Raw genomic sequence first — 72,089 nt, 5'->3', positions numbered from 1 at the left:
AGCGCTACTGCTAAAACTAGCTATCTCCCACCCCCCCATGCTCTCCTCTATCCGATCCACACTAACACTCACTCATCCTCAACCCCCCCCCCCCCGTTCGCCGTCGCCCCCGCTAGCTGCCGTCGCCTACCCCTCTTCCCTCTGTGTCGCCGTCAACTCCTCCTCCTCACTGGACTCGGTACCTCCCTCCTCCTCCCTCCTCCCTCGACTCGCCGCCAGCCAGCCCCTCCTCGCTCAGCCTTCCTCCTCCGTCCTACTCTCTTCTCCCTCCTCGAGTCACCCCTCCTTCTCCCTCTTCCCTGCTACATTTTGATTTAGTAGGCCAGTTCATATGCAACATTTTGATTTAGTAGGCTAGTTGATTTAGTTGATTTAGTAGGCTGGTTGATTTAGTTGATTTAGAACATTTTGATTTAGTTGATTTAGTAGGCTAGATGATTTAGTTGATTTAGAACATTTTGATTTAGTTGATTTAGAACATTTTGATTTAGAGTATTTCGTATGCTAGGGGATTTAGTAGGCTAGTTGATTTAGTATGCACCATTTTGTTGTTATTTTTTCTGTACATGGATAGGTAGATGCTTTTGTTTTTTTGTAATAAGTTATTTTTTGGCAAAATGTACGTGCCAATTTAGTTAAATTTGCCACTTGTTCTTTTAATCAATTATCTTAGGTAATAGGGGCCAAATTAGATGAAATGTCTTGGTAGGTGGTACCCTTATTTGGTAGATATTTGTGAAAAGTTTTTTCGGCAATAGGTGCCACCGAAATGCTTTATTAGGTGGTACCTTGTCATCTAATATGTTACTAGATCTTAGGATTATAATTGTCCATAAAATTGCTTCTCGCGGAAGAACCAAAAATATCACATGCTACTGTTTTTCTTTCCTATGAAGTGGATCGTTAATCCTTTGCTCATATTGCTTTAGGAAAATGGCGCCACCACCACCACCACTATGTCGACTGTGCAAGTCAAGGTGCGCTAGCAGCCTTGCAACTGGCAAGCTATTCGACATCTACTTCCAGCCGAGTTTTCATCATGCGGCGGTAAGAAATTAGATGAAATGTAACAACTATTTTATTTTTAGTGTTGGCATTACTGAGATTGTGTCATTTTGCTTCTTTTACACAGATTGTCCCATGCAACGTGAGGTTGAAATTCAATAAGCTGATAGGAGACACTGTGACATTTGAGGCTCCTGGGGGGCCGTACACTATGGAGATTGAGAAAGGATGCAATATGTCGCAGATTGGAGGAGATGGATGGGCCCGTTTCCTCGTCCACATGCGTCTTACTGGTGGTGAGTTGATCAGCTTCTCCTTCTGAGCAGAAAGACCCAAGCTGGCTGTCATTTATCTCAACCTGATGGAAGATGATGAAGATGACGAAGATGATGAAGATGATGAAGATAATGAGGACCCACTCGATGAAGATGATGAGAACCCACTTCATGAAGCCATCGTAGCTCAAAGAATGAGGCTGAGCGAGGAGGTGTGCAACCTATGGGACATAATTCCGCCACATGATGACTTTGTCGGGGTGCCATTCCTGACCCGCCTGACAAGTCCCATGGTCGATCGGCATGAAATGGTATGTTATACTAACTGTAGTGATTTGATGATATATATATGCTTTATTGTTATACTTACAAATGCAAATTATCCGATGATATGCTTAGTGAATCCGATGATATGCTTAGTGTAGAGTCCAATAATATGCTTTGTGGAATCTAGTTGATGATATGCTTTAGTGTAGAGTCTGATCACATGCTTATTAGTGTAGAATCCAAGGAACTATTAATAGTGTAGATAATCCATATATACTTATTAGTAGAATTCATGATTAATTAGTACAAATACGTAGTCCTGTGTCTTTTGATAGTGTAGAAATCTAGACTTAATAGAAATATATTTGCAAGAGTTTGTGCGAGGCTATTTATTAATTGATATGTTTTTCTTATTCAGAAATTGCCAAAGAACCTATCTGTGAGCTGTGGTATCGAGCCTGATGAAGAAGGCTCAGCTGGACTACGCCTTACCGCAAGGGGCTCCGTCACCACATGTACTTACCGTATGGACACAGACGGTTGCACACACTTAAACTCGGTTGGGTGGAAGAGATTCCTCGTTGGCAAGAATCTTCGTGTTGGACAGGCCATCCTAATTACTATCAGGAACACCCACCGCCCAGGCTTGAGGATGATGATCGTCGTTGATATCATCTAGAACTACATATGTGTGTGTGGCTATATCATCTAGAACTACATATGATGATCGTCGTCCATATCATGTAGAACTATATATGATGATCGTCGTCGATATCATCTAGAATTACATATGATGATCATCATCGATATCACCTAGTACTGCTTGAGGATGCATGTTGAGTATATATGAAATTGTTATCTAGTACTCCCTCCGTTCCAAATTACTCGTCATGGTTTTAGTTCAAATTTGAACTAGAACCACGACGAGTAATTTGGAACCGAGTGAGTACTACCTAGTACCTATAATGCTTTATAAATTGATATCTAGTAGTACCTAGTATCTGGAACTTGCAGTTTATTGAAGCTGAAACGGGGTAGGAAGCCGGGGGGAATGATGAAAGATATAGCAGTAGCGCGGGGCCAGAAAATCGCTACAGCTAATTAATAGTAGCACATTCCAGAAAAGCGCTGCTGATATAGTCAATAGTACTGATAGCCTCAAAACCCGCACTACTACTAGGGTTTTCCCTAGTAGTGCACCCTAGAACACACAAGTTGATCATTGATCCCTTAGCCGTGTGCGGTGCCCCCCTCCACCATAATCCACCTCGATCATATCGTAGCGGTGCTTAGGAGAAGCCCTGTGTCGGTAGCAACATCATCACCGTCATCACGCTGTCGTGCTGACGAAACTCTCCTGTGAAGCTCTACTGGATCGGAGTTCGTGGGACGTCATCGAGCTGAACGTGTGCTGAACTCGGAGGTGCCATGCATTCGGTACTTGGATCGGTCGGATCGTGAAGACGTTCGACTACATCAACCGCGTACTCATAGAGCTTCCGCTTAACAGTCTACGAGGGTACGTGGAAGACACTCTCCCCTCTCGTTGCTATGCATCACCATGATCTTGCATGTACGTAGGAATTTTTTTTGAAATTACTACATTCCCCAATAGTGCCATCCGAGTCTGGTTTATGCGTAGATGTTATATGCATGAGTAGAACACAAGTGAGTTGTGGGCGATACAAGTCATACTGCTTACCAGCATGTCATACTATGGTTCGGCGGTATTGTTGGATGAAGCGGCCCAGACCGACATTACGCGTACGCCTATGCGAGACTGGTTCTACCGACATGCTTTGCACACAGGTGCTGGCGGGTGTCAGTTTCTCCAACTTCAGTTGAACGGAGTGTGGCTACGCCCGGTCCTTGAGAAGGTTAAAACAGCACTAACTTGACATACTATCGTTGTGGTTATGATGCGTAGGTAAGAACGGTTCTTGCTCAGCCCGTAGCAGCCACGTAAAACTTGCAACAACAAAGTAGAGGACGTCTAACTTGTTTTTGCAGGGCATGTTGTGATGTGATATGGTCAAGACGTGATGAGATATAAGTTGTTGTATGAGATGATCATGTTTTTTTGAAGTTATCGGCAACTGGCAGAAGCCTTATGGTTGTCTCTTTATTGCATAAGATGTAAGCGCCAAATAATTGCTTTACTTTATCGATATGCGATAGCAATAGTTGCAAGAGCAATAGTTGGCGAGACGACCATGTCACGACACGTTGATAGAGATCAAGATGATGGAGATCATGGTGTCATGCCGGTAACAATGAAGATCATGATAGTACTTTGGAGCTGGAGATCAAAAGCAAAAGATGATGATGGCCATACCATGTCACATATTTTCATTGCATGTGATGTTTATCTTTTATTCATCTTATTTTGCTTAGTTCGATGGTAGCTTTATAAGATGATCTCTCACTAAATTTCAAGGTAAAAGTGTTCTCCCTGAGTATGCACAGTTGCCAAAGTTCGTCGGGCCGAGACACCACGTGATGATCGGGTGTGATAAGCTCAGCGTTCATCTACAATGGGCGTAAGACAGTTTTTCACACGCAGAATACTCGGGTTAAACTTGACGAGCCTAGCATATGCAGATATGGCCTCTGAACACTGAGACCAAAAGGTTGAGCGTGAATCCTATAGTAGATATGATCAACATAGTGATGTTCACCATTGAAAACTACTCCATCTCACGTGATGATCGGACATAGTTTAGTTGATATGGATCACGTGATCACTTAGATGATTAGAGGGATGTCTATATAAGTGGGGGTTCTTAAGTAATATGATTAATTGAACTTAAGTTTATCATGAACTTAGTCCTGATAGTATTTTCATATCTATGATGTAGATCAATAGCTCGCACATAGCTTCCCTATTTATTTTTGATATGTTCCTAGAGAAAAATAAATTGAAAGATGTTAGTAGCAATGATGCGGATTGGATCCATGATCTGAGGATTATCCTCATTGCTACACAGAAGAATTATGTCCTTGATGCACCGCTAGGTGACGGACCTATTGCAGGAGCATATGCAGACGTTATGAACATTTGGCAAAGCTCGGTATGATGACTACTTGATAGTTTAGTGCACCATGCTTTACGGCTTAGAACTGGGACTTCAAAAATGTTTTGAACGCCACAGAGCATATAAGATGTTCCAAGAGTTGAAATTAGTATTTCATACTCATGCCCATGTCGAGAGGTAGGAGACCTCTGACAGTACTTTGCCTACAAAGATGGAGGAGAATAGCTCAACTAGTGAGCATGTGCTCAGATTGTCTGGGTACTGCAATTGCTTGAATCAAGTGGGAGTTAATCTTCCAGATAAGATAGTAATTGACAAAGTTCTCTAGTCACTATCACCAAGTTACTAGAACTTAGTGATGAACTATAATATGCAAGGGATAACGGAAACGATTCCCAAGCTCTTCGTGATGCAGAAATCGACGAAGGTAGAAATCAAGAAAGGCATCAAGTGTTGATGGTTGACAAGACCGCTAGTTTCAAGAAAAGGGCAAAGCGAAGAAGGGGAACTTCAAGAAGAACGGCAAGCAAGTTGCTGCTCAAGTGAAGAAGCCCGAGTCTAGAACTAAGCCTGAGACTAAGTGCTTCTACTGCAAAGGGACTGGTCACTGGAAGCAGAACTGCCCCAAGTATTTGGCGGATAAGAAGGATGGCAAAGTGAACAAAGGTATATTTGATATACATGTTATTGATGCGTACTTTACAAGTGTTTATAGCAACCCCTCAATATTTGATACTAGTTTAGTTGCTAAGATTAGTAACTCGAAACGGGAGTTGCAAAATGAACAGAGACTAGTTAAGGGTGAAGTGACGATGTGTGTTGGAAGTGGTTCCAAAATTGATATGATCATCATCGCACACTCCCTATACTTTCGGGATTAGTGTTGAACCTAAATAAATGTTATTTGGTGTTTGCGTTAAGAATGAATATGATTTGATCATGTTTATTGCAATATGGTTATTCATTTAAAGTCAGAGAATAATTGTTGTTCTGTCTGCATGAATAAAACCTTCAATGGTCATACACCCAAGGTGAATGGTTTATTGAATCTCGATCGTAGTGATACACATATTCATAATATTGAAACCAAAAAGATGCAAAGTTAATAATGATAGTGCAACTTATTTGTGGCACTGTCATTTAGGTCATATTGGTGTAAAGCGCATGAAGAAAATCCATGTTGACGGGCTTTTGGAATCACTTGATTATGAATAAGTTGATGCTTGTGAACCATGCCTCATAGGCAAGATGACTAAGACTCCGTTCTCCGGAACAATGGAGCGAGCAACTGACTTATTGGAAATAATACATACTGATGTATGCGGTCTAATGAGTGTTTAGACTCGTGGTGGGTATCGTTATTTTCTGACCTTCACAGATGATTTGAGTAAGATATGGGTATATCTACTTGATGAAACATAAGTCTGAAACATTTGAAAAGTTCAAAGAATTTTAGAGTGAAGTGGAAAATCATCATAACAAGAAAATAAAGTTTCTACGATTTAACCGTGGAGGAGAATATTTGAGTTACGAGTTTGGTCTTCATTTGAAACAATGCGGAATAGTTTCGCAACTCACGCCACCTAGAACACCACAGCGTAATGATGTGTCCGAACGTCGTAATCGCACTTTACTAGATATGGTGCAATCTATGACGTCTCTTACCAATTTACTGCTATCGTTTTGGGGTGATGCATTAGAGACAGTTGCATTCACGTTAAATAGGGCACCATCTAAATCCGTTGAGACAACACCGTATGAACTATGGTTTGGCTAGAAACCTAAGTTGTCATTTCTTAAAGTTTGGGGCTGCGATGCTTATGTGAAAAAGTTTCAACCAGATAAGCACAAACCTAAATCGGAAAGGTGTGTCTTCATAGGATACCCAAAAGAAACTGTTGGGTACACCTTCTATCACAGATCCTAAAGACTATATCTTTGTTGCTAAAAGTGGATCCTTTCTAGAGAAGGAGTTTCTCTCGAAAGAAGTGAGTAGGAAGAATGTAGAACTTGATAAGGTAATTGTACCTTCTCCCGAGTTGGAAAATAGTTCATCATAGAAATCAGTTCTAGTGATCTCCACACCAATTAGTGAGGAAGCTAATGATGATGATCATGAAACTTCAGATCAAGTTACTACCGAACCTCGTAGGACAACCAGAGTATGGTCCGCACCAGAGCGGTACGGTAATCCTTTCTAGAAGTCATGTTACTAGACCATGACGAACCTACGAACTATGAGGAAGCGATGATGAGCCCAGATTCCGCGAAATGGCTTGAGGCCATGAAATCTGAGATGGGATCCATGTATGAGAACAAAGTATGGACTTTGATTGACTTGCCCGATGATCGGTGAGTCATTAAGAATAAATGGATATTCAAGAGGAAGACATACGCTGATAGTAGTGTTACTATCTACAAAGCTCGAATTGTCGCAAAATGTTTTCGATAAGTTCAAGGTGTTGACTACGATGAGATTTTCTCACTCGTATCAATGCGTAAAAGTCTGTCCACATCATGTTAGCAGTTGCCGAATTTTATGAAATCTGGCAAATGGATGTCAAAATTGTATTCCTTAATGGATTTCTTAAAGAAGAGTTGTATATGATGCAACTAGAAGGTTTTGTCGATCCTAAAGGTGCTAACAAAGTGAGCACGCTCCAGCGATCCATCTATGGACTGGTGCAAGCATCTCGGAGTTGGAATATATATGCTTTGATAAAGTGATCAAAGCATATGGTTTTATATAGACTTGCGGTGAAGCCTGTATTTACAAGAAAGTGAGTGGGAGCACTACAGCATTTCTGATAAGTATATGTGAATGACATATTGTTGATCAGAAATAATGTAGAATTTTCTGAAAAGCATAAAGGAGTGTTTGAAAAGAGTTTTTCAAAGAAAGACCTCGATGAAGCTGCTTACACATTGAGCATCAAGATCTATAGAGATAGATCAAGACGCTTGATAATTTTTTTCAATGAGTACATACCTTGACAAGATGTTGAAGTAGTTCAAAATGGAACAGTCAAAAAAGGAGTTCTTGCCTGTGTTGCAAGGTGTGAAGTTGAGTAAATACTCAAAACCTGACCACGGCAGAAAATAGAAAGAGAATGAAAAGTCATTCCCTATGCCTCAGTCGTAGGTTCTATAAAGCATGCTATGCTGTTTACACTACTAGAAAACGGAGCTTTAAAACTGGTCCGTAAGGGCCTTTAGTGCCGGTTCCATGACCGGCACTAATTGGTGGGCACTAAAGCCCCCCCCCTTTAGTATCGGTTCGGCACGAACCGGCGCTAAAGTGCCACCACGTGGCGTGAGCTCGCGCCCTGGTATGGGGGACCTTTAGTACCGGTTGGTGTTACCAAGCGGTACTAAAGGTTTTTTTTGAATTTTTTTTAAAAAAAAATTTGGAAAAAATTTTTTATTGTTTTTTTCGATTTTTAATTTCTCTGAATTATTTGGTGATTTAGTCTCTAATCACCTCTCTTAACTTCTCAAGTGTGGATCACTCATTCCAAATCATCTAACTTCCCGACCGGTCACCCATCCCTCTTACTACTCCAGCCCGAGCGTGCTTAACTTTCGGGTTCTATTCTCCTTCGTTTCCAAGTCTGCACTTGTTGTTTTCCTGGCAATAGTAAGATGCCAATCATATTAACCCTCAGGAGTTTAGCTTGAGCATGAAGTCACACATTTCACTGTTTGAGTTTGAAACTATTATTCTAAAAAATAGTAATTATTTAGTAACACTAATATTTCTTGAATAAGTTTGACCATAGTTTGACCATAGTTTGACCACAGTTTGACCATAGTTTGACCAGATTTGACCAAAATTCAAAAAAATGAAATAATTATTCAGTAACACTAATATTCTTGAATAATTATGTAGTAACATTAATACTTCTTGAATAAGTAGTTTGACCAGATTTAACAAAAAAAATTAAAAAAAAAACTTAAATTTGACCATATCTTTTTTTCCTTTTGGAATTTGAGGATTCTAAAAAATTGCAAACAGGCTGTAGGCGGTCTCCATCGGATGCGGATTTTCGTGCTGAATTTTTTGATATATTATACCTTTTTTCCGACATCGTATGCAAAAGTTATAGCCGTTTTACATTTTCCCAACATTTTTTGCAAAACATGTCCAAATTTAAGTTTTCAAATTTTCCTAACTAGTAGATGTAGTAATATAACTACCTCTCAAAGGATTTTATTTTTTGAAGTTTTTATCATTTTCTTTTGATTTTTTTAGAACTGAAATGGTGACACACACGGGGGGGGGGTAGAGTTTGAAAATTTCCATATAGTGCTGGTTTGTGTCACAAACCGGTACTATAGGTCAGACCCCTTTAGTACCGGTTCGTGGCACAAACCGGTACTAAAGGTTAGCCCTTTATTACCGGTTCGTGCCATGAACCGGTACTAAAGGTGATCGTGGGGCCCTAGCCTGACGCCAGCCTACCATCACCCCTTTAGTACCAGTTCGTGGCACGAACCGGTACTAGAGGTTCAACACGAACCGGCATTAATGCATAGTCGTTTGAACCGGCACTAATGGTACCATTAGTGCCGGCTCAAATTCAAACCGGCACTAATGTGCTCCACGTTTGACCCTTTTTCTACTAGTGTTACCAGTCCTATTGTATACATTAGAATTTTTTTGGCAAGGGAGAACAAAAGTGATCTAGGAGTAGATCACTGGACATCGGTCAAAATTATCCTTAGAGGACTAAGGAAATATTTCCCAGTTATGGAGGTGATAAAAGAGTTCGTCGTAAAGAGTTACGTCGATGCAATCTTTTTACATCGATCTAGATGACTCTAAGTCTCGATCTGGATACATATTGAAAGTGGGAGCAATTAGCTAGAGTAGATCCGAGCAGAGCATTGTAGACATGGAAATTTGCGAAATACATACGGATCTAAATGTTGCAGACCCGTAGACTAAACTTCTCTCACAAGAAAAACTTGATCACTCTTTGGGTATTAATCACATAGCGATGTGAACTAGATTATTGACTCTAGTAAACCCTTTGGGTATTGGTCACATGGAGATGTGAACTAATCACATAAAGATGTGAACTAGATTATTGACTCTAGTGCAAGTGGGAGATTGAAGGAAATATGCCCTAGAGGTAATAATAAAGTTATTATTTATTTCCTCGTATCATGATAAATGTTTATTATTCATGCTAGAATTGTATTAACCGGAAACTTAGTACATGTGTGAATACATAGACAAACAGAGTGTCACTAGTATGCCTCTACTTGACTAGCTCGTTGAATCAAAGATGGTTAAGTTTCCTAGCCATAGACATGAGTTGTCATTTGATTAACGAGATCACATCATTAGAGAATGATGTGATTGACTTGACCCATTCCGTTAGCTTAGCACGATGATCGTTTAATTTGTTGCTATTGCTTTTTTCATGACTTATACATGTTCCTATGACTATGAGATTATGCAACTCCTGAATACCGGAGGAACACTTTATGTGCTACCAAACGTCACAACATAACTAGGTGATTATAAAGGTGCTCTACAGGTGTCTCCGATGGTACTTGTTGAGATGGCATAGATCAAGATTAGGATTAGTCACTTCGATTGTTGGAGAGGTATCTCTGGGCCCTCTCGGTAATGCACATCACTATAAGCCTTGCAAGCAATGCAGCTAATGAGTTAGTTGCGGGATAGTGCATTACGGAACGAGTAAAGAGACTTTCCAGTAACGAGATTGAACTAGGTATTGGGATACCGACGATCGAATCTTGGGCAAGTAACATACCGATGACAAAGGGAACAATGTATGTTGTTATGCGGCTTGACCGATAAAGATCTTCGTAGAATATGTAGGAACCAATATGAGCATCCAGATTCCGCTATTGTTTATTGACTGGAGACGTGTCTCGGTCATGTCTACATAGTTCTCGAACCCGTAGGGTCCACACGCTTAACGTTTAGTGACGATCGGTATTATGAGTTTATGTGATTTGATGTACCAAAGGTAGTTCGGAGTCCCGGATAAGATCGGGGACATGACGAGGAGTCTCGAAATGGTCGAGACGTAAAGATCGATATATTGGACGACTATATTCGGACATCGGAAAGGTTCCGAGTGATTCGGGTATTTTTCGAAGTACCGGAGGAGTTACGGGAATACAGGAGTACATATGGGCCTTCGTGGGCTTTAAGGGAAAAAGAGGAGAAGCCACGAGGGCTAGCCGCGCCCCCCCCCCATGGTCCTAGTCCGAATTGGACTAGGGGAGGGGCTGCACCCCGTCTTTCCTTCTCCACCCCTTCTCCTTCCCTCCCCTCCTAGTAGGACTAGGAAAGGAGAAATCCTACTCCTAGTAGGAGGAGGATTCCTCCCCCCTTTGGCACGCCTAGAGAGGCCGGCCGGCCTCCCCTTGCTCCTTTATATACGGGGGCAGGGGGCACCCTAGAACACACAAGTTGATCATTAATCCCTTAGCCGTGTGCGGTGCTCCCCTCCACCATAATCCACCTCGATCATATCGTAGCGGTACTTAGGAGAAGCCCTGAGTCGGTAGCAACATCATCATCGTCATCACGCCGTCGTGCTGACGAAACTCTCCCATGAAGCTCTGCTGGATCGGAGTTCATGGGACGTCATCGAGTTGAACGTGTGTTGAAATCAGAAGTGTCGTGCGTTCGGTACTTGGATCGGTCAGATCACGAAGACGTTCGACTACATCAACCGTGTTCTCATAACGCTTCGCTTAACGGTCTACGAGGGTACGTGGACAACACTCTCCCCTCTCGTTGCTATGCATCACCATGATCTTGCGTGTGCGTAGGAATTTTTTTTGAAATTACTATGTTCCCCAACATGGTTATCTTTGCAAGTCTCTTCGAATTATCAGTTTGGTTTGGCCTATTAGATTGATCTTTCTTGCAATGGTTGAAGTGCTTAGCTTTGGGTTCAATCTTGCATTGCTCGATCCCAGTGATAGTAGGGGAAACGACACGTATTGTATTGTTGCCATTGAGGATAAAAAGATGGGATTTATATCATATTGCTTGAGTTTATTCCTCTACATCATGTCATCTTGCCTAATGCATTACTCTGTTCTTATGAACTTAATACTCTAGATGCATGTTGGATAGCGGTTGATGTGTGGAGTAATAGTAGTAGATGCAGGCAGGAGTCGGTCTACTTGTTGCGGACGTGATGCCTATATACATGATCATGCCTAGATATTCTCATAACTATGCTCAATTCTATCAATTGCTCGACAGCAATTTGTTCACCCACCGTAATACTTATGCTATCTTGAGAGAAGCCACTAGTGAAACCTATGCCCCCGGGTCTATTTTCCATCATATAAGTTTCCAATCTATTTTTACTTTCAATCTTTATCATAAAAATACCAAAAATATTATCATCTCTATCAGATCTCACTTTTGCAAGTGGCCATGAAGGTATTGACAACCCCTTTATCGTGTTGGTTGGAAGGTCCTTATTTGTTTGTGTAGGTACGAGGGACTTGCGTGTGGCCTCCTACTAGATTGATACCTTGGTTCTCAAAAACTGAGGGAAATACTTACGCTACTTTGCTGCATCACCCTTTCCTCTTCGAGGGAAAACAAACGCATGCTCAAGAGGTAGCATGACGTTGTCAAACTCTTTTCCGTTGTCGGTTTGCAAGGCAATAATAGGATGACCAAACTGTGTGGTGACATATGCATGAAAAACTATTAGTGTGGCGACAGCGTAGGACTTGCGACGGAGAGGGAATGTCCACACATAATGGAAAAAAATCATCCAATATCACCAAATAGTATAAGTAACCCGTGTTTCTCGTAATTGGGGACGTCCAAACATCACAATGCAATAACTGAAACAAAAAAGTGGAAATGTTGGTAGACTCGCTAAAGGGGAGACGAATGTGCTTGCCGAGACGGTAGGCCTCACAAGAATGGTCGTCAACCTTATTACATGGGAAAGAAAAACTCTGAAGAATCTGACGCAAAACTGTGGAGTTGGGATGACCGTGGCGGGCGTGCCAAAATCGACACTAGCGGCGAGGGCGGCTGGACGGGTGGTGGTGGCGTCGGAAGGATGCACCGGGTAAAGCTCGGCCGGGCTGTCACATCGGTGGAGTACCATCCGTGTACGAGCGTCCTTCACAGAAAATCCAATATCGTCAAATTCAACAGTAATAGGATTCTCACGAGCAAGGCGACAAACAGAGACAAGGTTGGTAACTAAGTCAGGAGAGACAAGAACATTAGACATGTTAATGGGAGTAGAAGTGGAAGGAAACAACATATGACCGGCATGTGTAAATGGTAGAGAGGAACCGTTACCAACGGTGATGCGAGTGGGAGTGTGAACGGGAGTGGAGGATGTGAGGTTACCGGGATGAGCAGTCATGTGAGCGCTGGCTCCCGAGTCCATGTACCAGTCACCTCCGCCACTGTATTGACTCGGCGACGGAGCCAAGTGCAGAGCGGCAAGGAGGGTCGGGTCCCATGGAGGCGGCACCTGGGGAGGGTAAAACCCTCCGCAGGCTGGCGCGGGAGCGGCGCCGAAGGCGTGCGCGGGTGCGGGCGCGGCGCCGTAGCCGTTGTAGGGGGCGGCGTTCTGCGCGGCGAAGAGCGCCTGGTGGCTCGCCGGACGAGGCCCAAGGATGCCCGGAGCAGGAGCCCAAGGGACCGGCATTGAGTACGCGTGGACGCCCGTCCACGGGTTGGTGCCGTAAGTCCACGGTCGGGTGGCCTGCTGCTGCTGCTGACGAGGGGCCCCCCATGTTCCTGTTGCTGCTGCTTCTGGCCGCCCCCGTGGCACCCACCACCCGGCTGCTGCTACTAGGGGCAGCGGGAGGGCGGGAGGCGCGGGCGGTAGGGGAAAAAATCCCGGGGGCACGGGGGGCAACGGCTGGTGGCGCGGAGCGGGCGGGGCAGCCGGTGGTGGGGCGCCACAGGAGGTGCCGGCGGCGAGGGCACGATAATGCACGTGCTTCTTGACCCCCTTTAGCCGGCCCTCCTCCAATCGCAAGTACGCCACAAACTTGGGGAAGGACGGCTTCGGCATCAAGGTGAGGTTGAAGGCGGCGTTGTCGAAGTCCTCATTGAGGCCGGCGGTGAGTGTGCTGAGGAGGAGGTCATCATCAACCTTGGCACCGATGTCACGGAGCTCATCCACCAACGTCTTCAGGCAGCGGCAATAGTCATCGATGGACTGTTCATCTTGGTGACAGTCAAAAAATTCCTGCTGCAAAAAAGCACGGCGCTGAAGCTTGTTGTCAGTGAAGAGTCCGTTGGGCTTGGCCCACATGGCGCGGTGTCGTCGCCATGGCTCACGACCATGTGAAACAGGTCCTTGGAGATGGTGGTTAAGAACCACCGGATGAGCGTGGCATCGATCGTGGTCCACTTGGAGTCGTCCACAATGGCGCGGGAGTTGACGGTGCCGTCAACGTGATCAACGAGGTTGTTCTCGTGAAAGAGCGGCGAAAAGTACGTCTTCCACCACTACAAGAAATATGTCAACTTATGACCACCACTATTGGTCACTGAAAGGTCACAAATTTCCATTTATGACCTTTTTGTGACCAAAAACATAAGGTCAAAAGCTGGGCGTCGTAAACTGACTGTAGCGACCATTCTTCTGGAATGGTCACAAACGTTTATGACCAAAATAAGCCTATTGTTCTGTTTTGGTCACTAGCAACCTCCCCAGTCCACGTAGGCATCCAGCGTGGCAAGCTGATGTGGCACAAGATTCAGCCCGGTCCAATTCAGTTTTCTACATGGGCCTAGCCCAACAATTTGGCCTTTTATATTATTTTTTCTGTCAATTCTTGTGGGCTACTTGGGCCAAGCCTAGTATTTCAGCTTCTTTGTTTTGGGGCCTTGGCCTTCTTACAATCAATTGATTTTCTATTTTCAATAATTATATTTTGGAGCTGGTCCCACTAGTCAGAAGGGTCCCACAAGTCATAATGCCATACATGAGTCCCACATGTCAGAAATTTCAAAATCGCTCAGATTATATTCATAAGTGGGTCCCACTAGTGAAGTTTCCATATCTTCTCAACATACATAACTGCTATTTCAAACAGGACAGAACAAACATAGTTCATCAAATAACACTACATAGCCTTTTACAATCCGTTACAACATTACAGTTTACAGTCTACTACATAGCCAAAAGAACTCTTTGCAAAGTACGGCTTCACTGCTTCGCACTTGGCTTCACGGCTTCACACTCAGAAAAATTAGGACTGGAGTTCCTGTAAAAGAGTGAACATAAAGGAAAAAAATTAGGCTTGGAGCTCCTGAAAAAGAGTGAACGCATAAAGGAAAACAAGTAAGAAAACTATACAGGAAAACAAGTAGAGTGTATTGAGCATATATATGTTGTCCCTGGAAGGCGAACACATACAACAACAAGAACAGCAAGAGAATTATCCAAGAATAGAGCATGGAAGCGGATTAACTATATGGAACCAAAAACTGAATCATTGCAGATCAGATTACACAGGAACAGAATGTAGAAGCAGATCATATGGTAGCAAAACCAAATCATTACGGAGAACATAATAATACATGAAGATAAAGATGCAACTATCCAGGCCAAAACTAGACAAACCACAAACAACAACAACAATAACAACAACACAACGAGAGAAGTAGCCCTATTTGCATCATGTTGACCAGCACAAGCAGCCATATATGCATCGCAAACAAAGAACACTCGACATCCAACATCTGAAGACATTGCAATTATTTCTAAGCACATCTAGCATACTAGTTTCCGCAAAGAGCATAAGCAAGCATGATACCATATCAATTGCATCACATCAACCAAATTATTCAGGGAGCACAATATGCACATGAATAAAGACAGGTTCTGGGTCCTGTTTGATTCACCTAGTTAATGAGGGCGGCTGAGCGGGAGACGAGCTCGATGTCGTTGCCATCAAGGACGATCTCATCCTTGACCTTCACGGACTACAGCTTAGCCAGATGCAGCAGCAACACCTCCGACAACCACAGCAACAACACCAATAATGACCTGCGTGACATTTCATATCATCATTACAGAATAAAAAAATTAAGACACAGGCAGCAAATATAGCTTCAGCATTACGAAATTATCATGTAACTGTTGAGCAGACAGGAATATAGCTTCAGCATTATAGAATTATCATGTAACTGTTGATTGTGAAGCTGTCAAACAGAAACCTGATTATAAACTATGGACTATGAGATGTCACAGCCGATCCAGTGGACTGTGAGATGTCAAGCAGAGCAACATCTGCTAGAGCAACAGCTCCATGGACTAAAATAAATGCCCACAAGGATCATGAGAAAGAGCTAAAAAGGTTTGTTGTAAAAGAGTGAACATAAAGCTACCATTAGAGTGTACTACTGCTGAGGCCAGAACCAAACAACTTCAATGGAAACACTAAATGTAAGCGGTGGAACAGATCTAAAAAGGTAAACAAAATATGAATTATGGTTCACTTAAAATGTGATAGATGTTTAGCAAAATTGTTTGTGGGAGTAACCTTAATCGTTCAAAATCATAGTTGAAAATGCAAGGAGATACTAACAGGTGAACAGACAGCCCCTAGAAATTGGCTAACTACTTCTACTGTATAATATGCAGTCTACAGCGATACTAACTACTTCTACTGTATAATCACAGTCTGCAGTCACTAAATAAATAAGCTACTGAAACTACTGCTGCTGTAATAATCACAGTCCGGTTAAATTTGTGCTACGGCTGCTGTTATAAAACTACTGAAACTACTCATGCAACAATTAGCATGAGATACAAGCAGCACTAAGCACCAAGATTACTACACCAAGTCAAATTTAAGCTACTGAAAAATGGTGGAAGATTCATGACAAGAATAACAGTAGCAGAAGCTTCATGTGCTAAAATACTGAAGCTTCATGTGCAAAATTACTCAAGCTTTATGTGCAAAATTAACTGTAGGTGCTGAAGCTATTCCAAAATTATCACAAAATTTAAGCTATCATCCTGCTGCAGAAATAGCCACCGTCCAGGCCCCCTTCATCCGCCAGGCTGCCGCCAAGCTCCAGCCCCTCCAGCGGTGACCACAAGGGCCTCCTGTACAACATCATGAGAACAGTCAAGGACTGCAACATCCAGGTAACAACAAAGTTCAGCACAATAAAATAGAGCAACAGATCCATGCTATCAGACTGAGAGTCTATCATACTAACAGCACATGCTATCTTCATGCCCTATCATAACAGTTCATAATAAGTATGAAATGCAAGAATACATAATATTGCAATTTATTTCGCTATAGCCTATCATGTTCAAACAGTGGCTCCCAAGAGTCTAGGTTCTTAGTTCATTGATCTGATGGGAGGGTAAGATCAATGCCATGTCAGTATGTCACCTTGTCTGCTAAGCAGATATCCATCTCCCTTCAACTAGAGTGGACAAATGAACAGCGAGATGATGGCACATGGCAGTGCCAGGAGGTGCAACATTTATTGCAAATGGTGGAAATGAAAAAAATTGGCACTGTCCTGTGCAAGATTAAGTAATTCTTTGACAAAACAGGTGCAGGTTGAGTAATCCTATCACAAAACAGGATTCAAATCTTCAACAGAGGCACCAGTCGCAACACTTTGAGTGTATTCATTTTGAAATTCAAAACAATATGTGAAGGCAATAACCGAAGCTGGTTAGCGAAAACACATAGATTTGGTTCCAGTTATTGAGAATAAGCTATCGGGCAGGGTACAGACACCTCTAAGAGACAAATAAATACATGATTAACTAGAACACCTAGCTATCAGTACTAACTAGTCAACTAGCAAGAGTATCTTCAGGAACCCCATCTGATTCACCACAACATACTACCATTCCCAGCGACCAAACCAATTTACCGAAATGCAAAGTCTTAAACAGAAGGCAACAGATCAACTTATTAGGCGCCCATGAAGGCGAGCTGAGCTCTCCCGTGCGTGCGATGGTTGCAGGCAGGAGGTCGTTCATGTGGGGAGGGGATAGAACGCAAATCCTCCAGACGGGTGCTGGTGGTTGGCGATGGAGGAGGTCGTCGGGTGCCTCGTGCGTCCAGGCGACAATGGCAACCTTGGTGAGCCGCCATCACCAGCGTGCATGGACCTATGCCCATCAGTCGCGCGAGTGCGCTGGAGGTCGCAGCCAGATCGAGGGCTTGACGACGACCTGCGTGAGGAAGAAAAACAAATCGGGCATGTGTGAGCAACATCCAGATCGAATCAAAAGGAGAAGAGAGGAGGGCGAGAGAAGACCTTGTTGACCTTGAACCCCAGCGCCAGATCCTGCTCCCCAACCGGCGATGGTGTATCCCTCGACGGATCTGCATCCATAAGGTGAGGTGAGAGAGGGGGTCAGCTACAGCCTCCTGCAGATCGATCGGATCGGAGGGGGAAAACAAGTGGGGACGAGGGGCACCCACCCGGGCTGGTCCGGCGCCGTGGGGCCTAGGCACGCCGCCAGGACGGCAGCTGCCTTATCGGGGAGGACGGCAGCGGCCTTCGGGCGCGGTCGTCGGAGGCGCTGCGGAGCTCGTCGCCTCACGAGCCGAAGGGCGCGGCGGCCGCTGCTGAGGGGCGCGGGGAGGGAGAGCTTGCTGGAGCTTGTGGTGAGGAGCCGGGGACGGCGGCGGGATTGGAGATGAATCACAAGGGAGCTCGAGTGGATCTCCAGCCAGTGGGATTGGAGAGGAATCGGGGGAGAGAGAGGAGTGGTGTGCGGTGGGGCTGGAGGTGGAGGTGGAGGCCACGCGGAGGCGGACGGCGGTGGATCTGAGGGAGGGAGAGGGGAGACGGTGGGAGACAGAGGCAAGGCGGAGAGGGAAGGACGGTGGCGGTGGCGATCTAGAAAGGAGGAGGTGGCGGCTGTGATCTAGAAGGGAGGAGGAGTGGTGTGCGGGGGAGAGAGGGGCTAGGGTTCGCTGCATGGGGGAGAGGGGAGAGGATCTGAGGGGGGAGGGAGAGAAAGAAAGAAAGAATGGAGGCGGGGGGTGGGTGGAAAATGTCCATGAGGACAGACCTAGGGTTTCGGCTCGGGTGGGTTTGGGCCGTTGGATCCGGAAGCATCCGACGGTGGTTGATGCGTGATCCGCGTGATATGCTCATGGTCCAATCAGAACGCAGCAATCCATTTGATGACCTTATGACCAATATAAATTGGTCGTGATCGATTCAAGATAAAAAAATTCATTCCATTTTTCAGTGCTCAAAATGAGTATTTTTGTGAAAGTCCTATCAAATATTTGTTCAAATGATTCCATATTTCGCACAAGTTTGCATCTTGGAATGGCAAACAATATTGACAAAAGGAGTTTTCATTTTCTTTGGACGAAAAAACCATTTTCCATTTTTCGAGTGCCCAAAAGGAGGTTTTTTTGTGAAGAACCTATAATATATTTGTTGCAAAATTGGACCAAATCATTTTTCTAAAATACTAGGCCATATTTCATCCACAGTTGACCAAATGGTTGGGTGTAAAAAGTTTTGATCCACCTCTCGTGAAAAAGACAAATTTTCGCCGGTTCAGCTGGAAGCGGGTCAAATTTGAACTGTAGTTGCCTTCTAGTTTGCTCTTTATTTTTTCCAAAAATCATTTCTAGGTACATAAGTATCTATTTTATTAGAGAAACACCAAAAAAATTCCAAGATTCAACCACTAGCTAGGAACGGTCATTCCCGCCGTTTTGACCGCATTTTGAAACGGGCATAAAAAATTCAAAAAAAATCAAAAAAATGGAAAACATTCACATTGTGTCATCATATGTGACCAAGTTTCCAGGAAAAATAATAAACTTGTAATACGACAATTATTTTAAAAAAGTGTTCTCAGAAACGAGCTATCACGTGTGGAGATCAATGGCTTTCAAGCCAAATGATCAATCTTATGGCCACATTCATGGCATAGTTTGTTCAAATGATCTCATATTGTGCACAAGGGTGCATATTGGAATGGCAAACAATGTTGCCTAAGAAAGTTTTCATTTTCGTTGCACGGAAAATTCATTTTCCATTTTTCGAGTGCTCGAAATGAGGTTTTTTTGTGAAGGACCTACCATATATTTGTTGCAAAATTGTACCAAATCATTTTTATAAAATATTAGGACATATTTAATGCACAATTGACAAAATGGTTGGGTGTCAAAAGTTTTGATCCACCTCTGGTGAAAAAGACAAATTCCCGCCGATTCAGCTAGAAGCGGGTCAAATTTGAACTGCAGCTGCCTCATAGTTTGCTATTTATTTTTTCCAAAAATCATTTCTAGGTATGTAAGTATCTATTTAATCAGAGAAACACCAAAAGTTTTCCAAGATTCAACCACTAGCTAGGAACGGTCAAGCCCGCCGTTTTGACCGCATTTTGAAACGGGCATAAAAAATTCAAAAAAAATCAAAAAATTGGAAAACCTTCGCATTGTGTCAATATATGTGACCAAGTTTCCAGGAAAAATAATAAACTTGTAATACGGTAATTATTTTAAAAAAGTGTTCTCAGAAATGAGCTATCAAGTGTGAAGATTCATCGCTTTCAAGCCAAATGATCAATCTTATGGCCACATTCATGGCATAGTTTGTTCAAATGATCTCATATTATGCACAATGGTGCATATTGGAATGGCAAACAATGTTGCCTAAGGAAGTTTTCATTTTCTTTGGACGAAAAAACCATTTTCCATTTTCTGAGTGCCTGAAATGAGTTTTTTTTGTGAAGGACCTACCATATATTTGTTGCAAAATTGGACCTAATCAATTTTCTAAAATACTAGGCCATATTTAATGCACAATTGACAAAATGGTTGGGTGTCAAAAATTTTGATCCACCTCTGGTGAAAAAGACAAATTCCCGTCGATTCAGTTGGAAGCGGGTCAAATTTGAACTGCAGCTGCCTCATAGTTTGCTCTTTATTTTTTCCAAAAATCATTTCTAGGTAAATAGGTATCTATTTAATCATAGATACACCAAAAAAATTCGAACATTTAACCACTAGCTAGGAACTGTCATTCCCGCCGTTTTGACCACATTTTGAAACAGGCATAAAAAATTCAAAAAAATCAAAAGATTGGGAAACCTTCGCATTGTGTCATTATATGTGGCCAAGTTCCCAGAAAAAATAACAAACTTGTAATACGGCAATTATTTTAAAAAATGTTCTCAGAAACGAGCTATCACGTGTGGAGATCAATGGCTTCCAAGCCAAATGATCAATCTTATGGTCACATTCATGGCATAGTTTGTTCAAATGATCTCATATTGTGCACAAGGGTGCATCTTGGAATTCCAAACAATTTTGCCAAAGGGAGTTTTCATTTTCTTTGCACGGAAAATTCATTTTCCATTTTTCGAGTGCCCGAAATGAGGTTTTTTGTGAAGGACCCACCATATATTTGTTGCAAAATTGTACCAAATCATTTTTATAAAATACTATACCATATTTAATGCATAATTGACAAAATGGTTGGGTGCCAAAAGTTTTGATCCACCTCTGATGAAAAAGACAAATTCCCGCCGATTTAGTTGGAAGCGGGTCAAATTTGAACTGCAGCTGCCTTATAGTTTGCTATTTATTTTTTCCAAAAATCATTTCTAGGTAAATAAGTATCTATTTAATCAGAAATACATGGTTTGATGGCGAGACATCGAGGTTTGGACGGTGGCCGAGGGCCCCAACTCTAGAGCGCGTAAGCTCGCATGCCCACCGCGTGGTCACCGCGTGACCGTGGCGTTGCCATGTGTTATGTGCGGCCTAGGCATGTCTAGTGGGTTGGGCACTCCCCAGGTAGGTGCTAGGAACAAAATCACAACATAAGATTCTCACGAGGAGACCGATCGATGCTCAAACATGAATAAGCAGCCAAGTGTTTGATTTGTGGTACGGGAAATGCACATGGCCAATGGGCGTGAGTTTTGGCCGAGGATGATCATCTACTAAGGAGAATGTATTCACAAATTTTCACCTCAAAAGGAGGAGCCTAGGTGGTACTTGCTTTGCAAAGTACCACACTGGACAAAAATATGAATGTTGAAGCTGGGCTCAAAATAATGAATGGATTGAGCTGAAATTTGGTGGAGGATGGTTATTTGGGCATAGGAAAGCATTGTAGAAAATTGATATCATTTTGACATGCCAAAGTAGTACTTCCTTCACAATGCTCTTCTATGGACAAAAACTTGGGAAAACTAGTGAGAGAGATTGGATGAATGAAATAAGCTAAAAATTGGTGTAGGTAAGTTACATAGGTATGGTCATGCGCTGGTAAATTTTCAGATCATTTGGGTAAGCCTAGCTAGTACTTACTTCATAAAGCTTCTCTCGAGGTAGAAACTTTGGAAATTTCCTGAGAAAGATTTACTAGGAAAATTGAGCTGAATATTATCATGTGGCAATGATTTGGGTATGGAAGAGTGTCCAAAAAATTTGAGGGTAATAGGAGGGGTCTATATAACACTTGCTTTGCAATGTGCCAATTTGGCCATAAAATATAAATTGAACCTGGGCTCACATAGATGATTTGACTGAGCTACAATTTGGAGGACGGTGATAATTTGGGCATATGAAGGAACTGTATAAATTTCATGTCATTTAGAGATATAAAAAAGGTATTTCCTTCACAATGCTTCTAGGTGGACAAAAACTTTGGAAATTTGCCGAGGAAGATTTGCTAGGCAAATGGAGCTGAATTTTGTCATGCGGTAATGATTTGGATAGGAAAGAGTGCCCAAAAATTCCGAGGGCAATCAAGAATATAAAAATAGCACTTCCTTCATAAAGTGTTGTTGTGAACAGAATAGGAAAATGAATATTGTTGAATTAGTTTTGAACTAGGCAAGGAAGGATTTTTACATATTTGATGAAGATATGCCCCAAAGAATTTACGAGATTTTTTTGGGAATTTTGGGAATGGTAGAAATATAGGTTGCTTCACAACCTAGGGCAAAAACTGCCACATGGACATGACACATAGGCAAAACTGATGAGATGGCGCCTAGTCATCACAACCCACCACAATCTACATGGCTATGACCATCTATATTGGTCATTAACAACTAGAAATAAGGCAGCGGACTAGCACTATTTGCTTTGTGACCATTTCGTGTAAGGAAATTACGACCTTTCTGACCAAAATGGTCGCAATGGTTTAGGGTTTGGAGCCCCCTGAACAGCTTTTGACCAATTGGTCTAAAACGATCATAAATTTATGACCAATTCTTTGAGGGTCACTGACAGAAGGTCATAAGTTGACATATTTCTTGTAGTGCACGCGAACTACATGGATTCGGTGGCATCGAGGACGATGGGGACACGTTCGTGGATGTTGATGTCAAGGATTTCAGCAGGGTCCGGCCCGTCGAAGGGGTTGGAGATGGAGGAAGCGCTGGAAGACATGGCGGCGAGGGTTGGGGGAGGGTGCGGCGCGGCTGTGGTGAGGCGGCGCGGTAGGAGGAGTGGTGCGGCAGGAGGGCGGCGTGGTAGGGGTGAGCGGTGCGGCGGGAGGGCGGCGGCGGTGTGGGGCGGCGGCGGCGGCCCGAGGCAGCGGCGGCTAGGGTTGGGCTGAAACAGGAGAGGATCGATTTGCGATAGGTACCATGTAGAGAATGATTTGGTGCATCGATAATAATTGATCGTGCACTAGGCACATATATAGATACAAGGGGTGCGACCGATGTCTTGTGTCTCAAGATACAAGTACATATAGAGGGAGAGAAACACTATAGATGCGGCATACAAAACCCAGACCTACGTACATGTAGACATGTTCAACAGTATCGGCAAGTCATCTTCTTGCTTATGTTTAGAATACAACGAGGAGGAAGGCTTGTTTCCAGCTACTTTTGTTGCGGGTAGTTTTCAGCTACTTTTCTCCAGGCTATTACAAAGAAAAATGATGTTGTGATGGATATATGCCTTGCTTTCCCTGAAACTGCGACTCAGTTTCGGTGTTTAAGGTTGAAAAGAAGTGATCATCCACCCATTGTGTTAGAAGTGTACCGAAGCGACTTTGGCCGCTCCAGTTCGACTTGTCACAAGGACAATTTCCTTGACATGCTTGGCGCGCGTCTCCCCTAAAGCAAATGATGGGCATGACAATGTATTATTTACTCGTTCGGATGGAACTGCGATCGGGGTGTCGTCTCAGGCACTCGCCGCCGCCGCATGGAGCTCCATCCCAGGCCACACAGTGTAGTAGTGTGAAGCATATGTTGCTTTGCAAGTTCATTATGATTGAGGTTGCATGGTCGAAGCAGCGGCAGCGTTGTAGCAAGGAGTCGAGGCCCAGGATTTCTCCGGTGAGGAACAAACTTTCAAGTGCAGGGTACCCATTGTCCGGTGGCAACGTGATGCTGTTTTCGGAGGTGACGATGAGCACGCGCAGGCGAGGCCAGCAGTTGCGCAGGGCGCTAAGGTCAATATTGTTGATGGCCCAACTCCAAACATGTCTTGGTTAACATGAATTCGTGTAGCATTGAAGCCAAGAACAATTAGTTGACGAGCGCTTCTTCGGGAGCCTCATAACGGTCAACGTCACTTGGCGTGCTTTCAACCACCCGCCACGTATCACGCGCTTTGGGTGATTCCTCCGGATTTCGTATTTTTCAATTTTCCAGGCGTGTTTTTGGCTTTTTAAACGGGTTTTTCGACGTTTCGGTTTTTCACCGGTCCTCGTTAGCTTTTGGACCAAAAAATTTCTTTCAGAATCTTTTTCGTGAAAAATGTGTTTTTTTTCGTGAGAGACACATTTTTTCTTTTGTGAGAGGCACAACCATGCCTCTTGGAAACAAAAAACGCATTTTCTATTTTTTTTTCTTTCTCCAGAGGCACGGTTTTACTTCTGTGAGAGGAACGACCATACCTCTCGGAAACGAAAAAAACATGTTTTCTGTCTTTTTTTCTCGTGAGAGGCACGGTTTTAATTTGCTTTCGCAAGAGGCACGACCGTGCCTCTCGGAAACAAAAAAACACATGTTTTCTGCTTTATTTTTTCTTCCGCGAGAGGCACGGTTTTGCTTCTACGAGAGGCATGGTTTTGCTTCGCGAGAGGCACGACTATGCCTTCTCGGAAACATTTTTTTATTCGCGAGAGGCACGGTTTTGCTTCCGCGAGAGACACGGTTGTGATTTCACGAGAGGCACGGCCGTGCCTCCTTCGGAAAGGGAAAAAACCCGTGCTCCTGGTCCTGTTCTTTTTGTCTGGTTTTTTCATGAAAAAAAGTTCGTTAGAACATATCAATATAGGATCTAGTTTTGAAGACCTCGACGCGAGAAATCCAACGGTGAAAACGGTTCAAGATTTGGATGCATGGTTTAAGAAATCAAATATTCTGAATAAACAGATATAAAAATAAACTCTCAAGCTGCGACAAATGCCGCACATGCAGCGCGCCACTTATCATAATCCATAACCTGAGAAGATAAGAGTGATCTTTACAAGGAGTACTCCTCTATTAGTGATTTTGATTGAAGCCCGTGATGTATAGGAATGTCAGGTTAACCTTTTTTTAACAAACAAGTTTAACTTTTTTAATACTACAAAAGGTTAAACTTTTTGTTGGGATCGCATGTGATATACTCCTACTCCTAAGGGCATTTTCAATGCTGAGGTCTTATGCAGGCGCTTATCGTGTGGGAAAATAATATCTGAGGAAATTAGTGCTCTTGCTCCTCTCACGCTGGCTCTACTAGCGGGCTCTTGAATAATAAATCTCTACTCTTAATGTCTCAGTTGGTAGTCTCCGTTCCGGGTTTATTTTTGTCCCATCTTCTTTGGTTTTTTTCATCCTCCCTCCCACCTTCCAATTTCGTTGGTTTTTTTTCGTCGGTTTTTTATTCGCCCCCCTCCCACCTCCCAATTTCGTTCGGTTTTTCTTCGTCCCACCCCCCACCACCCCCTCGTACTGGTTTTTTTTCTCTCCACTCTTTCCTTGCAAACCAGTAATTTCCTAATATACAAAAGATCACGAATCTATCTTTCCTTACCTGAATCAATCACTCCCTACATCAATGCATTTCTTTATTAAGAAAACTAACACGTAAATCTTAACGCATTGTAAACAAATCCCGTTATGGACCTAATTAATTTATTATGAAATCTGTGCGTGGTCGCATTGGTTCTTTTTCTCTTCACTCTTTCCTTGCAAACCAGTAATTTCCTAACATACAAAAGATCACGAATCTATCTTTCCTTACCTGAATCAATCCATCCCTACATCAGTGCATTTCTTTATTAAGAAAACTAACACGTAAATCTTAACGCATTGTAAACAAATCCCGTTATGGATCTAATTAATTTATTATGGAATCTGTACGTGGTCGCATCTCTCCCCTTGTGAAAAAATCGCATCCATCTCCCGTTAAAAAGGAAAAGAGAAAATGAACGATCAATCCCACACCATGCATCTCAGTAGCAAAAAATCGCCCCCGCCTCTGCTACTGCGCCTCGCCGTGTGCCAGTCTCGACCCATGCCTCGCCTGCATGGCTGGATGCCGCCGTCTCCACCGCCACGTACAAGAAAACGTGGGCAGAACCATCCATTCAAATCGCACACCCCCACCCTCCTCCGCAATCCCTAGCCCCGCATCACCCTATCGCTTTCTCGCCTCTCTTTCCCCTTGATGTAGATGGTGCCGAGCGGCGGCCTCGAGCACCGGCAGCGCCGCCCTCTCTATCTTCGCTGCGTCGAGAGATGGGCCGAGGCTATCGTCGGTTCACCGCCCACGATTGGGCCGCCTCCGGTTGTCGCGCACCACCGGCTCCACCTAACATGCCCGACCTTCTCCGCTTTCGACCTTCCGGCGACCACATCCCTCCGTGCCTCCATCCATCATCCACAAGGCCACTCCCTGCACCTACCCTCCTAAATTCTCCATACCTGGGGACAATCACCCAAAATCCAAGTTGGCCCGATATCAATTTTCTTACGTGCTTTCTTTATCAGTTGGTGATGGGAATGGGTTCCAATTTCTCTATCTGACTGTGGATTCGCAGGAAAGAAGCGCTTCTACATGCATCCTCCTGTCGGTCACTAAAGTACCAAGGTAAATGGTTGATACTGCATTTGTCTAGGATGATATATGTTGGCTCTGTTGTGGTTCATCCGAGCAGTTTGGTGACTAATTTAGTGATAATTTGATTATATTAATTAAATGAGTCGAGTGTATCGTCGTGCATTTATCTTGCCAGTAATCTTCTGTGATGCTCTGATGCACTTTGGGAATTGTTTATCTTGTCTTCAGTGCAGAACATTTGTTTATTAATGCATTAGAAGAATCCTTGTTACTACCTTGAACCTGTTTTATTACTAAAGTAAGTACCCAGCCTCTAAATTGCTACATTACCTTGTAGATTGTATACGCTCATTCTCTTATGATTTTGTGGTTGTATATACAGTGTTCTGAAAACTTTATTTGCTAACATTAGGAAACGCCTGCTTTTGGCAAGATATTAACTTGCATTTCGTGAGATTGATAGTGGATGCATCCGAAAATCAATTGACAACCCGATGCATTTTATTTTTACGATTGAGAGATATTAACTTCAAATTTATGAGATTGATAGTTGGAGTTATGTTCTGAGGAGTTCTGAACATGTGATTTTTTGGGAATGCTTAACTAGTTCATCTTTGGCCGTCGGTTTCATTTGTATTTGAGACAGGAACATAGTTTCTGAGTTACTTCATCAGTGTGCTTCGGTTTTTTCTTTGTGCATGCCTAGGAGCTGGTATGCAAGTGCATGTGCGTCGGGTGACAAGTTTAACATGGCTTTTGTCTTTGTTCCCGCTGGTCTAGATACATATGTTTTCTTGTCCGTAGATAACTAGATATTGATCGTGTGTACAAGGATGCAATAAGCTCTGCAATGCTATGGTATTTAACAGTAATATATCAGCTAAATAGGCTATGCTGATTGGCACTAAAGTTAAGCTAGCACCATTTGATTATGTTACATATAATCGCCAAGATCTCGTCAGCGGCGTCATCTCTTTCATGTGCTTTACTGCATCACATAAGTCGTGTCTCGACAGCAAAATTGTAGGAGTAACCGGTCCTCGTTGCACAACATTTTGAATAAGAATAGGGCCAGGCAGATTAAGGAGTTCGCTGACGTGAAGAGTTGGATTGTGTGATACCACCATTCAATTGCGCCATTCTTTTGTTTTTTAGGAGGAAATGACAGGAGAGGCTTCTACTGCATTTAATTAACAAAAGATATTAATGTTACATATTTACAAGAGGGGTGCCACTTGTTTGTTGTTTTGCCTCAGTTGCTCTTAACGCGTTCCTACTTTCTGTCATGCGATGCCAAAGGCGTTCCAGGAGACGTTGCGCATGATGGAACGTTGGTGAGTCACAGGTGCACCAGGTCATCATGTCCTCCAACAGTACCACATGGTACGTTGAGATTCACGCATCATTAACATGTTGAAGATGAAGTTGTGTGAGTCATAAATTGGAGTGGCTCGTGATTCTGTATGTTAGCCCTTCCTTGTAGGTGCTTCTCAAGTTGGAGGACAATATATTAGTCAAGACATTAGGGATCCTCATTGATGTTTAATCTCTCGTCTGCACTTATTTTGTTTGCTCCAATTCTATATATTCTCACGAGTAGATGAGGTGTAAGCATGTGCAATGTAGTTCCTTTTTCTACATATGGTGATTGATTTCTTCTTGGGTAACACAACTAACGGATGGTAATCAATCTTCAAATACCTAAACCAAACGTACAAGGCAACAATCAATTCACATATCACAATCAGATTCTTCTTTAGTACCCAGCTTAACTCACGGATGGTAATCAATCTCCAAACGAAGGAAATAATCACCGTCGTTTACCTCTCGCCAATGTTACATAAAAGTAACGCTGAGAATTTAGATGTATTGTTTGTCATGGAGCTGTGGCTGGCCGATTACATGAAATTAATTCCCTCAGTTGTGGTGGCAAATATAATACACATAATCCATATTGTTATGCACTAGCGCGTGTGCGTGTGAAATAGATGGATTATGGTCCCGTATCCAATAAGATGGATATGTGTATGTGTTAGAGAGAGATAGAGAGAGGGAGAGAGAGTGAGGAAGAGGGAGGGAGAGAGAGTGTGTGTGAGAATTTGATGATAAAAAAGGTCGTCAATGTCACTTGATATATATGAGAATATTAAATGTAATATTAACATAATTGATATTGAACTCTTAAAGTTAATGTTGCACTAGTAGAAAAAGGGTCATTTGTCCCGGTTCATAAGACCCATCTGTCTCGGTTGCGTAACCGGGACTAAAGGGTCGTTACTAATGCCCTTGGCCTTTAGTCCCGGTTCTTATACGAACCGGGACAGATAGGCCTCCACGTGGCCGCTGTGGCGAGCCCAGGCAGGAGGGCCTTTAGTCCCGGTTGGTGGCACCAACCGGGACCAATAGGCATCCACGCGTCAGTTGTTCAGGGGCTAGGGTTTTTTCTGAAAGGGGGGTGTATTGGGGGTTTTGTATGGTTAATTAAGGTCACTACAAGAAACCTGTTAATCCATAACAGATTTCGGATGACGTTCTCAAAATCCGTCATCGATAGGATGCCATTGATGATGGTTTCTCTAGTTCATCACGAAAAACGTCATCGATCAGCAAGATGAACATAGGCCCCCAAAATGGTAGCCCCCTTATGAGAGACACAAAGAAACCGTCACAAAAATCATCATGAAACAAGCAGGTGGACCTAGTTTTTTTCTTTATACATCATCCAGTCCGTCACGGATGGCTCTTGCTGATGTGCCGCATATTTTTTCTTCTTTTGTCCCACATTTTAATCCTTGCTACATCCAGCGGTACACGTGGTGTCATGCGAGCTCGTGCAGTATGGGACCCACATTTAAGTGAGGCATAGCGAGAAAATGAACCGAGACTGATGCCACGTCAGCTTTACTGAAAAGAGCAGGTCCCAATGTCAGTATGACACCAGAGAAATAACAACAAAAATATGAAGAGCGCTCATGGGGTTCGAACCTAAGACCTCCTGTTACTACACCAAACAAGCTAGACATCAAGCCACAAGATGCCATTTGGTTAAACATGAGCACGAATTTATACAGAATAACGTTGTGGTGCTTGGCTGTACCAACCAAGATTTTTTATTTTTTTGAGAAATCTCTAGCACCTAGCAGTTTTTTTACTTTTTTTCTAGCTTTAATCGATGGAACGAGCTAGCCCACCGACAACAACTTTTTTTAGGCAAACCACCCGACAACAACTACATGCTAGAAATAGTAATTATATAATCGGGCCGGTGCTGTACGCCAACCCATGCAGTTTTCTACTCGTTTTCTTTTTATTTTGTCCAAGTTAGATTTACATTCTCTTTTTTAGTTTTTCCAAAATAAAACATTACAACAGTTATTATTTTTTGTGGGTTAAAGTTATAGTAATTATTAACATACAACTGTTATGTATTTCAAATGTCTATTCTGTTTTCATTCTTTGTACCATGAAGAGGTAAAAATGAACTTTTCTAAAATTTACATGGACTTAAACAGTTCAACGTGCATTGGAAATTATTTGTAAATTCTGTATCTTCATTCTGGACCAAAAACACATAATTTTTCTATATTGTTCAACCTGTATTAAAATTATTGTGTAATAATAATAATTTTTCGAAATGTATTAAAAATGTTACACATGCTTGCAGTCTATAGAAATTTAAGATTAATAGTACATAATATTTTTTTATTAAAAGTTCATCATTTTCTGAAAACACACTGAACATTTTTTTAAATATACATTGACTTTTTAACAGGGACGTTGTCTATTTTTTTTAAATACACATTGACTTTTTCGCGGGTAAAATGCATGGTGAATTAAAAACATGTTTGCACATTTTTAATACACGTGAAACGGTTTTCTAAAAGCAAGTTGACCATTTTTTTCAAATGCATTAATACTTCCGTTAAGTTTTATGGCAATTGTAATTTTTCCTTACATTTCTTGTTTTGAATGGAAAAAATAATATCAAGAATGCCAACGAGTTTATGTTCAGGTCTTATCCAAGAAAAGAAGAGGATTCATAAACATTTGGGTGCCATGGATCGACCTCAAACACAGAGCTTATTGACTTTTTTATTCTAGAAAATGCAAACAAATTATGGAATAATGAAACCTGACATGGTGTCATTACATCATCCTTAGGCACCATGGTAACATTTGAGAGCGTTTCACAAAACTTGCAACACACACTATTTGGAGACCGGAAGATGTCCAAGGAAGAACTATGATTTCCATAGGAAATGGGCCGAGTTTGAATGCAAAGTGACGATTGTAGACTTTGTAAATAGGTGGGTATGTAAAATAAGTTTTTTCTAACATTATGAGTTATAAAAAAATATAATCAGCTTCAAAACCTTTTTTCATAACAAGTGGTATGTAAATTCGCATTTGTGAATAGGTGGGTGAAAGTAAGATGGTGAAAGTAATGAATATAATTCAATTTTGAATTGTAGATGCATGAAAAAGTTCACCAAAATGGTTTAAAAATCATTTGTGTGTTAGCAAGTCTATGTTTAGGCCTTATCAAAAAATCCAAACAAGAGGGTGCCAGGACACGACCTCGAAATTTGCATGCAGATATTGCTTAATTCCGAAAAATGCAAACGAAGTTTGAAAAACATGAAACTTGGCATGGTGCCCTTATATGAGACTCAAAGGTTGTAAAAAAAATTGAAAAGGTTTTGTAAAAGTTGTGACATACGCTGCTTACAAAATGAACATTATTGATGTGTTGGAAAACAAGCATACGTTGCAAAATAGGTTCAAAAAATGATGTATTACTCGAAACACTTAGGTGTATTACAACAATATTCCAAAAAAGTTCCTTTTGTATTCGCAATTATACACAACCACATATATGCTATACACCACAACAAGCAGCAAATGTTTAACCATTTTAGCTGAACAGATGGTAGCAATGAAGACAATTTAAATTTACAACACTATTATGTACTAACACACACTCATTTCCCATCTTGTTATGTAATAATTTGTACCCCCTATGTTTGAAACACCAAAGTTTCATACCATGCGTAAACCTTTCCAAAATTACATATCTAAAATGCTATAAATTTTCTTTACATCTAACATACTACTCCCCTGTCCCAAAATAAGTGTCTTGACTTTGTACTAACTTTAGTATAAAGTTGTACAAGACTTAAGACACTTGTTTTTGGACGGAGGGAGTATATTATATCGCTTTTATAAAAGTTAGACATTTCAAAAAAGATTGAAGTCCACATAAACATTTATTCGCCACTTCAACTTGAAATTTTGAAACTATCTGAATATTGCACTATTTTGCACTACAAATCATTTTACATATTTTATATGTAATAAGTTATTCCTATTTTTTAAATACCAAAGTTAGGAATCATTTGAAGTTGAAATTCGGAAAATATCAGGATATTACACCATTATGCAACAAGTTAATCATTTGGCTAACAATGAGTAACAAATAAGCATCAATTTTTGATATTACAGATTTAATGACAACTTACATGTTTGCTTGACCACATTTGTATATCTTATCATTTCCCTCCCATTGCTTGCTAATAGAAGGTTGAATTGTTCATAAAAAATATTTTATTTTTTCATGCTTTTTTATCATACAAGTTAAAATTAAACGTATAAACTTAAATATATTTTTTTTTGAAATTTGTAAAACTTTTTAGAGATACATGTAGTTCTAATTGGAATCATTTTCAATAGAAAATGCAAAAACTCATTTGAACTATAGAAAATATATATTATTTAGAAAGTTGTTGTAACACCTAAAAATAGCATACATTTAGTATATCACGTGTAATTTTTATTGTGGTATGTATAATAAGTTTTGAAATTTACTTAAGAAAGTGGGCTTAATTAGTTATTTGGAAATAGAGAAAAAATTTAATTCTGGGCGGCCTCACTGATGTTGGCCTAAAGTCAACTAAAGCCCAGATGCTCTCAGCTATAGCTGGCCAAACAGGCCGTGCTAACTGGGCCGGCCCGGTAGCACGCAGGAACGGCACGGCCCAGGCACGGCACGTCCCGAGCTAAACGGGCTAGGCCCGGCACGCGGCACGCCATGGGCCATGCCTGGGCCTGGAGGCTGGGCACGCGGGCCGGCACGGCACGGCCCGTTTATTTTTTTCAGATTTTTTATAAATATATGGCCTAAATTACATCCCAATAGGCCTAAAATACAGCCCAACAGGCTAAAAATCTGATGGGCTAGCGTGCTAAACGTGCCACGGGCCGGCCCGTTTAATAATCAGGCCGTGTCTAGGCCAGAGAGCCACGCCCGTGGGCCGGCATGGAACGGCCCGGCTATTAAACGTGCCACGGCGGGCCGTGCCGGGCCAGGCACGATTAGCACGGGCTGGGCCGTGCCGGGCCGGGCCGGCCCGTTTGGCCAGGTCTAGTCTCAGCCGAGGGGAGATCATGTGCGACGCAAACGACGCCTTCTGATTGGTCGAGCCTACCCGCACATGGATCAAGCCTCTCCACCGTTCGATTTTCCGAGATCCAATGGTTCGCACACATACCATATCCCTCTTCTTTCTCCCTCCCCCACAGCCGCCGGGTTCCAGCACCTTCCTTCCTCGTCTCCTTCTCCAGTCGCCGCCTCCCCTCCCCTCCCAGGCTCCCAGCTCCTCTCGTCTCAGAGGCCGCATCAGGGCACCAGACACGCACCATCGGCGCGACGTCCAGGCCGCCCCCACACCGTCCGGGGGGTGCGCGTTTGGACGCCGGGGGGCAGCACGACTCGTCCCTGAGAGCTACGTCGCGGTGGGTGTTGCCACCGAACGGCAAGGGAAGCGACGGCCTCCACTTCCCGCGGTGGCCGGCAGGATATGGCACTGGTGAGATGGTTAATCGTTGAGCCACAACAGAGGCATCTGGGTTCAGCACTCACTTAACCACCGAGCTGATTTCTTGTGCAGGTGGAGTCAAACCCTCTTCGTCCGATGCTAGCACGCTAAGCCGCATTGAGCTAGCACTCTCAAGATGCCTGGCTGAGGGGGCTGCGCCGACCTGCCACCGCATTGTCGCGGGCCCGCGTCCGTCTGCTATGGCATCCTCACAGCCGATTTTTTCACCGACCTTGGAGCTGTGAGGCGCTTGCCCCACCCCAGCTCCAGTTCCCTGTGTTTTACTTCTGATTTTTCGAGGCAGTTTTTGGTTGTCCATGCGCAGGGAACGGCGGTTCATCTTGTTCTCGTCAGTGGAGATGGGATGCCCAAGAGCATGTTCGAGGCGATGTGGCATGTCTCCGGTGATGAGTCTGCGGTGATGGATGGATCTGCAAAATGGTGTTCTCCGCCTGAGAATTTCTAGGACCCGTTGTAGATTGAATGTCTTCGTTTTGCTCCTCCATATGTGTATTATTTAGAAATGTCTGTAATTTTAAGTTCTATTGTGTTTTTACTTCCGTGTAAAATGGTTTTTTCTAGTGTGTTTATGTAATTCCCATCTATTTAATGACATAATATATATCATTTGCAAAATTGTGTTGGTTGAAATTTGCATAGAACAAGAGAAATGTGAGATGGGCTAATTTGTCGGCCGAAATCAATGGGCCATCAACCGATTGAAATTTAATGGGCTGAAATACCATTTTGGTTGATTATTACATGGGCTGTGGGTCTTGGACCGAGCTGAAATTTAGTGGGCCAAAATTTGAAAAGGCCCACTTAGTTCATGGGCTGCCATGTAATATCCATGTCAGATGATGATGTGGCAGACAAGTTCACGCCGTTATGAGCACGTTAGTTAAGTGTCATCCATGACGGTCAAAATCTATCATGGATCCGTGACGATCTGGAGATCCGTCAAGGAGTACATGGTGGTCAAATTATGACGCAATATACATGACGGATTTCAAGTCTGTCATGAGTATCCTTCGATGACAATTTTCCACATGTCCATGACGGACTAGGACTGTCATGTATCAACAGAATTCTTGTAGTGGGTGTTTCATATATTGTGTTAGGTAGCTAATTAATTAATAAAGAGAAGTGTCCTCTCTTATCTCCGTGCTTGGTCGACGCTACGTACTATACGTATAGAGAGGCCATCGACACACTAGCTAGTAAGAAAATGAAGGAAACCATTAAGTATATAAGTTCGTCATGCATACCGAGAGAAGTGATCGACCTCTCCTTCTCCGAGAGATTGGTCGAACAACAAGTTTTCGTATTATCTATCTGACGCTACTGGCTACATACATATACAATATGTAAGATCTGTTACAATCCCCTAGCATCTGAAATCAAGTTCCACATGGTATTCTCCAGCTTTATTGATGACGTGGTCAAGAAAGAATCCCGTTAATTCCTCTTGAATTGCTTTCATGTGATCTTCTGGTAGGAGTTCAGTCCGCATCTCCCACGTCTAATTTGAAGAAGGGGGTTAATACATATATATGAATGAAACTCAACAAAAATGATGGTGTAATAAAATGAAATTGTGAATATTATTACTTACACACATCAAATTGTCTTTTAAAGTAGCCCCGCTTATCTTTGCAAGTCGCATTGTAGATGAACTCGCGCACGTAGTATCCACAGTAATCATTCCCTTGTTCCTGCCACAAGCACTTTACGAGAAATAGAGGTCAATCAAACTGATAATGAAGCATTATAAATGGCATTGATGGAAGTAGCTAGAATCAATGGGATCGAGATGCGCGGAACTAGCTAGCTAGTACTACTTACTTTCGGGTATGTCCATCGCAGCACCCCCGGCAGTCCCGGAGCTTGTGCGGTGAATACTTTCCAAACCCTGCGAGACAAAGAAAACAATTACTTGATATCAGGAAATGAACAAAAAGTTGCCGATATAGTGCGATAATGATCGCTTGAACTTACTTCTCGAGCATTTTAGTCATGTCCGCATAGGTCTCGGGAGATTTTCGTCTCGAGTCTAAGACGGTTACTAGTCCCTGCTCAAGGTTAATCTCCAGGAGAATATAGTGGAAGCTGCGCATGGATGCATCACTCATCAATTACATTACTATAACCTCGCTCAAGTAATAAGGAAAACCGAATATGCACAAGACAGTAACACTCACTCGAAGTTGTAAGGAATGAGTATTTTATCTTTGTTTTGATTTATTATCAATGATTTGAGCAAGTTGGCCTCAGCATCATCGGCGTTATTTTCAACCTCAAATTGATCTATGAGATTTGTGTTAATGAACCCAATATCATACTTTTCTGCACTCAATGATCTTCAATCTGCATAATATAGTGAGGATAATCATATATACATGCAATGAAACAGTTGAGCTATATATAGAGACTTAATGACAGAAGTAGTACTTAGAGACAGTAGCAAGTGACCGTTAATTTATCGAGGGCCTTTTGATTGAACCATTGGAAGAACTTCTCAAATGGAACAGTCAACAAATCAATTCCAACGAGGTCGTGCTCCTCTTTAACTCTCATATACAAAGTATCCGTTCCCCAGACTCTCTGCAGGTTTTCATGTACCAATCATGGAATCTTCGCATCATCGTTGTTATAGATTTTTCATCTTTGGCAAGAGGCTTCCCGTAATGGTATTGGTGTTCTTCCACCTCCAAGAAATCATAATCTACATCGTCGGGCAGGTAATCTTCAAGATTGCTATAACCGGGCACCATCCCCGGATCATTAGCGACGATATCGCTAGAAACCTTGAGCGGGGGGCATGATTGGTCCGCTTGTTTGCCGAGCTGGGAAATTTTTTTCTCAACTCGTCGTTCTGCTAACCTTCGATCACTGATAGTATTTTCCGACCGCTCCGCTTCGATATATACCTTTGCAGTAATGCACTCATAGTTGTTTTTTAGCGGAGACTTTGGTGGTTTCCTCGGGGCATCGATAGTGCGCTTTGCTTTCACCCGGTCTACCTTCTCCTCCGGAGGTGGATGTCTCTTTACTTTCACCCCTTAAAAGAAGTCCTTCACTTCTTTTTCCACGATCTTCGCGTTTTCTTCCATGGTCCTCTCGTATGGTAACTTCCCTAGAGGCTTGAGAGGTGGACCGAATCTGTATTGCCTCCCGCCTCTGGCTGTACTGCTAGACGCCGGAGCAGACGGAGTGGCTGCGGCTGTCTTCTTTCGTGCTTGCTTACGAGATGGAGGAGAAGGACTATGACACGCCGGAGCAGCCGGGGCGGCGGCGGGTCTCTTCCGCCCTTGCTGGCGAGGCAGAGAAGGAGGAGGCTGGTGGCTGCTCGGGCGCGCCGGCGCAGGCGGAGAAGGAGGCGGAGTGCCGCCACGCGCTGGAGAAGGAGGAGGCTGGTGGCTGCTCGGGCGTGCCGGCGCAGACAGAGAAGGAGGCGGAGCGCCGCCACACGCCGGAGAAGGAGGCTGAGTGCCATGATCACTCGCCGGAGGAGGAGGCGGTGGAGGAGGCGGAGTGCCCTGACTCGCCGGAGGAGGAGGAGGAGGCGTCCAGTTCGGAAGGTTGATGAGCTCCTTTCGCCATAGGCATGGAGTCTTCAGACAAGAACCCAACCGAGTCTCCCCGTTACCCGTAGGGTGGTCAAGCTGGAGGTTCTCAAATACTTGTGTGATTTCATCCACCATCACCCTAGCATATCCTTCTGGAATCGACCGGCAGTGAAAAGTTGCGCCAGGTTCAGGAGGTGCAACAGAGCCAACAGCCGCCTTGAATTTCGATTCCATCCACTTTGTCATAAGGTGGAAATTCTGAGACTCCGTGATAGCATCCACGGGGTAGCTAGAAGGAGCCGTGAAAACAGGCTCCTGAAGCAGCTCCGTGGAAGCCACGCTGCTTCTCCGCTGAGATGGCGGGGTAGCTCCGGGTGTAGCAGTTTCGGCAGGTCGCGCGTTGCGGGCCTCGTCTCGTTCCTCTAGCGCTTGTACCCTTGCGTGCAGCGCCTGTAGTTGGGTCAACTCCTTTTTCTTCTTCCTCTCCCGGCGTTTGTAACCGCCTGCGTTAGGAAATCCAGCATTCCACGAAAGGGAGCTTGGCGTGCCTCGTGTCCGTTCGGGGTGCTTAGGATTCCCGAGGGCCTCTGTGAGCTCGTCGTTCTCTCTGTCCGGAACGAACGTCCCTTATTGCGCCTTTTCGATATACTCCTGAAGCTTCTCGATGAGTGTGTTCAGCTGCTCGTTGGTCCAAGCGCACTTCCCTGTTACAGGGTCCAATTTTTCCCCAACCCCGAAGAACCAAGTCCTGTAACGGTCTGGCCAACGTCGCGAATGTGGTTCGATCTCTTTATCAATGAGGTCATTGTCAGCCTTGTCCCACAACGGTCGGGCTTTCAGGTAGCCACCTGACCCCGTGCGATGGTGATACTTCTTCTTTCCAGCATTTTTCTTGTTTGTCGCTGACATCTTCACTGCTCTCTGAGATTTCTTTTTGGTGACAAATGCGGGCCACTGATCTTTGATCTTCTCAAATCGGCCGATGAATTCTGGAGTCTTGTCTTGGTCGAAAAACGATGATTTCAGCTCATTATTCCACCTCCTGAATAGCTTAGCCATCTTCTTAAGAGCATAAGCCTTGATCATTGGCTTTTTAACTGGATTCTCCGGATCCTCCTCTGGCGGGAAGGTGAAATTTTCCTACAGCGCGGTCCAAAGATCAGCTTTCTGCCTATCGCTGACATAAGACACCTAAGAGTCTTTGTCCTTAGGCTTCAACCATTGCTCGATGCTGATCGGGATCATGTCCCTAACTAGAACCCCGCACTGAGCATTAAATTTTTGCTTGGTCCGGAGGGGTTCAATCGGTTGGCCAGCGCGATCAATTTCGATGATCGTGTACCTTTCATCCGAGCGCAACTTGATTAAGCATGTGCCGGACTCCGTTCGGTCACCGGAGCCGTCATCATGGTGTCCTTCCCCCTCCATTCGGTCACCGGAGCCGCCATCACGGTGTCCTTCCCCCTCCATTCGGTCATCGGAGCCGTCATCACGGTGTCCTTCCTCCTCCATTGTTTGATCATCGTCGTAGCCTGCTTCTTCATCCTGTCTTTCTAGACCATCGGTGCATGCGTCGTTGAGAAATGACAAGATGGCATCACTTCCGTGTGCGATTATCTCCCCCAACACCGCTTCTTGTGCTTCGTCTCGGGGGTGCGGATCCATAGTTTCTGCAAATATTTACAACATGGCAATTATTATTCAAACATGACAGATGGATATATTAGTGGCAAACGTTGAACTAGCTAGCTAAGCACAATAAGTAATCATATTAGTGGCCTGGCCTCGACGCTTCTCTAGGGTTTGGGGTGGCCTCGACGACAACGCTCTTTTAACTTAGTAAATTTGGGTGGCCTCAAGAGAGTTTGTCGATCGGGTAGGGGCGGTGGGAGGGGGTAGGAGACCGACATCGTTTTTTTTAGGGTTTGAGTGTCCTCGAGAGTTTTGGTCGAGCGAGAGGGCCGGGGGGTGCTCCCGTGGTATAAGTTATCATGGTCGAGAGGGGGTATATATATCGACCGCCCCTCATGTCGAAGTTATCCGGGAGGGGGTTATATCGACAACGACAACATACATACATGGGAAAATAATGTTATCAGGGAGGGGGTATATCGACCCCCCCCCCTCGTGTTGAAGTTATCAGCACAGAAGAGAAGAAGAAAAAAATAGAATTTTATTATTTTTTTCTTAAATGTAACTTTTGCATATATGAACATACATACATAAATTATACATGCATGGGAAAAATTGCTATGAGCAAAAAAACATCATATATGAATATTTTGTATATACATCCATATCCATCCATCCATTCATACATACATACATACACGGACAAAACAAATGCTATGAACAAAAACATCAGTAGTAATTATTTTTTTAATGATTTGGCCTCAAAAAATTCTTTTATTAGTATTTTCAAACTTCAGAATGACCTTTTTGCACTAGAACTATTTCAAATAATTCCTTTCAAATGCCACAAAATTTTTGAGAAGTCCTCTGATGCCTATAGATCATTTTTATTCAAAAACCCACTTTGGTCATTTGAAAATTTTGAGCACAACTTCCATTTTTCAATTTTGGTCCAATCTTGGCATTGAACTACAACCCTATTTTTCCTTGCTAAAAAAATTCTGAATTTTTTACATCTTGTAGTCCTTCCTACTAAACCCTTAAGTCCAGAAGGGCAGCCCCAATTTCATCTAGCAAGTCCACCAAAAAATTCATGTAGTTTCTGTCCAGCACTAAATTTTAGTAAAACTTGCACTAACAAGTTTTTCCTTTTATCAAACCAACTTGACCATCTTCACTCACATCCAAGGAGACATCATCCTGCCAAGTTTCACATAAAACAAAGTTCCCTAGATAGCCCTAGCATTTCATCAAACACCTTGCGGACATGGCTGAAAACATGCAATTCTCTAAAACTATGCACTGAACCAACTTCACCATCATCACATACATGAAGGAAGGACAGAGGAGAGGGGTGGGAGGGAGGAGGGAGTACCGGCCTGTCCGGCGGGCAGTGGTGCGGCAGCGTTGACGGCAGGGCAGGGGCGTGGCGCAGCATCGGGGAGGGCAGGGGCGCAGCGACGTTGGCGTCGAGGTCGAGGCAGGGGCGCACGGCGGCATCATCGGGGCAGGGTAGGGGCGCGACGACGTCGGGGCGAGGCAGGGGAGCACAGCGTCGGCGTCGGGGTAGGGCAGGGGCGCACGACGTCGGCGTCGGGGCAGGGCAGGGGCGCACGACGTCGGCGCCGGGGCAGGGCAGGGGCGCGGTGGTGTGGGGCGGGCAGGGCACGGCGACAGCGTCGGCGTCGAGGTCCGGCAACTTGGCGGTGTCGAGGTGTTCGTCGGTGTCGAGGCGTTCGGCGGCAGAGAGGCAGATCAAAGAACGGAATGAAAAATTTGACAAGTGCTGCTTATATACCAAGAGCATTGGTCCCGGTTCGTGGCATAAACCGGGACCAATGCCCCCCTTTAGTCCCGATTGATGCCACCAACCGGGACCAAAGGCCTCTTTTTAGCAGCCCAAAGGGCGGGAAGCGGCGGCCATTGATCCCGGTTGGTGGCACCAACCGGGACTAAAGGGGGGCATTGGTTCCGGTCGAACCGGTACCAATGCACCCCTTTATTCCCGGTTGGTGCCACCAACCGGAACCAAAGGCCTTGCACAACGAGGTGGTGGTGGGAGTTTAGTCCCACCTCGCTAGTTGAGAGGGGCGCGGAGTGGTTTATAAGCCCCATTGCCGCACCCCTCTCGAGCTCCTCTCCATTGCAGGCTTACGAGCCTAATTATAACTGCTATGCCTGATGGGCCTACTGGGCCTTCCGCGGGCCTGAATCCTGGCCCATGGATGGGTTTCTAGTCGTATTCACGCCGTGGTGGCCAAGTAGGTGGCAAATTTTTTAATTTTTTTTCCAGTTTTTTTGTTTTCTTTTTTGCTTTATTTTTTTGTTTTGTTTCTACTTACAACAAAATACTTATTTATTTTATTTTATTTTGTTTCTAATTACTTATTTAATTTATTTTATGATAATTCATTTTGCTATTAAAGTTTCTAACAAAAAAAGTTCTTTATGAAAATTCTTTTTGCTTTTAATGATTTTGAACAGAAAATACTTTGATAATTTTAGTTGCATCAGTTTTATATAATTTTAGTTTCATAAATTTGAGAGGTTGCTTATAATGTTTTGAACAGAAAATACTTTGATAATTTTAGTTTCAAAAATTTTATTTATGTTATTAAATTTATTTTATTTTGTTTGTACTTATATATTTTATTAAAGTTTATATTATTTTGTTTCAAATTACTTATTTATTTTATTTTATGATAATTATTTTTGCTAAAAGACACTGAAATTCGTATATATTATGCATTTACTAATTATTTTAAGCTATAAGACCCTGAAATTGAAAAGCACTACAAATGAACTCTGAAAAGGTTGAAAGTTGGCATGGTATCATCATTTCACCCACATAGCATGTGCAAGAAATTAGAGAGGCTTACGGCAAAAACTGGATGCACTTCATGTACAAAACGGACAATCTCTTCCGAAGTATCGTCTGTTACAAAGGAATTCCATTTTTTTGAACTTATTTGAACTCCATAATTTTTCGTGTTCAAAATGCACCATTCAAAGCCACATCATTAATTTTCAACCCTTTCTAACTTCATTTGTTATTTTTCATGCATTTACTCATTATTTTGAGCTATAAGACCCTGAAATTGAAAAGCACTACAAATGAACTCTGAAATGGTTGAAAGTTGGCATGGTATCATTATTTCACCCACATAGCATGTGCAAGAAAGTAGAGAGGCTTACGGCAAAAACTGGATGCACTTCGTGTACAAACGGACAATATCTTTCGAAGTATCAGGGTTTCATACGGAAACTTGTCTGTTACAAAGGGATTTCATTTTTTGAACTTATTTGAACTCCATACTTTTTCTGTGTTCAAAATGCGCCATTCAAAGCCACATCATCAATTTTCAATCCTTTCTGACTTTATTTGTTATTTTTCATGCATTTACTGATTATTTTGAGCTATAAGACCCTGAAATTGAAAAGCACTACAAATGAACTCTGAAAAGGTTGAAAGTTGGCATGGTATCATCATTTCACCGACATAGCATGTGCAAGAAAGTAGAGAGGCTTACGACAAAAACTGGATGCACTTTGTGTACAAAACGGACAATCTCTTTCGAAGTATCAGGGTTTCATACGGAAAGTCGTCTGTTACAAAGGATTTCATTTTTTGAACTTATTTGAACTCCATACTTTTTCTGTGTTCAAAATGCGCCATTCAAAGCCACATCATCAATTTTCAATCCTTTTTGACTTCATTTGTTATTTTTCATGCATTTACTAATTATTTTGAGCTATAAGACCCTGAAATTGAAAAGCACTACAAATGAACTCTGAAAAGGTTGAAAGTTGGCATGGTATCATCATTTGACCCGCATAGCATGTGCAAGAAAGTAGAGATGCTTACAGCAAAAACTGGATGCACTTCGTGTACAAAACGGACAATCTCTTTCGAAGTATCAGGGTTTCATACGGAAAGTCGTCTGTTACAAAGGGATTTCATTTTTTGAACTTATTTGAACTCCATACTTTTTCTGTGTTCAAAATGCGCCATTCAAAGCCACATCATTAATTTTCAACCCTTTCTGACCTTATTTGTTATTTTTCATGCATTTACTGATTATTTCGAGCTATAAGACCCTGAAATTGAAAAGCACTACAAATGAACTCTGAAAAGGTTGAAAGTTGGCATGGTATCATCATTTCACCCACATAGCATGTGCAAGAAAGTAGAGAGGCTTACGGCAAAAACTGGATGCACTTCGTGTACAAAACGGACAATCTCTGTCGAAGTATCAGGGTTTCATACGGAAACTCGTCTGTTACAAAGGGATTTCATTTTGTTGAACTTATTTGACTTCATACTTTTTCTGTGTTCAAAATGCGCCATTCAAAGCCACATCATTAATTTTCAACCCTTTCTGACCTTATTTGTTATTTTTCATGCATTTACTGATTATTTCGAGCTATAAGACCCTGAAATTGAAAAGCACTACAAATGAACTCTGAAAAGGTTGAAAGTTGGCATGGTATTATCATTTCACCCACATAGCATGTGCAAGAAAGTAGAGAGGCTTACGGCAAAAACTGGATGCACTTCGTGTACAAAACGGACAATCTCTGTCGAAGTATCAGGGTTTCATACGGAAACTCGTCTATTACAAAGGGATTTCATTTTTTTGAACTTATTTGACTTCATACTTTTTCTGTGTTCAAAATGCACCATTCAAAGACACATCATCAATTTTCAACCCTTTTTGAGTTCATTTGTTATTTTTGATGCATTTACTAATTATTTTGAGCTATAAGACCCTGAAATTGAAAAGCACTACAAATGAACTCTGAAAAGGTTGAAAGTTGGCATGGTATCATCATTTGACCCACATAGCATGTGCAAGAAAGTAGAGAGGCTTACGGCAGAAACTGGATGCACTTCGTGTATAAAATGCACCATTCAAAGCCACATCATCGATTTAGTACATATAGCTCTCATGAATATATAAGTGACCAAATTAATAGAAGTTCATTATCACATTAGAAACAAAGTACATGCATAGTTCTCATTGAACAACATATAGCTCTCCAGAGCATCTAGTTAAACCACACATTGAAACTATGTAAAACCTTTCAATGCAACAACAAATGCGATCATAATCACAACAAAGGTAAAAATTGATCCAATGGCATAATGATACCAAGCCTAAGTATGAATGGCATATTTTCTAATCTTTCTAATCTTCAACCGCATTGCATCCATTTATATCTTGTGATCATCGACGACATCCGCAACATGCAACTCCAATATCATCTTCTCCTCCTCAATTTTTTTTATTTTTTCCTTCAAGTAATTGTTTTCTTCTTCAACTAAATTTAACCTCTTGACAATAGGGTCGGTTGGAATTTCCGGTTCAACTACCTCCTACATAAATAAAATCTATGTCAATTTGATGGGCATAATTGTCATAAACGATAAATGAACCAAATAGTTATAAAAGATTTTATATATATATATATATATATATATATATATATATATATATGTGTGTGTGTGTGTGTGTGTGTGTGTGTACCACATCCGAATCAGAGTCAGGACGAGGGCCGACGGGGGCGGATGCCAAAACCATCGCACTATATAATAACAAGCAATAATGAAAATAAGAAAATTAGACAAGTATCTATCTAAAGTAAGAATTTTTTTCTTTCGGAAGAAGATAAGAGGCTCACCACGGTGGTGCAGGCGACGAGATCGGCGCGGGCGATCGACGGCAGTGAGACGGGGACGGGACGTGACGGACCGCTAAACCTAGAAAAATCTCGGGGAAAATGGAGCTTGGAGGTCGAGCTTCGAGAGGAGAAAGCTTAACTAGCGTGGCTTGGGCATTTCATCGAACACCTTGTGTGCATAGGAGGTGAGCTAGAGCACCAAAATGCCCTCTCCTCGTCGGCCAGAAAAAACGAAGCACTGTGGAGTGCTCTGCTGCGGCGACGGGGTATATATAGGCAACGCATTTGTCCCGGTTCATGGCTGGAACCGGGACTAAAGCCCAGCCTTCTATCCCGATTCGAGCCAAGAACCGGGATTAATGATTGTTGGCCAGGAGCGAGGCCCATTGGTCCCGGTTCGTGCCTGGAACCGGGACAAATGGGTCCATACGAACCGGGACCAATGCCCACGAGGCCCCGGCCAGCCCCCTGGGCTCACGAACCGGGACGAATGCATCCATTGGTCCCGGTTCGTGGAAGAACCGGGACTAATGGGCTGGCCAGGGCTGAACGAAAGCCCCTTTTTCTACTAGTGTGGCCCCGTTGCAACGCACGGGCGTTCTTCTAGTTAGAAAGAAAGGCCCAGTTCTCTCGTATGTTAAAAAATGAGCAAGCGCTCGGTGCATTCCTTTGCATCGGTCCCGGATGAGGCGGTAAATTCCTAGCGCCCCCTCTTAGCATCTCCTGTTGGAGATGCCCTACGGGTTTGTTTGGTTGAGGTGGATTTCGAGGGGATCGAGGGGGATTAAATTCCCTACAAGCCAAAATCCCTTCATTCCCCCCGGCGGTTTGTTCGGTTGCAAGAGGTTTGAAGGGAATTGAAGTGGATTGGGGAGGATTAAATCCCCTACAAATCAAATTCCCCCTTATCCCCGGCAAACCTCTTCAATCCTCTCCAAGAGAGATTTGACCGATCAAGGCCTGGGGAAGGGATTAACCGAACAAGACCTACAGAAAAAGTGATATACTTCTGTCAAGTATAGACCGTCCCCTTTTTTCTCGCCGGGTCTTCCTCGTAGTTCATTCATCCCTGAATTCATGACTCATCTACGTGAGGTAGTATTCTTCCTGCTGGCTACACTATGCGGCCTGGGTAAACTATTTTTTACTCGCATCTCGATCACTTTTACCTTTTTGTTATTTCGTAATATCCAAGGTATGATAGTATGATACCCTTTAGCTTCACATGACAAGTCATTTTCTCATTACTTTACTCTTTCATTTTTCATTTTTTTATAGGCATTATGATCGTTGGATATCAATGATTGACTTGGACGATGATCTAGAAGAAGTTAAAATGAAATAAACTGAAGAATCCACATAAGCTAAATATGTCCAATGACTAAGAATTAATGGCATGGAAAAGCCATTGAAGACAGGGCAACGCCTGAAGGAAGGGAAAACAGAGGCGTCAAATCACAAGAGTAATGCTCTGGTCCCGAGCTCAGATGAACAATAAAACAAAAAAAATACATCTTTTAATATATTTTTACTGTTAGCCTGAGCTCACATGTGCTCGGGATGAGAACAACCGCATCCGTTAAACCAGCCATTTTCATGTAGCGCGAACAGGCAAAGAATCAAGTATAAACTGTCTTAATGAACTCTTACAGTGTGCTTGGCTAAGGACATCTACAGCCGGGCGCCTCAAAACAGTCTTAAGCGTCCGAGCGGGCGGACTGATCACTGACCGGTTAAAAAAACCTGACACCCGGTTGCCTCAAACGCCCAGACAATCCAACACCCCTCATATCCAGTTCAAATGTAGGGCTGATATGCCTGTCACCGACCCCACGGAGTTGCCACAAAAACTCCAATCCATGCCCTCTCCGAACATTAGCTTACTCCACTCTCCTCTCCCGCTTGGTAACATCCTCTCCCCTCTCCAAATCGAACCCAAATCCGACGACACCAGCGACATGTTGAGCTCTGGCAGCCGCTTGGACTCCGACCTCAACGTCGACAAGGAGCTGGCCTTTCGCATTGCGCTGGATCTTTCCAAGATGAACACGAGGGGCAGCTCCGGATCTACCCCGCTGCCACACCTGTGTTGGTGTAGCGTGGACGCCAGAGCTGGCCCCTCATGGCCCGCGCGCACCTCCACAAGGATTGCGCAGTCTGCGACGTACCCTTCCCCCGCCGGCCACTGCTCCGCAAGGGCAGCGGTGGGTGCAGGTGCCCGCCCCGCCAGCCCAGACACGCACGCCAGAATCGGAGGCGAGCGCCGCCCACTGCAAGCGACAGTGGGCAGGGAGATAGACGCGGTGGAGCAATCCGTGCGCTACTGCCACGGGTTGCCGGCGGAGCCCGACGAGGACACAATTAACCATCGTTCGCAGACAACGGCGGAGGTGGACGGCCGCTGCCTATGGAGGAAGAACAGGAAGGCGCTCCGGCTTGCCATTCATCAGTCGAAGCGCGACACAGTGGAGGTGGCTCGGCTGCCCAAGCTCAGGCGGCAGCATGACAGGGCCGTCCGGCAGATGAAGGGGCTCGTTCTCATCTCTAACTCCTCGTACGATGATGGCAACAACAACAGATCCACTTCTGACGACTCCGACGATCCACCACCTGCTGCGGACGCCTATAGCCGCGCCGGCGACCGGAAGGAAAGGCCCGGCGAGAAAGTGGTGATCCCGCTCCTCCTCTGTTTATAATATCGTTTTCAGTCATTTAAGTTAAGAACTTGTCCAGCGATGAACTGTGGTGATTTTTTATATGATATAAAGTGGGTTTATGTGCATTTCGTTCTCCATTTGATGCCGATTTCTTTGCATTCGTTGTTTGATCACGTAGAGTAGTTCATCACGTCAAATACGTAATACGTATATAAGGTGCCGGATATGAGGTATGTGGATGTGGAATCGATTATTTGAGACGTAACCGGCCACTGTCCACAGACGCGTCCACGGGCGTTTGAGGGCCCGGGCCCGGATTTGCTATCCGCGGTTGTATGGCAAATTATTAAGAAAACATATGTGAGACAAATATATGCATTTGCACTTCATTAGGCTTCCTATCATTTTGAGGATCTCAAGTACTCAATGGTCTCACTAGTTCAAACGAGGCACATAATGTTTATTTACATGTTTCATCATATGGAAGAAATATCTGACGATTAAAATGTCGTCAGACCGTTGATGTCCATAACGCCTGCATGTCACTAGTACACAAGGGTGCTATGAAACCCCCACAATCTCACACGATAGCGACGACCTATGTGTGATGCCACATTCTGGCGTGATCACGACGCTGAACTATACTGTGTTTCTTGCGAGAGCGCATAACAGTATCTGAATTTGGAGCAACCAACTAAAACTGAACTAGACTCATGGCCAGTCAGTTGTTATTTTCCATACTCGAGTTTTCCCTATTTGGCCATGTCAACGCAGAAAAGTACAGAGGATGCAGAAAATAAAACACTGAGGCATAGCAGCATAAAAGGACATTTTGCTGTTATAAGAAGGGATAGGGATACTCTGTTATAAAGCTAATAATGAAATACGCTGACCAAGAACTATATATATGTCTCAGATTTTATAGGTAACATCTTCCAAGTCATTGCATCAATTTTGGCTCCGACAAGGCCCAGGTAAGGATAAAGATTACATAGTTGCATCTCTGTCACTCCAAAACAAAATACGAGATGAGGATGACAAAATATAGTCTTGTATCCCCCTCACACGAAACAATCTTGTTGCATCATAAGCATGCTAGATAATCAGATGGTGGCGGAACCAGTTCACCAGAGACGAGATAAACATAGCCCTCCACATCAGGATACGCTATGAAAGTGTTGTAGATTTTCTTGGTGCAACCTCCAAATTCAAGTTCCAGTTTCAGAGACACTTTGCTAAGCATTGGCGAGGATCTGAATATCAGTTTCAAGAAATCACATTCATGATCGTCTCCAGTGAAGCCGTCGATGTGCACTTCTTCAAGACACATCAAGGAGATACTTTGGCATCTCCAATTCTTTGGCTCGTCGCAAGGACAATTTGCTGGGCATGCTTCTCTCTCCTAAAGCAAATGAAGAGTATTAACATGCATTTTTTTCTTTATGCTCCAGAGTTGAGACACTATCTCAAGGCTACCTTGTGTTTGCCGCAAGAAAATAAAATAAAATCATGTGATGTGTGTTTGCCGCAAGAAAAGAAAATAAAATCATGTAATGTGACCTCCTGCGAGAAAAGAAAGAACATGTACCGTATAATGTGTGTACCCCCCGCGAGAAGAAAGAAAATAACATGTCCGGCCGATGTAATACATATATGCCTCCATATGAAAAATAACATGTACCGTACCACGTTTGCAAGATGTAGAAGCAAGAGAGGAGAATTACCGGGTACCAGGATGATAAGTGGACTAGAAGCCTTTTCGTAGCAGCGCAAATCTGATGCCATCCAAGGAGACGCCACATAAGTGCTCCAAAAACATGCCCACGCGTTAGAAGAGTTAGATCCAACACAGAGAAGTCGATAACCAGAAGCTTCTCCATCTCCTGTGCAAACTCAACCTCTTGTGCCAAGTCCACCTCCTTTGCAAAACAAAAGAATTTCGCAGGATATGATGCATATAACGAATAAAAACCATCAAGGAGTATAAATTCTGTGGACTGGGTAAAATAGAAAAGAGACATACACTCGCAACTATAACCAAACAGAGGTGATGAGCAGAAGAGTCTTCATTTCGCCAGTAGTCGCCACCTCCCGGTCCAAAGCTGTCTGCTGTCCTCATGTCCGTGCTCTCCAGATACCAAAAACCAAAGAGAAGATTCATCTCTCGAAAAGAGCGAAACCACTCGACTTTCTTCAGCATTGGTGCCGAGATGGACACGCTGAGGTCCGTGTCGGTTTGGATGTCCAATTTCAACTGCTTAAGCATGGGTGTCAACATATGTCAATGTTACTGATGCATACCAGGTAGCCACTGACACGAAGCGTCTGCAACGACAACGAGTGGACCTTGATGTCAGATGTAGACACGCTGACGCTGAGCATGCGCAGGCGCAGGGTATCAACATCAATGATGCTGGCGCCCCCAAGGGACAGCTTCTCCAGCGCCGAGAACTCGTCGGCCGGCAGCTGTGTGAAGCAGATATTGTTGTTGCAGTTGAACTCGATTGACGTGGCACGCGGGAAGCAGGGCAGGTCTGCTTCCAAGTACATGCCAAATAGGTAACCGAAGATGAGCTCCCGCTGCGAGAACCTCGCCACGGAGTCGAGCAGTTGGCTCAAGCGACCATCATCGGCACAGTAGGTTGGAGGGATTTCGATGTCGAGCATGGCGGGCACCGAAGGTGAAGAAGCCAAGCGGGCGAGCACGGCTTCGATCTTGGCGGGCGCGACGTCGCGGAATGTGAGATCGGGGAGGCAGGTCCAGAGGTCTCGCCAGCAGCGGGAGAGGATGCTGGTGCCCGGCGCAGCGCAGGCGCGCGAGGACCAGGAGGAGCATGTCGTCCGGGAGGGCGCTGAGGCGGTCATCAGCTCCTCCGCATGGAGCACGCCGGGAGCGGACTCGACGTGGCGGCGGCGAGCGCCGGACTCGACGCCCGGAACGGAGCTCCATCACGCGAAAGCGATCGGCCTTGCCTTCACTATCCGGCGACTTGGTATCTTCCATGGATGTTCTGTACGTGAGTATAGAGGAAAAATGGTTTGGTCAAATTCAGAAGTAACGAACACTTGGATTCTCGCACGTAGGGCAAAATCGAGGTCCGATTCTCTTACCTGAGTGAAGAAAACTTTGATCCGGCCACTCCCAAGGCGATGACGAAGACGAACTCTTGGATCCGACTAGCTAGTCGCCATTTGAAATTTAGAGTGCTGCGACGAGGTGAGGAATGGGGAACGGCAGCAGGGTTTGGTTGAAGAAAAACAAGGGGAGGGAGGGAACGGAATTCGAAAATGGGTCACGGCTCGCGTCGGTCCACGGTCAAAGTTGCTTCGGGTAATTGACCACCATGAATAGCACAGTTTTCTAGCCACCAGCTGCAAGGGTATCCACGCATGTAAATCGAAAATATGTATAGTGGGGAAAAACAAAATTTAATTTAATGTACATGGTCAATGATAAGTATACTCGTTAGGAAGTTTCACAAAAAAATGAATCCATAGTATTATGAGAAGAAAATGACAAAATTGAATCAATATTCAGAAACATTGTTTATAGAAAAATAGTAAGGTCAGATTGTAATTTCGTAAAATTGATGCACTCACTACTAGAATTTGATATTTCACCCAGTTCTAAATGTTTGCCGAGTTTTTGCAGAGTTCTTTTTTTTTTTTGCACTGGGCAAAGGAATCTTTGCCGAGTTCTTTTCTTTTGAGACTCAACAAATATTTATTTATTTTTCTTTCAAATGTTCTTTCCCATTGTCTTTGCCGAGTGTCTTTTTATTGCACTCGACAAGGATTTTTGTTTTTTCTGTTTTCCACACTTTTCTTGTCTATCTTTCCTTTTGTACATTATTTGTTTCCTCTTTATTTTAATGCTCAGTTATTTCTTATTTTTTATTTTATTTTACATGACGTAAATGAATACGATCGATGCTTCATCCGTTGGCCTTGACATTTTTTCTACACTCAAGATACACTATTAGATTATCCATGTAAAAATTTGGCATCTTCCGGAGTTCACTTGCTATATTTTACGTCATTAAGTGCATTTACATATATTTAAAGGATATAATTCAAATTTGAACTGCAATTGCGTGAAAAGGTTGGCAAGACTAGGTTAGAAAATCATATTTGTGTCCTTGAGTCTAGGTTTAGGCCTTATACAGAAAAATGAAATGAATTCCAAACATGAGGGTGCCAAGACTCGACTCCAAATGTGAGTATGTTGTTTCTTTAATTCAAAAAAATACAAACAGACTCCAAAAAATATTGAAACTTGACATGGTGTCATCATAAGATCCATGTAGTGCGTGGTGGAAAATTGAGAAGGTTGCGCAAAATTTATGTCATACATTGCTTAGAAATCAAATCATCTCCAAGAAAGAAACGGGTTTCCAAACAGAACGGGTCTAGTTTGACGGCGAAGCGACCGTTGCTTTATCTGCTAGCATTGAATTTTGTTTTCCACACTCAAGATACACCATTACATGATCTATGTCAAAATTTGGTATATTTTCCAGTCCGCTTGCTATATTTAACAGTCCTACTTGGCGCGTTCAATCAGAATAGTTAACATGCCAGCAAGAATGATAAATACTATTGAAGACATGGGGTCGCCCTGACGTAGACCTTTTCGTCTGAAAGTAATGGCTTATGTCGTTATTGACTTTGATAGCCATAATACCTCCAGTAAAAAAATTGGATCCACTGGCATCATAAGCCTTTTCAAAGTCAATCTTGGAAACTACTCTACTCATGTTTGTTTGTTGTATCTCATGAACTGTCTCATGTAGGATTACTACTATGTCGATTATATGTCTTCCTTGCGTGAAAATGTTTGAGATGGTTGGACAACATGGCTGACAACCATGTTGAGCCTATTAGTAGTTGCTTTGGTGAAAATTTTGAAGCTAACATTAAGGAGACATGGGTATATATTGTTGGATCCTTCCAGACTCCTTAATTTTCGGCAAAAAAATGATCCCGCCAAAATTAAGCATGAAGATAATTGAACAACAGATCAAATTTGATGACATCCCGGAAATTCTAACAGAATTTTGCGGGGAAACCATCAGGGCTTGGAGCTTGTTATATTCCATTTGGAACACCACAACTCCCAACTCATATTTATCGAAAGGCGCCATGAAGATATCATTCTCTTCTATTTTGACTCATGGAATATCTTCTGTTCGGTTCTCGTCAAGGGTGATATTCTCTTCATCCAGTGCCCCGAAAAGAGTTTTGTAGTAATATAAGTTTTGAGCTTTGCTTGATCTTTGATCTTCCCCTCATCATTTTGGAGACTAAAAATACACTTCTTCCTATGACGGTTTGTTCGCAACGAGCGCAAGCAATAGTTCCAGCGCTCATACCATGCATGCGCAGAGATGGTCAACTATCCAGAACATTCGACGGTGTTCCATGAGAGTGCGAGCGCTCGTATTAGCTACCATACTGCGTCCTGGCGACATCAATAACACCTGAGAAGGAGTTGCGTACAAGGAGGTCCACCTGCATTGCTCGCGGTGAAGCCACTAATGTGTTCGATGAACTTGCACAAAACCATCAGCTTATTTTTAGGGGAGCAAATTTGTCAATCGAGATGCGAGTAAGAAATGTTGAATGCTTCACGAGAGGAAGATGAACATGTTTAAATTTCCAACAAGTTTTTCAGTTTGTGATCATTTTTTTATTTTGGTCATTTTCTGAAAGTTTGAACATTTTTTGATTCATGTACTTTTTTCAAATTGGTGAATATTTTTTCAAATTTGGGTCATTTTCAAATTTGTAAATATTTTTGGAATTCATGGACATTTTCATATTCACAAACATTTTTTGTATTCATAAACATATTTTAAATTAAAGAACATTCTTGGAATTGAAGGATATTTTTTCGAATTTGCGGTCATATTTCAAATTCTCTAACATTTTTTTTCATTCATGAATGTTCTTCAAACTAGTGAATATTTTTCTAATTCATGAATATGTTTTGAATCGGCAAACATTTTTTCAAATCCTTGAACATTATTTAAATTCTTGTACCTTTTTGTAAATTTTTTGATCATTCTTGGGATCCATTTTTTTCCATTTCCAACTTTTTTTAAAATTTAAATAAAACCGTCCTAAGAGTAGCGTTACAACGCCTTGGGCAATGAAGCCCGTGATCAACACGATGTCCAGTTAACCTCTGTTTTGTTGGGACGCTATGTGGCTTTCACATCACGTAATAAAACCACCATTTGGTCGATGGTTCTATATACGTCTTTGTAGCACATGCTTTGCATGCTTACACTTAATTCCATACAAATATTAATTTCAGGACATTTCAAATTTCATTATTGATTATCACAATGTTGAAAACTTATCTACTTTTTGCCCCCTACAGCAAGCAATAAAGCAATTCTATCAGTCGTCCATTGAGATATATATGAGTTATTACAATGTGAGAAGAACAATTCTCAAACTATAAATTTTATTAAAAATGAAAAATGAAACATAAACGGGTCTGCATATAATAAGTCTGGACAGATCAATTTCCATATTTGTTTTATTCCAGTATATTTTCTCATATACAACCAAAGTTTTTTTGCGAGGTATAACAAAAGTTTCTTTTCTTATTTCCAGCCCCCTTCAATATTTTTCAGAAAGGAAATGTTCATCGTTGTGTTCCATGGTTGAGACCATCTCGCTTCTTTTTCTCCATCCAAAAACTCTCTAATCATCCCATCAGATATGCATATGCGCTAACCACCATTGAATACTTCTCACGCCATCCCCAAGTCAGTCAGTATCTTATAGTACAACCAACTCTAAGAATTGTCCCAAAAGGCCAAAACATCACGTCGTTCCTTGCCAACGTGATTAGCGTGCACGCTGCCGCAGACTGCCTGTCTATTTGTATGCTCGGTTCGGCCTGCTACACACACAAATGCACAACAGTAGCAAGCAGGTGCTTGCGCTAGCCACTATACCAAGCGTGTATGATGATAAAAGGCCCCTCAGTCTTTATGTACTTTTATAAGTAAGTTCAAAAATACAGAGATAGATACAGGTAGCGCACCTGCTTGTACATGGTCCTAAGGTTCCGGCGGATCTGCTGCTCATCGGTCAAGTTGCTCTCGACGTCGACGAAGTCCAGGTCCACGACCGTGGGCGGCGCGTGCCTCGGGTTCCGCACGGGGTCGTAGAGCGGCGACGACGAATTGGCAAACTCGGACCACATCCGCATCCCCTCCGGCACGTCCCAGCTCCAGAAGGGCAGCGCGAAGTCAGGCTCGCCGAGCAGCTTGGCGGCAATGCGCTCGAAGAAGTAGAGGTACGCGCGATGGAACGGGAAGAAGAACCACGAGAAATGGATCTGCATGTCCAGCTCCGGGTTCCCCGTCTGGCGGTAGGAGCCGGTGCAGTAGGCGCAATGGACGTTGGCAATCTGGTAGAAGCTGCGCGGGTCGCTGTGCGGCAGCGCCTTCACGAGCGCGATCACGCGCTCGTACTTGGCCATGTACTCCGCACCTACCGCATGTGCTGGCCGTCGGACCCGGAGCGGCTCCGCCGGGTCCGGCAGTGTGAAGTTGATCGGCTCTGCCGCGGGCGCCGGCGGGCCGCAGTAGAAGGGCGGCAGCGCGTAGGCCCGCCGATTTTCATGCCGCCACTGGTAAGTGCATTTGGAGGAGTGGAGACGACGTAGGGATGCAGGCCGGAGACTGTGAGGAGTGCTCTCGCTAGAGAGGAGCTGCACGGGCTCATGGACACCGGGAAGCCGGTGTAGACGGCCGTGGCCACGGCGCAGACGAGAAAGATGCAGGCTGTGAGTCAGGGCCGTACCTTTAAAATCTAAGGCCGGATGCGAAATCAAAATTAGGCCCTACATTTAAAATATATAAATAAAAATATTCTGTACAAATTATTGCGAAGCTACATTTTTTCAGCAAATTCACATTTTTATCTAGAAAATACATCTTGCCAAAAAGAAAACAATAGTGAAATATCAGAAAGAACAAAAATATTAGAGTAGAAACTAATTAGAAGTCAACGCAAAAAAATAGAGGGGCGAGACGCTGCAGACCATGAACAGCAGCACCTGGGATCGGATCGCTCTAGTACTAAAAACCATGCAGTGAATGAGAAACACAAATACCGAGAGAGAAGGGGTTTTTTCCGATGTTGTCCTGGATTTTAGGGCGTGTCCTTTTCATTTATTTAGCTCTTAAAAGCCCATTAGTGCCTAATTCCTTGACCATTAGTAAAACTAATCTCCGATTTGGGGCCCCCCGGAATTTGTAGGCCCTGCTGTGAGTGGAGCACAGCAGCCTCTGCTCACCATGGCTTCAGGTGCTTGCATACGTATTACGTGTGGAGAAGGGTGTTGTATGAATGCCACATGTTGTGCTCACCAGTCCCGTGAAACCACATGACCCTTGTGGGTGTGTTTGGTTAATTAGGTTATAGTCATAACTCCGACTCCTGCCATCAAAAGGGAAAGTTAAAGCCTATGGGATGACTATCTAGCTAGTGGACAATCGTTTGGCGTGCCCAGAGTTGTATGAATTACAAAAGTATAGGGCTTATAGGACCCTGCCCAAGAAGAGTATGCCAACGATTTCTCTCAATGCTGAACTTCTTTGGACTTGGTCCAGTTGGCTACGCTGGAAGGGTGGTCAGAGTGTTGAGTTGATTTGTGTGTCGATGGATTCTCTTGACGATAGGGATCTTCATCGTGGGGCTAAACTATGCAACCTTCGTGGAGTTAAAATCTATTTACATAGCTGCGTCCTTTGATATGGGCATCGTATGATGTGCTCACACTGTACGGTCTAGTCTCGGTGAAGGTTAACATAGGTTCAACTAGTCATATGGTAGACATGTGAGACATGTTTATGCTGTGGCACTTGGTACAGGCAGTCACTGGAAGGTCCAGTTTGGTAAGCTACCTGATACCGACAGTTCAGTCATATGGTTAACATGCACGTATTGTTTTCATGTTATTGGTTGGCTCATGTGAATGGAAACTGTTTGGGTTCTGAACAATATAGATGACTGTTGGGCCCTTAGATCCCTGGGTTTCAGTTTCATAAAACACGCACGCATGCACGCACTTTGGTTTCTTGACACCACTTGATAACATAGTTGTCACAATTTGCATTGCTTTTACGCATCTCTTTTGAAGATGAAGCAGCATATAATTTGATTTATTGAAGGGTATGAGACGATGCACAACACCACCACAGCCTTATTACAGTGAGGTACGTACATACAGACGTACAGTACAGTAGGGAACGTGGTCCTCCAGAGCCTTATATGAGCTATGCTCATTCTGGATGGCATAGCGGCAGGTGAGGTGATCGGCTATCACACATACTAGAAGCAGGCATCATAAGTAGTATTTATCCCACTGATCGGCTATCTCGATATGATCGATGATTAGCCGTGTAGGTGGTAATCGTCGACTGCAGTAGCCTCCAGCAGCGACGATGAACCCCCGCGCGGGTTCTACATGCAGAATGGCTCGCGGTGGATGTCAAACTTGCAAGCAGAAGACAGCTGGGGCTCCTGCAGAGTTAACCAAATGCAGTATATGTGAACATATATAATGTGTCGAGCTCCACATTTCATTGGCTGGGTGGAGAGAAAATGTGCTGGACTCACCTCCACCCCGCTGAAGTTGGCCACCTTGCGGATGCAGCCGCCGGCGGGGCCCTGCAGGTTGCAGTTGCCGCCGCCCTCGCGCATGATGGTCCTCATGGAGGTGAGCAGGTGGCCGTAGGTGGTGCGCGGCTCGCACTCCACTGCTCTGATGAAGCTGTGCGTCATGGCGCCAACCGTCGCATCGGGTCCAGGCATCTGCACGCACGCACGCATCAGTGACATGTAAGCACGAAAGAGGCACCTAGCTTTGACATGGATGATTATCAACGCTAGCTCACCATGTTCATCTGGGTCTTTCCGTTGCTGCTGCCACTGATGAGCACGGCCTGGCCACCACTGGTGCCTTTGAAGGCGCCGTTCAGAGGGCGCTCATCCCTCCACCTCAAGCATCCGTACCTGAATTATTTTGAATTTTAGTTTAAAAAATATTTCAGCCACTACCATAATCACTGAAATTCCGTGAATTTTGGTGATTTCGGTTCGCATTTCGGCCAAAGAAAACAAATGTTCATTTGCATGTTCATTTGTAATAGCGCTGTCAAATGTTTTCTGTGGAGTAGTTAGTAGTGACTTTGTAGTTCCGAAGACATTGTGGTTCTTTTATACTCACTTCGTCCGGAAATACTTGTTATCAAAATGAATAAAAAGCGATGTATCTAGATGTATTTTAGTTCTAGATACATCCCTCTTTGTCCATTTTGATGACAAGTATTTTCGGACGGAGGGAGTATGAAATAGGAGAGAGAGCTCTCTTTATAAAAAAAATCAACCAAATATTTCGTAAGCATGAAAAATATTTTGAAATTTATTTGATGACTGGAATATTTTTATCAAGGGGTAAATATTTCGATGTCCACCAAAATTATTGAAATTCAGTGAATTTCATTGACATCTCATTCATCTCACTGGAAGTGAAACCACTCCTGATGAAGACATGAAAAAAAAACCAGCAGATAGTTTATTAGGTTTGTAGGTAGTGCTACGCGGTGTAGTCAGGAATAGATGCATGGGAATATATATGGGAGGGATAGAAGTTGTTAGTTACTGACTGCTTGGAGAAGGTGCACTGGTATGGGAGATCGAGGACGGTGGCACTGTGGCAGGCGTCGACGATGGCGTGGAGCTTGACGCCGTGCACGAGCGGGCGTACGATGGCCTGGTTGATCTCGTCGTCCAGGATGGGGCCCTGCTGGAACGAGTCCAGGGGGCAGATGGCCTCGTCCATGCCGTCACGCTCTTCGCCGCTGCAGTCAGGGACCTGCACGCCAGCGCCGGAGAACTGGAACACCAGTGAGTCGCCAGAGCTGCAACCCTGCACCAGCCAGTGCATCGCCATGCGGATGTTGTTCTTGGTCGGCTGCCTGCACGGGTCCCTCTCCTCATCTACATTGGCCGGTTCATCAACCAGCACGCGTAAGCGAAACCAGACAAGATGTTGGACTAAAAAATTCTTGGCCGGTGTTATTACCGGTGAGGATGAGGACGCAGTCGTTGGCGAAGCCGAAGTGCTCGGTGAGGAGGTACCTCATGCACTTGACGTCGTTGATGGGGCCCCTGAGCTCGCAGGCGCGAGTGTTGGTGTACTTGATCCCCACCAGCACGGCGCGCTTCTTGCCGCGGCCGCCGCCGAAGCCCGGGATGGGGCGCATCGCCGGCACCATCGCCCCGTGCCGTCAGCCACCCCCGCCGACGCGGGTAACGCAGCAGCACTGCATGCACTGGACGGCACGGGCGCCGGGCGGCGCGGCGACGCTGGCGCTGCACTGCCTGCAGCGCACCATCGTCGCCGGAGCGGGACCCCTTCCGCAGTTCATGTTCATGGCTGCCGAGCTACCTGGGTAGGTGGGTTCGTTAGCTTAGTTGAGCGCTGCTTGCTTGCTTGCACTGCCTCTGCCTCTCGCTCCTTCCCGCCCTTTATATAGAACCAGCTGGATGATGGAAGCTATGCATGTTGATACTGGTCCACTACGATTTATATATTCAAGTATTCTGTCTCAGAAAATAAAGGTTTTGTTTAGTGGAAATGGGCATATATTGTTGTCGATGGAACATTTCTGTTGGCTTTTTCAAGAGAACGCCATTTATGCTGTGCATATACTCCATACCACAAGTGGAAATGGGTATGTGATTCTTTATTGCTATTATTATTGTATGTTCTTCTTTTGTGGGATTCTTTTCTATTTATTTTGGGGCAATTGGCACATGACTTCCGTAAAATAATCAGCACATGACTGACAAACCTTTAGTAGATTCCTCGCAAAAAAAATCTATTATATTTAATGAAAGCCCTTAAGCTTAGTACAACCAAGTTTTGTGTCGTGTTAGACGAGCCTGACAGAGTGATGTGGATTTTAACTAAAGATGGTGTATTTACTGTTAATCATATCTACATGTTCTGGATTTCGTAGAGTTAATGTTTCTTATATGCAGTTGTGGAAGCTGAAACTGCCATTGAACGTGAGTTTATTCTGTGAAGAATAGGATTTCAACTAGAGACAATTTGTTCAAAATATGATGGTATGGAGTAGATTTGTGAGGGTTTTGTGCCGATCACGAAACGAGGGAGCACAACTTCTTTGCCTGACCTCTGGCTAAATATATTTGGAAATATTTCTGGAGTTGCTTTTGTGTGCTAGAGATATCAAAAAAATATGTTACATATGTTACAAAATGATCAGTTACAATTTTTATATATTCTTTTTTCCTTTTCTTTTAAGGGTTGGAACATGACTTTGTTAAATAATCAGCACATGACTATCTGCTAAACCTTTAGTAGATTCCCTCACAAAAAAAAATCAATGAAATCCCTTGAGCTTACGTAACCATTATTGTTGTGCTGCAGATGTAGACAAATTGCGGCCTATATGTGCGTAGGTTATTTCTAAGGGATGGTTGTGCAGCGATAGCGATTGTACATCGCATGTGGCTGCTAATCTGGCACCCGATCTCGAGCTCTGGGGTGATAGCCTAGGTCTGACCCGAGTTGGTTATACCTGGCAATGGCATGCTCAGACTAATTGTTCGGGGTGAAAATCTAGATTCTAACTTGGTTGGTTGAATCCCGTGACGGCAGCGCTTGAGCGTCATTCCCTCCCTGAAGGCGTTGTTGTTGAAGAACCGTGTCATCCTTGTGGCCGCATGAGATGGTTGGTGCGGATATGGCCATTGTTGTAGTTTGCCGATTGATGATCTTTCAGCTTTAGTTTTTCTCCTTTTTCCTCGCGCCCGCATAGCTTTGATATTATATGATTTTGCTATTTGTTGGCATGTTTTTTGTGTGCGTGCATTAGTGTTGGTTGTGTGCATTTTAATTATGCAGAGGCCAGATGTGTGCTCATTTTGTATCCTCTTGATGCTCCATTTAAGCCAATAAAATCCATGCTTTATTAAAAAATATGGGTAGGTTATTTAATTATGGTGGAACCAGTCAAGTGATAGACTTGGCATTGATACTTCCATTTTTCTGAATTTATTGTAGGCTTTTAGGCGTTGTTCTATATTTGAGCCCTTGTTACATGCATGGTGATACGATCTTTTGGCAGTCAGAATGTGCACAGCTTATTTGGTGCTATTGTCAAATTTTCTTTTGGAGTGGAAATAATGGTTTGTTGGAGGAGCTGATCAGCTGGAACCTGAAAAGCCAAAGAGAGATGCCCATATGCATCGAGGAAAATGAAAGGATCCAAGTTAGATGTTATTGAAAACACCAGCTACAAATGAGTGGCGGTGCACATCTGTCTGCAAATTAACTAGACTAGAATCACCACTGTAATTATTCTCAAAACGGAAATGGAAAGAGGAGAGGGAGAAGTGCCTGCAGCCGGCCGGCCCATGCTGATGATATATATTCCTCCCGATAAGAAGCAAGGCAAGGAGCTGTGAGCCGGACAAGAAGATAATACGATTCGGATTCGAGCGCCATCATTTGCTGCGCCTTTTCTTTTCATTTGGACCGGAGCCATCCAAGTTGCTAATCGAATTCACTTTCCCCTAGGCAACTGAAGTTGTTAGTGACGAATCACGCCAGCGTGCGTAAGCGCACGTACCAAACAGTGACGGATCACTCCGGTCCACTCAAATCTTGATGATTTACTGAGTTTACCAGCACCAGAAAATCTCTCAAAACTATCTCTTGAAAAACATTTGGTGAAATGGGCCACTAAGAAAGAATGGAATATTCTCACAAAACTAAATATTATCTTAGCATGCATATCAAGCATTCTCCATAAAAGCATTTTTTCGTCAGGTTGTTTTCGAACCCCTGATGGGCATTGCAATTTAGTGTAGTAGCTAAGAGCAACTCTAGCATACCCCGTAAAACACGTGAAACCGCATAATTCCAGCGAGTATGCAGACTCGGCCCAATTTTCCGGCCAGAACAGAGCCCGCATACTCGCCCGGCACGTAAAAAATTTTGGCGTGGCCCGCAAACCGCACGCCCCGACCACTGTATCTACGGTTCCGCGGCGCGTTTGCGGGTCGAAACCCTATCCCCCGCCGTCGTCGAGCCACGTAATTCCCCACCCCCTTCTCCACATTTCTCGCCGCTGGCGACCACCTCCCCCGCCTCCAGCCTCCATGTGGGGCCACATGTGGAGCTCCAGACGCGGCTCCGGCAGCAGATCCGGCGGCGAAAGCGACCCCAAGCGCGAGCAGCGCGTCCGGTCAGACGGCACGAGGAAGCGTGGGGCCCAGAAGTGGACCAACCGCGGCCTGTCGCCGCCGGCGAGCTCCCGCGTCTGTGAGACGGAGGAGTACGACCGTCAGCGAGCTTCCTTTGCCGCGTCCTTCTCCTCCACGGCGAGATCTTCGTACGCCGGGAGCTCCTCCTCTTCCGACGCGGGCCTTCTCCCCGTGAAGAGGGAGTGGTCGGAGGAGCCGGACGACTTCGAATCCGTCCCCGACAAGGAGGAGCCCAAGGAGCCCGCTCCGCTCGGCCGCCGCGGAGTCGTCGGGCCGGAAGACTTCGTCTCCGACTTCGATGCGGTTGCTGCCGCCATTGCCTAGCGGAGCGTGCGCGAGAAGGCGGAGCACCGGTGCCACGCCGAGGAGCTCGAAGACATCTAGTGGCAGCAGGCGGTCGCCGCCAACCTCGCCGCCAAGGAGAAGGACGGGGAGTGGCGCTGATACGTCTCCAACGTATCTATAATTTTTGATTGTTCCATGCTATTATATTACTTGTTTTGGATGTTTAATGGACTTTAATATAACTTTTTATATTATTTTTGGGACGAACCTACTAACCAAAGACCCAGTGCAAATTGCTGTTTTTTTGCCTATTTCAGTGTTTCGCAGAAAAGAAATATCAAACGGAATCCAAACGGAATGAAACACTCGGGAGAGTTATTTTTGGAACAAACATGATCCTGGAGAATTGGAGTTTACGTCAAGAAAGAAGCGAGGAGGCCACAAGGCAGGGAGGCGCTCCCCACCCTCGTGGGCCCCTCGCAGCTCCACCGACATACTTCTTTTTCCTATATATACTCATATACCCCGAAAACATCCAGGAGAACCACGAAACCCTATTTTCATCGCCACAACCTTCTGTATCCATGAGATCCCATCTTGGGGCCTTTTCCGCGCTCTGCCGGAGGGGGAATCGATCACAGAGGGCTTCTACATCAACACCACAGCCTCTCCGATGATGTGTGAGTAGTTTACCACAGACCTTCGGGTCCATAGTTATTAGCTAGATGACTTCTTCTCTCTTTGGATCTCAATACAAAGTTCTCCTCGATTCTCTTGGAGATCTATTCAATGTAATTCTTTTTGCGGTGTGTTTGTTGAGATCTGATGAATTGTGGGTTTATGATCAAGATTATCTATGAACAATATTTGATTCTTCTCTGAAATCTTTTATGCATGATTTAAATATCTTTGTAAGTCTCTTCGAATTATCAGTTTGGTTTGGCCTACTAGATTGATCTTTCTTGCAATGGGAGAAGTGCTTAGCTTTGGGTTCAATCTTGTGGCGTCCTTTCCCAGTGACAGCATGGGCAACAAGACACGTATTGTATTGTTGCCATCGAGGATAAAAAGATGGGGTTTATATCATATTGCTTGAGTTTATCCCTCTACATCATGTCATCTTGCCTAATGGGTTACTCCGTTCTTATGAACTTAATACTCTAGATGCATACTGGATAGCGGTCGATGTGTGGAGTAATAGTAGGAGATGCAGAATCGGTTCGGTCTACTTGTCGCGGATGTGATGCCTATATACATGATCATGCCTAGATATTCTCATAACTATGCGCTTTTGTATCAATTGCTCGACAGTAATTTGTTCACCCACCGTAGAATTTGCTATCTTGAGAGAAGCCACTAGTGAAACCTATGGCCCCCGGGTCTATTCTCCATCATATTATTTTCATATCAACTTGCTATTTCTATTACCATTTATTTTCCAATCTTTATTTTCCAATCTATACAACAAAAATACCAAAAATATTTATCCTATTATCTCTATCAGATCTCACTCTCGTAAGTGATCGTGAAGGGATTGACAACCCCTTTATTGCGTTGGTTGCGAGGTTCTTGTTTGTTTGTGCAGGTACGAGGGACTTGCGTGTAGTCTTCTACTGGATTGATACCTTGGTTCTCAAAAACTGAGGGAAATACTTACGCTACTGTGCTGCATCATCCTTTCCTCTTCAAGGAAAAACCAACGCAAGCTCAAGAGGTAGCAAGAAGGATTTATGGCGCCGTTGCCGGGGAGATTTGCACCAAGTCAGGTCGAGATTTGATCTCCCGACAACTAGCCATTTCTGGCGCCGTTGCCGGGGAGATCTACGCACAAGTCAAGACATACCAAGTAGCCATCACAAACTCTTATCCCTCGCATTACATTATTTGCCATTGGCCTCTCATTTTCCTCTCCCTCACTTCACCCTTTCCATTTTATTCGCCCTCTTTTTGTTCGCTCTTCTTCTTGCTTTCTGCCTGTTCTTTGTGCAATTTGTTGCCATCATGTCTGAAATTGGGGAGGTTATCGTTGATAACGATAGTGGTAATAACATGGAAAACGTTGATGCTTTTGATTATCCTCATGAAGAACCAACTATTTTGCATACTAAAAAGTTTCGGATCGGTAGTGGTAATATTATTGGAAAAGGAGTTATTCAAGATTTCTTTACTTGTGTCGGTGCTTTACCCACTATGGGAGGGTCTATTCTTCATAGAACTAGTAGTTTTGCGAATGCTATATCTTTCCTCATAGTTGAACCTGAAAGACAATTTATTCATATGCACCCTTGCATCCAAAGGATTTTTCTAGAATTTTCCAATATTGAGCATTCTTCTATTAAGCGAGCAGCTACCCTCTTTTTAGCTCATGAGTTCAGATCTATAATAAGAGAATCCAATGAAATTTTTGCGCATTATAGGGTGGATGCCAGCCGTACCCCCATAGAAGCAATCCTTTTTTATCAAGAAGACATAATGAATTTACGATCTCTAGATCATGTTGTTTTTAATGAAAACCTTAGAAAAAAGTCCCTATCGACGTTCTAGTTGACAGAATTTCTGAACTTAACAATAATTTTGCTATCGAGAATAATGGGTTAGGTTTTTATCTTGAACAAAAGCTCATGACTTTTGCCAAAAGAATGCTTATAATGATGAATTGGTTGTGCAATATGAGGGGCCAAAGGAGGAATCAATACCTCCCAAGCTTGATCTTGAGGACTTTTGTCCCATTAAATTTAGCTCGTTTGATTACTTTTGCTTGCCACAAAGAAAACTTGCCGCTAAACGTATGGAGTATGAGATGAGTTTTCGCAATTTGCCTTATAATTATCATGACAATACCTAGATCTATTCTTGTTTTTATGCCTAGCTAGGGGCGTTAAATGATAGCGCTTGTTGGGAGGCAACCCAATTTTATTTTTGTTTCTTGCTTTTTGGTTCTGTTTAGTAATAAATAATTCATCTAGCTTCTGTTTACATGTGGTTTTATGCTTTTAATTAGTGTTTGTGCCAAGTAGAACCTTTGGGAAGACTTGGGGGAAGTTTACGTGATCTTGCTGTAAAAAAAACAGAAACTTTAGCGCTCAAGAGATTTGCTGCCATTTTTTTTATTGGAGAGTGCGATTAGGTTGATTCTTTTTGCAGATGTTTAATACACAAATTTCTCACGTCCACCAATTTATTTCAGAATTGTTGGGGTTACAGAAGTATTCGAAACCTACAGATTACTACAGACTGCTCTATTTTTTGACTGGTTCTATTTTTCGTGTGTTGTTTGCTTATTTTAATGAATCTATGGCTAGTATCAGCCTATCAGGGGGTATGAACCATAGAGAAGTTGGAATACAGTAGGTTTAACACCAATATAAATAAAGAATGAGTTCATTACAGTACCTTGAAGTGGTGGTTTGTTTTCTTATACTAACAGAGCTCATGAGATTTTCTGTTGAGTTTTGTGGTGTGAAGTTTTCCAGTTTTGGGTAAAGATTTGATGGATTTTGGAATAAGGAGTGGCAAGAGCCTAAGATTGGGGATGCCCAAGGCACCCCAAGGTAAAATTCAAGGACAACCAAAAGCCTAAGCTTGGGGATTCCCCGGAAGGCATCCCCTCTTTCGTCTTCGTCTATCGGTAACTTTACTTGAGACTATATTTTTATTCACCACATGATATGTGTTTTGCTTGGAGCGTCTTGTATGATTTGAGTCTTTGCTTTTTAGTTTATCACAATCATCCTTGCTGTACACACCTTTCGGAGAGACACACATGAATCGAAATTTATTAAAATACTCTATGTGCTTCACTTATATCTTTTGAGCTAGATAATTTTGCTCTAGTGCTTCACTTATATCTTTAAGAGCACGGTGGTGGTTTTATTTTATAGAAATTATTGATCTCTCATGCTTCACTTATATCATTTTGAGAGTCCTCTAGAACAACATGGTAATTTGCTTTGGCTATAAAATTAGTCCTAATATAATAGGCATCTATTTATTGATTGTCTTCCTTATGAGTGGCGGTCGGGGACGAGCGATGGTCTTTTCCTACCAATCTATCCCCCTAGGAGCATCCGCGTAGTACTTTGTTTCGATAACTAATAGATTTTTGCAATAAGTATTGGAGTTCTTTATGACTAATGTTGAGTCCATGGAGTATACACACTCTCACCCTTCCACCATTGCTAGCCTCTCTAGTACCGCGCAACTTTCACCGGTACCACAAACCCACCATATACCTTCCTCAAAACAGCCACCATACCTACCTATTATGGCATTTCCATAGCCATTCCGAGATATATTGCCATGCAACTTACCACCGTTCCGTTTGTTATGATACGCTTCATCATTGTCATTTTGCTTTGCATGATCATGTAGTTGACATCGTATTTGTGGCAAAGCCACCTTTATAATTCTTTCATGCATGTCACTCATGAGTCATTGCACATCCCGGTACACCGCCAGAGGCATTCACATAGAGTCATATTTTTGTTCTAAGTATCGAGTTGTAATTTTTCGAGTTGTAAGTAAATAAAAGTGTGTAGAGCATTGTCCCATGTGAGGAAAGGATGATGGATACTGATTCCCCCACAAGTCGGGATGAGACTCCGGATGAAAATAAAAAAGGGAGAAAGGCCATTAAAAAGAGAAGCCCCCCCCCCCCAAAAGAGAGAGAAAAAGAGAGAAGGGACAATGCATGTTACTATCCTTTTACCACACTTGTGCTTCAAAGTAGCACCATGATCTTCATGATAGAGAGTCTCCTATGTTGTCACTTTCATATACTACTGGGAATTTTACATTATAGAACTTGGCTTGTATATTCCAATGATGGGCTTCCTCAAAATGCCCTGGGTCTTCATGAGCAAGCAAGTTGGATGCACACCCACTTAATTCTTTTGTTGAGCTTTCATACACTTATAGCTCTAGTGCATCCGTTGCATGGTAATCCCTACTCACTCACATTGATACCTATTGATGGGCATCTCCATAGCCTGTTGATACGCCTAGTTGATGTGAGACTATCTTCTCCTTTTTGTCTTCTCCACAACCACCATTCTATTCCTCCTATAGTGCTATGTCCATGGCTCACGCTCATGTATTGCGTGAAGATTGAAAAGGTTTGAGAACATCAAAAGTATGAAACAATTGCTTGGCTTGTCATCGGGGTTGTGCATGATTTAAATATTTTATGTGGTGAAGATGGAGCATAGCCAGACTATATGATTTTGTAGGGATAACTCTCATTGGCCATATTATTTTGAGAATACATGATTGCTTTGGTAGTATGCTTGAAGTATTATTATTTTTATGTAAATATTAAACTTTTGTCTTGAATCTTGAAGATCTGAACATTCATGCCATAATAAAGAAAATTACATTGAGAATTATGCTAGGTAGCATTCCACATCAAAAATTCTGTTTTTATCATTTACCTACTCGAGGATGAGCAGGAATTAAGCTTGGGGATGCTTGATACGTCTCCAACGTATCTATAATTTTTTATTGTTCCATGCTATTATATTACCTGTTTAGGATGTTTAATGGGCTTTAATATACCTTTTATATTATTTTTGGGACAAACCTACTAACCAAAGGCCCGGTGCAAATTGTTGTTTTTTTGCCTATTTCAGTGTTTCGCAGAAAAGGAATATCAAACGGAATGAAACCTTCGGGAGAGTTAATTTTGGAACAAACGTGATCCAGGAGACTTGAAGTTTACGTCAAGAAAGAAGTAAGGAGGCCACGAGGCAGGGAGGCGCGCCCAGGGGGTAGGCACGCCCCCACCCTCGTGGGCCCCAAGCAGCTCCACCAACGTACTTCTTCCTCCTATATATACCCATATACCCCGAAAACATCCAGGAGCACCACGAAACCCTATTTTCACCGCTGCAACCTTCTGTACCCGTGAGATCCCATCTTGGGGCCTTTTCCGGGGCTCTGCCGAAGGGGGAATCAATCACGGAGGGCTTCTACATCAACACCATAGCCTCTCCAATGATGTGTGAGTAGTTTACCACAGACCTTCAGGTCCATATTTATTAGCTAGATGGCTTCTTCTCTCTCTTTGTATCTCAATACAAAGTTATCCTTGATTCTCTTGGAGATCTATTCGATGTAATTCTTTTTACGGTGTGTTTGTCGAGATCCGATGAATTGTGGGTTTATGATCAAGTTCTCTATGAAAAATATTTGATTCTTCTCTGAAATCTTTTATGCATGATTTAAATATCTTCAGAAGTCTCTTCGAATTATCAGTTTGGTTTGGCCTACTAGATTGATCTTTCTTGCAATGGGAGAAGTGCTTAGCTTTGGGTTCAATCTTGCGGTGTCCTTTCCCAGTGACAGCAGGGGCAGCAAGGCACGTATTGTATTGTTTTCATCGACGATAAAAAGATGGGGTTTATATCGTATTGCTTGAGTTTATCCCTCTACATCATGTCATCTTGCCTAATGCATTACTTTGTTCTTATGAACTAAATACTCTAGATGCATGCTGGTTAGCGGTCGATGTGTGGAGTAATAGTAGTAGATGCAGAATCGTTTCGGTCTACTTGTCACGGACGTGATGCCTATATACATGATCATGCCTAGATATTCTCATAACTATGCGCTTTTCTATCAATTGCTCGACAGTAATTTGTTCACCTACCATAGAATTTGCTATCTTGAGAGAAGCCACTAGTGAAACCTATGCCCCCCGGGTCTATTCTCCATCATATTATTTTCATATCAACTTGCTATTTCTATTACCATTTATTTTGCAATCTTTATTTTCCAATATATACAAAAAAATACCAAAAAATTTATCTTATTATCTCTATCAGATCTCACTCTCGTAAGTGACCTTGAAGGGATTGACAACCCCTTTATCGCGTTGGTTGCGAGGTTCTTGTTTGTTTGTTCAGATACGAGGGACTTGCGTGAGGTCTCCTACTGGATTGATACCTTCGTTCTCAAAACTGAGGGAAATACTTACGCTACGAATTACCCACAAGTATAGGGGATCACAACAGTTTTCGAGGATAGAGTATTCAACCCAAATTTATTGATTCGACACAAGGGGCGCCAAAGAATATTCTCAAGTATTAGCAGCTAAGTTGTCAATTCAACCACACTTGGAAACTAAATATCTGCACCAAGGTATTTAGTAGCAAAGTAATATGATAGTAGTGGTAATGATAGCAAAAGGTAACGGTAGCAAAAGTAATGTTTTTGGGTTTTATAGTGATTGTAACATTAGCAACGGAAAAGTAAATAAGCGAAGAACAATATATGAAAAGATCGTAGGCATTGGATCGGTGATGGAGAATTATGCCGGATGCGATCAATTATGTAACAGTCATAACCTAGGGTGACACAGAACTAGCTCCAGTTCATCAATGTAATGTAGGCATGTATTCCGAAGATACTCATACGTGCTTATGGAAAAGAACTTGCATGGCATCTTTTGTCCTACCCTCCTATGGCAGCGGGGTCCTAATGGAAACTAAGGGATATTAAGGCCTCCTTTTAATAGAGTACCGGACCAAAACATTAACACATAGTGAATACATGAACTCCTCAAACTACGGTCATCACCGGTAAGTATCCCGATTATTGTCACTTCAGGGTTAACGGATCATAACACATAATAGGTGACTATAGACTTGCAAGATAGGATCAAGTACTCTCATATATTGATGAAAACATAATAGGTTCAGATCTGAAATCATGGCACTCGGGCCCTAGTGACAAGCATTAAGCATAGCAAAGTCATAGCAACATCAATCTCAGAACATAGTGGATACTAGGGATCAAACCCTAACAAAACTAACTCGATTACATGATAAATCTCATCCAACCCATCACCGTCCAGCAAGCCTACGATGGAATTACTCACGCGCGGCGGTAAGCATCATGAAATTGGTAATGAAGGAAGGTTGATGATGACGATGGCGACAGATTCCCCTCTCCGAAGCCCCGAACGGACCCCAGATCAGCCCTCCCGAGAGAGTTTAGGGCTTGGCAGCGGCTCCGTATCGTAAAACGCGATGAATCCTTCTCTCTGATATTTTTTTCTCCCCAAAAGTGAATATATGGAGTCAAGGTTGAGGTCGGTGGAGCGTCAGGGGGCCCACGAGGCAGGGGGCGCGCCTAGGGGGTAGGGCGCGCCCCCACCCTCGTGGACAGGTGGTGGGCCCCCTGACATGGATCTTTCTTCCAGTATTTTTTATATATTCCAAAATAATTCTCCGTTGATTTTCAGATCATTCCGAGAACTTTTATTTCTGCACAAAAATAACACCATGACAATTCTGTTGAAAACAGCGTCAGTCCGGGTTAGTTCCATTCAAATCATGCAAGTTAGAGTCCAAAACAAGGGCAAAAATGTTTGGAAAAGTAGATACGACGGAGACGTATCAACTCCCCCAAGCTTAAACCTTTGCCTGTCCTCAAGCAATTCAGTTGATAAACTGAAAGTGATAAAGAAAAACTTTTACAAACTCCATTTGCTCTTGTTTTTTTAAATATGTAAAGCCAGCATTCAGGTTTTCAGCAAAGATTATGAACTAACCATATTCACAATAACACTTAGGTCTCATGTTTACTCATATCAATGGCATAATCAACAAGCGAGCAATAATAGTAAATCTCGGATGACAACACTTTCTCAAAATAATCATGATATGATATAATAAGATGGTATCTCGCTAGCCCTTTCTGAGACCGCAAAACATAAATGCAGAGCACCTTTAAAGATCAAGGACTGACTAGACATTGTAACTCATGGTAAAAGAGATCCAGTCAAGTCATACTCAATGTAAACTAATAGTAATGAATGCAAATGACAGCGGTGCTCTCCAACTGGTGCTTTTTAATAAGAGGATGATGACTCAACATAAAAGCAAATAGATAGTCCCTTCGCAGAGGGAAGCAGGGATTTGTAGAGGCGCCAGAGCTCGGTTTTGAAATAGATATGAATAATATTTTGAGCGGTATACTTTCATTGTCAACATAACATCAATAATATTTTGAAATAGATATCTTCCATGCTACACACATTATAGGCGGTTCCCAAACAGAATGGTAAAGTTTATAACCCCCCCCCCTCCACCAACAAGCATCAATCCATGGCTTGCTCGAAACAATGAGTGCCTCCAACTAACAAGAGTCCCGAGGGAGTTTTGTTTGCAATTATTTTGATTTGATTTGCATAAAGGATGGGACTGGGCATCACGGTGACCAGCCATTTTCTCGTGAGTGAGGAGCGGAGTCCACTCCTCTTGAGAATAACCCACCTAGAATGGAAGACATAGACAGCCCTAGTTGATACATAAGCTATTCCAGCATATAAAACAAAATGTTTATTTGAAGTTTTAGAGTTTGGCACATATAAATTTACTTGGAACCGCACGTAGATACCGTGTATAGGTAGGTATGGTGGACTCATATGGAATAACTTTGGGGTTTATGGAATTGGATGCACAAACGGTATTACCGCTTAGTACAAGTGAAGGCTAGAAAAGGACTGGGAAGCGACCAGCTAGAGAGCGACAACATTCATGAACATGCATTAAAATTAATCAACACGGAATGCAAGCATGAGTAGGATATAATGCACCATGAACATAAATATCATATAGGCTATGTTGATTTTGTTTCAACTACATGCGTGAACATGTGCCACTCGAATTGTTCAAAAGAGGATACCACCCTATCATACCACATCACAACCATTTTAATAGCATGTTGGCACCCAAGGTAAACCATTACAAGCTCCTAGCTAATTAAGCATGGCATAAGTAACTAAAATCTCTAATTGTCATTGCAAACATGTTTATTCATAATAGGCTGAATCAGGAATGATGAACTAATCATATTTACAAAAACAAGAGAGGCCGAGTTCATACCAGTTTTCTCATCTCAATAAGTTCATCATATAATCATCATTATTGTCTTTCACTTGCACGACCGAATAGTGTGGATAATAATAATAGTGCACGTGCATTGGACTAAGATGGAATCTGCAAGCATTCAATTCAAGAGAGAAGACAAGGTAATATGGGCTCTGTGTTAGATCAACAATAATGCATATGATATCCACTTAGCATTTTGATTACGGTCTTCTCCTCTCGACCCCCAAAGAACAAGAAAAGAAATAAAACTATTTACACGGGAAAGCTCCCAACAAGCAAAATAAGAACAAGAAATCTTTTTGGGTTCCCTTTTTAATAATTACTACTACAGGCATGAAAAGTAAACTAGCTAAAAAGCTACAACTAAATTTTTTGTTTTTCTTAAGGTTAATCAAACACACAAGAAGAAGGCATAACAAGGAAAATAAACTAGCATGGATGATACAGTGAAAAAGTATGAGTACTGATAACTAGCATGAGTGTGTGAACATGAATGCAATGTCGGTGAGAGATATGTACTCCCCCAAGCTTAGGCTTTTGGCCTAAGT

The 72,089-nt window shown here is 43.2% G+C and overlaps 2 protein-coding genes and 1 pseudogene across 2 annotated transcripts; 1 reads left to right on the top strand and 2 right to left on the bottom strand.

Annotated features, from left to right (window-relative positions):
* The first annotated feature begins 17,646 nt into the window (after positions 1-17,646).
* Positions 17,647-34,136, top strand: LOC123101847 (uncharacterized). Its single transcript, XM_044523114.1, has 3 exons — positions 17,647-17,822; positions 33,122-33,486; positions 33,568-34,136. The coding sequence occupies exons 1-3, from the start codon at positions 17,647-17,649 to the stop codon at positions 33,738-33,740; spliced, it is 714 nt and encodes a 237-aa protein (XP_044379049.1). The 3' UTR covers positions 33,741-34,136.
* Positions 34,137-48,119: 13,983 nt separating this feature from the next.
* Positions 48,120-50,039, bottom strand: LOC123101846 (putative F-box/FBD/LRR-repeat protein At1g22000; annotated as a pseudogene).
* Positions 50,040-56,193: 6,154 nt separating this feature from the next.
* Positions 56,194-58,575, bottom strand: LOC123108541 (metacaspase-1). Its single transcript, XM_044530316.1, has 5 exons — positions 58,149-58,575; positions 57,730-58,063; positions 56,959-57,076; positions 56,681-56,875; positions 56,194-56,584 (listed from the first exon to the last, which is right to left on the bottom strand). Exons 1-5 carry the CDS (start codon positions 58,339-58,341, stop codon positions 56,525-56,527), a joined length of 900 nt encoding a protein of 299 aa, XP_044386251.1. The 5' UTR covers positions 58,342-58,575; the 3' UTR covers positions 56,194-56,524.
* Positions 58,576-72,089: the final 13,514 nt, after the last annotated feature.

The sequence above is a fragment of the Triticum aestivum genome, chromosome 5A, assembly GCF_018294505.1.
Source record: "Triticum aestivum cultivar Chinese Spring chromosome 5A, IWGSC CS RefSeq v2.1, whole genome shotgun sequence".
Classification (NCBI taxonomy): Eukaryota; Viridiplantae; Streptophyta; class Magnoliopsida; order Poales; family Poaceae; genus Triticum; species Triticum aestivum.
The sequence above is the reverse complement of the archived record's forward strand: the minus strand, read 5'-3'. Positions and strand labels throughout refer to the sequence as shown.

Bases quoted from the DNA above. Each gene is read 5' to 3' on its own strand.
- LOC123101847 (XM_044523114.1), top strand. From the start codon at position 17,647: ATGGAGGAGGTCGTCGGGTGCCTCGTGCGTCCAGGCGACAATGGCAAC. The intron at 17,823-33,121 runs GTGAGCAACATC...ACATGGATCAAG, and splicing joins GAAAAACAAATCGGGCATGT to CCTCTCCACCGTTCGATTTT. The intron at 33,487-33,567 runs GTGAGATGGTTA...TTTCTTGTGCAG, and splicing joins GCCGGCAGGATATGGCACTG to GTGGAGTCAAACCCTCTTCG.
- LOC123108541 (XM_044530316.1), bottom strand. From the start codon at position 58,341: ATGGTGCCGGCGATGCGCCCCATCCCGGGCTTCGGCGGCGGCCGCGGC. The intron at 57,077-57,729 runs GTCAGTAACTAA...AAAATAATTCAG, and splicing joins CAGTGCACCTTCTCCAAGCA to GTACGGATGCTTGAGGTGGA. The intron at 56,585-56,680 runs GTGAGTCCAGCA...TTAACTCTGCAG, and splicing joins CCAACTTCAGCGGGGTGGAG to GAGCCCCAGCTGTCTTCTGC.